We start from the raw sequence: 72089 nt of genomic DNA on the forward strand, positions 1-72089 counted from the left end.
AAAATGCAAAAAGCAACTATTAAATGTTTGAAACTACTTTTTAATTTTTGCCAGACATAAATCCAATCATACGTAACGAATTGAATCTATGGAGTTCGTGAAAGACTTATTTGATTTTAAATATCCGGAAATTCAAGAATTGTGAATATAAAAGTTAACTGAATTCTTCAAAGAACTATAAAACCGAATTGTCCCTATAATTAAAACTAGCAAAAGAATTTTTTTATAAATATTGTTAAAGCTGTGTTAATTTTAATTGCTTACAGGGTTAAAAGGTAATTTATAAAACTATAAAAAAGAAACGTTCTTTACTATTTTTTTATACGTTATGAATGTTTGATTAATTCACTAAATTGATCTTGCACTGTGTTACAATTATTAAGTTAAATAAATCAACATTTTCCTTTATAATAGGGAATGGATGAATTTGCTCAATATATTCAGCAATAAAATTCACTAACAAAATTTCGTCGAACAGAATATTTCTTAACAAAATTTCTCTTAGCATAAAGACCACATTTAATAAGAGAAAAATTACTAAATTACTAAACAATATTGTCTGAAAGGTATTTTGATCGATGTGTATGAGACATGAAAATACAAACATAATGAAATAATCTAACAATTTCAATCTTATTCCAATATCAAACATTTAAAAACAATCAAAATAAAATGGCTGGTGTTATAAATGAACATAACAAGAGCAGCAAGATATTGGCGGTGTTCCATTTGATAATAACATGTCCTGAATATGAATGCAGCTCTGAGCTACTTTTATCCTCTCTGTGGCTTGTATTGCAGATAAATAGCTTTAGTTTGTTGAATATTCGTTTTATGTAACATAATAAACCGGTATACATCTAACATAAAATATTGTAAGATCAAATCTTTGTGTTATGATGTTCTGTTGACTTATTATTATTTAGGCTGATCTAAATTTATTCAATCTAAGCTAACAGGAAACGTAAGATATTCCTTACTAATTTGCCTTTGTTGTTTTAAAGTATTATTTTAATCGCAAAACTTCATCATTCCAAATATTGTAGCAACTGCAATCTAAATTAACCTCTAAAGCTTTATCCCATTATATTAATGATTGAAATAATGAATATCATGAAAGTTCCAAGAAAATTGGCAGTTTAAACTTGAAGTTCAATAGACAATAATGCGTTTTTCTTTGTTGAATTCGACCCAAACAATTGAGCGTGGGCTAAAGAGAACATCTCATATTGACATGAACTTCTTTTCATAAAATGTTGTATACATAACAGATTATTAGACTACGATGAAGTATTGAAATATCAGGTGCATTAAGCAATGAGAGGGGAATAGCTCCCAGAGGAAATCTAAAAGAACGAACACAACCTTAGTAAGGGGTCTGGGTAAAGACCTGTATATGTGTTTTCATTGTGACTGTTTTCTTGTTGTACGCTATTTCCCCTATTAATGTTACTAAGTAGCTAAAAAAAACTTGGATTTTAAAATCAATTTACCATCATGTTGGAATTCAGGAAAAAATCGAATATTTAAAATCACAAAAATCTTTAGCATTCTATCTGATTGTTTACTAATTCTGTTTACCATGTTGCTTACTAATTCTCGAAATAATATTTAACTGTATACAAACAATGTTCACAATTACTAAGGTCAAAACCAAATAAGTTTACATGCCATAAAACGCTTACCAATAAAAAAATACTAACCTCTAACTAGAAAAACGTATGTATTCAAAGAGCTAAAGGTGTGTATTGCAGAATATACAAAAAACTGTAAATCAAAATATTGAATTTTGTAAATAATTGTAAATATGTGAACAAAGTTATTAACAATTTTATACTAGATGAAACGCTTGTTAGATTTATGATATATATAATTAGTGAAAGATAGTATTTTTGTTTAATTTTTACTACATAAATCATACCGGAGAAACTAAAATTTTAAATAAAAATACCATGGATGAAACATACCCCCTTTTGGTTTATGATAATACCTAATGTATTCTATAAAACTAATTCTTTTTTACAAATAGTTTTTTATTCAATAAGCATGCTTTTCGTAATGAAAACACATGTTTGTTTATTTTAAAGAATGTAAACAAAAATGGTTAGTTGTGTGTTGTCTTTTAATAAAATCAGTAACAATACCATCTGAAACAACTTGATGACGGTTGAGTTTAAAAATATATGTAACTACATCCCAATCATATAAAACTAATATATTAATCCAATTAAACGACTAGCTTCAGATGTATTACATTGCAGAGGTTGAACGAAACCCTTGAAACGTGTTTAAAACTTCTTAAGTTAGGCCATACAAAAGTTGTTGGGGCATCCATGAGATATGCAAGAAAGGTATGTCACGGATTCCGTAATTGAAATTCTTTACCTAGTGTGTTTGGGGGGTACTTTCAATGAGCCGCAGTTTTGACTGTACTCGTTAACAAAGTTTAGGCAGTTTTAGGGGAAGAAATATATCACATCTATTTTATCCTACCTTTAAAACAATATGTTAACAGGTGAGGTTTGGCAAAATATCCATCAGCTGTATCATATATACTTTGCCTGATTAAATAAATCATTTTTCATTTCATTTCATATATATTAAACAGAAACATAGTAGGGGAACTTGCTCTCCAAACACCTAAATTTTTTGATCGAACTTTAGTTAAAGAAATATAATTTTTATTGAGGGATTGTATAGAAAATAATTGAATAAAAAGTGACAACTGGCTGCTTATTGCCATTCGTGTAACCGTATAAACAGGCATCATGCTTTTGCAATAAATCGAAGCAAGAATCGGTCAGAAAAACTAAAAGAATGAGCATTACTGCCAATATCTTAGTGGCTATATAATTGCTTGAATTTAGTTGCAAATAATGACTCAGCTTTGTAATTTTTCTTTCTACAATCCAGCCACCAATCGAACTCGAGACGACAATCACTAGATCAAATAGCGTTTGTAAAACAAAATTTAAGAATTCTTAGCAAATAAATTATCTCAAGATCAACTGTTTTACAAAGAAATAGTCTGGAGAAACTGTTTGTATAATGTAATATTGTGGAGATTGTTATGTAAAACAAGCACACATAACATCAACCCGGTCGTGTGCCATTTGACGGAATCTCCACCGCATGTAAATGTTGCTTTAACATCTTCTCTGTGTGGGTTTGTATTGGATTGTTGCAAATGGTGAACTTCCTTCAGTAAAACGTCTTTTGTAAAATTTAAGGTTACGGCTGTTTTATCTTAAGTTGGTAGTTACTTTGTTATTTTCATTTTCAAAGCAATCAAACTAAAATCAATTGTATGGGTTGTTAATTGATTATGAACTGTTCTGGTGCAACACAAGTAATTGTTCGTTAAACATTTGGTATTATTTCTTTGTTTAGAAAAGAGATTGGCGGCCTTGGTTATTCCAGGTTGAGATAATAGGATGTACCTGTGTGTGGAACGTATCTTGCAAAGCAATGGGGGAGCCAGTTAAGTAAAAGCATAGATTACACATACTGGTAAAAGGTTGAACTGTACTGATAAAAAGTATTGGCTGGTACCGAGACCCGAACCCACGACAACGCTGGCTTGGGCCCAAAGTCCGTGGAACTACCGTCTCTGCCACCTATTCACAAAAAATATTTTTTTTACCACGGTTTTTCAAATCGTTGTGTAAAAAAATTTCACTTACCTTGGTTGAAAAATTTAAAAGTTTAGAACTTATGTATCTAATAAAGAGCTAAATATGATGACGTTTGTCCATGGATGAGAAACGTACTATTCTGTACATTATCCTTTTTACAAGATGAAAAGATCGATGCAGTGTTGGTAGGCCTAGGTTGCTGTTCTAATAACTTTGTTTGCCTAACTTATAAAGTTTTCACATCCTTTTGATGTTTAAAGTATACCTCTGTAACGTAATAAAACTAAAACATATACAACAAAGTTATAGTAAACACATCCATATATTAGTACAATTCAAAACGTGTAACATTTACCAAAATATATCTGAACAATTAGTAGTACCAAAAGGTGTTCCCTGTCAGATATTAATAGTTAGGTTTTTAGAGTAAACTGAATAACACTAAACATGAATTAAAAGCAATCTCAAAACTGTAAATAGACCTGTAACTAAGAGAGAAGTTCTCTAATTAGAGAAGTCTGGCTTACAGAGATACGCTTTCTACACAAACGTGAATTTGTTTGATTTAACGATTGTTGTTTGATATTTTTTTACATTTGATTGCTTTATTAACAATGCCGATTACTTGATTGTTGTCGATTCAACATAAAATAAAAATAAATAAATCAAAAAATAATTGGTAAAATGTTTCTAAAGGATATTGATTGATAGGTGACTTCCTAGTTTTTTTTTTTTACATTGCAACATTCTATTACTACTTTATCAAGGGAAGCTAAAATTGAAGTGTGTAATTTAATTTAACCGGACTATTTTCGGATCAATTTAATTTAATCCAACTGACTCTTTGCTTTAGGTCTTAATGATTAGGGTGAGCTCAGTATATACGTAAAAATAACATTATTTTAGTGTGATAGAGGTTGCACGGAAATACTAATAAATACGGTGTGTCGTATGTTATACAGATAGGCCAGTTGGCACAGAGAATACAACATAAATATGATTTATAGTATGGCCATGATCGTCTAGCAGTTTCCTTATAGTATGGATGGAACTTATAATGTGTGATATACTGAATTGAACAATTCGTATTAGTTTTATTTAAGTATATACGTGTATCTGTAACGATTCACGTATGTTAGGTAAAGCCGTTAACAAGTAGGTCTAAAATCATCCGCAAGTTACTTGGTAATTTAGTTAAACAAATAACATAATTTGTTTGTTTTAATTTGTTTGGATATACACAATACTTACCGAATCTAACCAGAGTTTCATGTATAATACTGCATCTAAACGAGCAATTGTGATTTCTTTATAAACTATTACAATTTTGTTAAAAAAATAATAGTCTAGAGCTAACATCACTTAATGAAAACTCAATTATATTATTCCTCTTTGGAAGGATTGGAAACCGATCATTAAAAAACGTTTAGAACTATTTGATAACATAAAAGTTTAAATAACGTACAAGAATCCAGTCACAATGAAAACACATATCCAGGTCTTTATCTAGACTCTTCCAAAGGTTGTGTTCGTTCGTTTAGATTTCCTTTGGGAGCTGTTCCCTTCTCATTCCTTAGTGCACCTAATATTTCAATAGCATGTGTTTTGATAATGTTTGTAACTCAACACTTTTTCATTGAAACAAGCCTATTACAAAAACAATGTTCGCTAAAGTGCGCATTATATAATATTCAGTAGTGTTGTTCATTATATTTGATAAAAAAGTATGCAACAAACAAAAGCAGTTCTCAACCGCAATACAAGCCACAGAGAGGATAGAAGTAGCTCAGAGCTGCATTCATATTCAGGACATGTTCTTATCAGATGGAACACTGCCAGTAACTTGCTGTTCATTTATTTATAACACCACAGTTTTAATATGAGTGTCTTTGAATGTTTCATATTAGATCAACTTTAAAAATAAGTAGAACTAACAGTTTACATTAATAGTTATTTATTATTTTTTATGACAAAACGGAATACAATAGTTGCTATTATAGTTTTATATTTCAGTTCAACACTTCTGACAATTCTGATTTATTTATCTAACAGTTGTATTTATCCAATAAATGCGCAACTGTAAAGTGTAAATAGAAAAATGTAAATTATCAAAATATTGTTATCATAAATTATGAATATTATGTTTGTATGGACATTATTAAACAATGCGAATATTCAATTTACTTCATAGGCCCAATATTAGTTTTGCCAGCTTTTAGACAAATTACCAGTTGATGCTAAAATTGCACATGATACAGACAATGCAATGCGGAAGTGAAAACGGCCTACAGTGAAAGCGTTTTAATTTCACAGCCTCCACAATTGTTGTAGGGGGTCATATATGCTGTCCAGAGCTGCTATTTGAAATAGACATAAGAATCCCTACCATAACAAGATCCAGGGACCTATTCGGCCGTCGCTTCAGAGGCACCACTTATGACTTTCACAGTCCTCTGGCAAGAATCCTCAGGCTGGGCAACAGAGTTGCTCTTGATGTCGACTTCTTCGCCGACAGCTACACCTTCATAAGGAGGACAACCGAAGCAACCCTGGTGGAGATGTTGGACTAGCCTCAACGCCTCTATTGTTATATATATTCTTTGTTAAAAAATCCTATTGTTGTATTTGCTCTTTGTTATATTTATTATTGTTATATCTATAGTCTTTGTTAACTTATTCTGTTAACTTATTCATTGTCAGATTATTTATTGTATCCTATTGAGTATTGTGTTGTTTAGCTTGTTTTTTTCATCTATGTATTTTGTATTCTTTTAATTATTGACTATTGTTCAGTTTGTTTTTTCATTTATGTATTGGCTTAGCCGTTGGCATGTATGTATAAATAAATTGTATGGATGCTAATATTCAGTATAACCCGTATAATCTGTCTACTGCCACCGAGGAACTGGGCAATGTTTCAAAATAATACAATCCAGCAAAATGTATCTATCAAGGATAATGCCGGCTATAATACTCGCACAATGTATTAGAGCCTTCCACACTACGAGAACTGCAACCGTAAGGAAATATTATCCACCGAAGGAAATTAACCAGGGGCTTAAGCGGATTGGAAAATTGCAAATTTGCATCGAAGAAAACCGCAAGACCAAAACTATAATAGAGTATACAGACAAGAGACAGCCAAAGTCAACTCCACCTCCGTCCCGTGGTGTCATGCTAGTGCTCAGGCGCAGCTTAAACACTTTCAAGTTTGCATTGAAGAGAACCGTAAGACTAAAACTCTAATACAGTATACAGCCAAGCCACAGCCAAAGTCGCAGACAACTCCCCCTCCGTCCCGTGGTGTCATACTAAAATAAATAAACGGTATCAACATTCTAACACATACTTTCTCCCATAAGTTTGTCAACAACCTTTATCATGTGTAAGCGGTGAGAGTATACGGAAATGGGATTAATACAATTTTGTTCAGAGGACTACAACATACTAAATTTTTATCAAAAAAGAATAAAAAGAATAATCTTCCTCTAAGGCCAAGAAAGAAAAGTAAAACCTCTCAGTATTCTCTAAATCTTCGGCTTGCTCACTCGCGCACACCTTGTGTACTTAAATTGCCGTTATTTAAGCTGTCATCGGTTTTCCATGTTTTCTGGTAATAATTTAATTTTGACTATCATGACATTCGTATCTTCAGATACTTTGAAAGACATAACTTCTGTTTTTTTTTCTGCTCTTTGTTGCATAAATGGAAAAACTTTTCAGAAAATTTGTAAATTTTTTAAATACAATTTTTTTTTAATAAAAAAAATAAATAAAAAAAATAACTCAAAAAGTTTTATTAGGTACTGATACACAGAATTATAAGTGTTCGATATGGGAACCCCTAGTGACACAACAGATATCAATCCTGTTCTCGCCACACTTTGGTAAGAGTGTCTTGATCGATTGATTCGATGGCATTAGTTATCCGTTGCTGGATTTCCACACTCTCATATCTATGTATTAATTCACTTACATCCCTGCGAGAACCAAATACAATTATTTACATTTTATGTATTTTAGTAAAAAAAAACTTCCAATGAGTTTAATAAATATAATAGTAAAAAGTTAAGTAGCTTTTAAAATTCATACAAACGATAGCAGAAATTTGATTAAATTGAATAACCTGTATAAAACAGAGCTCTCGCAATGCAAAATATTGCTTTGTTTACATTGGGCCTGCAATAGTTCAGGGGTTTACCACCAGATAGCATTGGGGTATATCTCTGGCGGTCAGTTAAGGAACAGCAACTCTGGAGTAGACATGACCCGAATGCAGAAACTGCAAAATTCAGCTATTCGCTTCATATTTTGCCTCAAAAATTTGAACATATCTCTCCCTTTAGAGCTGTAGCGGGGATGACGACAGTAGACACTGTTTGCAGGATCATGACGTGCTGCATGGTGCACAAGGCTAGTAATACAGGAGCCACAGTACCTTCTTGAGAGGCTCTCTTTCCGGGAGGAGGTCTCTCAGCGCAGTACCCGCCATGGTGGTCTCCAGCTACACTTTCCAAGAGTGAGGCTTGAGTTTGGAAGACGAAGCTTCTCGTACTTCGGTCCAAAACTGTACAACGACCTCCCCTCTGGCCTCAAAAAATATTCTTTGTCATTATTTAGAATTAAGATCAAATAATTGTGCACTGATGGTTAATTATTGTTATTCATATTGTCTTGTTTCTGTTTTGTTATTGGTCTATTTATTTGTTGTTATAGTGTAATATAGTTATTGACGAAAGTTGTTCTGAGGAGCAGTAGTTGTACTGAGAAACGCTTGATAAATAAACGCATTTTTATTTATTTATTTAAGTTAAGTACAAAGAATCGTTTGATGTCGTTTGATTCTGTGGTTGCCAATAGTCACTTAACATAATGGTTTTAACCTAGTATTGAAGCGGTGTTACAACACACGATATAAAAAATACTTTGTGTATTAATTTTAACTAATCTTTTAGTAAGAGTGTTGAATCTTTTTTCACAAATTATAATTCTTAACAATATTTGCTTTGAATTGTTAACAAGGTTTTGAGCCTGAAAGTTTTGAATTCGCACTCTTGGTTTTTTTTTATTATACATAATTTGAAATTGCTTTGATATATTTTTTATTACTTGTATTGTAACTTGATTACCATTGACTCACCTGATAAATATGCCGGTATTTTAAGGAAGTTGTTCAAAAAGACCAAATTTCAAATAGCAAAAAAAGAATAACTAAACTTAAAGAGCCAAAGAAACAAAACTATGTAAATATGCTATGGAATCTGCCAAAAAAATCGGAATCTTACCATGTTAATTGAAACAAAATAATTGCAAACCAAACTTGACTAATTGATTAACTTGTCTCTTAGACACAGCCATTATAAGTTGTGGATAAAGTTCTTGTTTGATCAGAAACACTTAAGTTTAACGAGGCTTTTAGGATCTAGAGAACATGTCTTATCAACCTCTATATTTTGCAGCCTGTATGCAATATATAATAACTCAAACATTCGTTTGACTGAGGTTTAAATAAACCATTTCATTTTTATCAGAGTGAAAAGTATCTACATTAATGTTAAATATTCATTTTATACTGCATATACGAAATTATACCGTTAAAATGCAATTGCTTGTACCAGGTATTACGTATGTTACTTTAAGTTTGGTATGCTTATTAACATTTCTCGGCTATCATAATAAACAATAAAATGATTATCTTAAACAAATATTCGAACATGTTTCCCACAATGTTTTCATGCAAAACTCAAATCTTGCATATGTGTTTTTCATTTCACTGATTGTTTAAAGGTTATTAAAATTACACTGCGTATAAGTTGTAGCCACGCAAAATGTTTACAGCTTCAACGCACGGTTACAACGGAACCCTTTTAGTGTATTTGTTAACCCAACTTGTTATTCAATGGACACATTTTATATGATGGGAAATGGCGTAACGGAATTCCTGTGAGTTATTTTCTAAATATTGTTTTCTTTTTCGACTAAAGTCGACATACCGTTTGTACAATTTTATTAAGCTATGTTTTAACGTGTTAACTATGGTTTATCCCCCTCATCTATTATAAGTAGCTTTGGTTTGTGGTAAAAAAAACCATTTGTATGGATTTGTTTTATTAAGCGTAGGACATTATTAGGATTCACACTAATTATTAATTCGGAGGGGATACATTTTCTGAAAAAAAAAAAAAAAAAAAAAAAAACAGTAGTCAACATCACAAAATATATATTTATTTTCTCTGCTTCCTAAATACTGTACATTAACCAACAGATCCAATCCACTCATCTACCGTGGTTTTGAACTCAAGCAGTTAAATTAACAATTTAATTCTTCATTTAAAATGTAACAGCGTGCCTCTTCCGACGTGTTTTTCCGTGCTTTACAATGTATTACAATATTACTTTCTAATAATTATATACTGAAAGAAAGGTTGTATAGCAATTTCAATAAGATTGATAGTTTTAAGCTGTTTTATTACTTGTTGACTGTTAGTAAAACATGACTATGAACATATTAAAGTATATAATTATATAGTATATAATCGTCTTAACCTTACAACATCAACCAAACTTCTGTGTGATATTTTCCCGCAACGAATTAGAATACATTACGTTCTGGGCTGTAAATCAAATGTTTAGTTTTCTGCAGCAAAGTTGAGGATAAAGAAGTCAGCAACCATTAATTCTGAGACGAGGGAGTTATTGATCCTTAGGGGAGGTTCCAGGATCTTTACATTATGCTCCTTAATACTTCCCATCACTTTGACAAACGTGCTTTGTTAAAACTAGATTAATTTTCTGTCTTAATAATTTTTTTATTAGAGTACTCAGTGACTATATTTCAGAGTTTCAATCATAGAAAACTGAGAGAATTGGGAACTTTCACATTTATTTAGCTGATACAATTTATATATTTGCTTAAAATAAAGTGGGGTTTTTTGTTAAAGTATTTTGTATTCAATTTGGTGACCTACGGCTGTAGATTGTTACGACTTTATTAGTAATTTTGACAAGCAATACATTGTTTTAGAGTGTTTTAACAAAATGGACAATCTCTTTTTTAATCATTATCAATTAATCAACAATATAATTTGGTTATAGAGGAAGATTAAGGAATTGATTTATAATTATTTGTCGTTATTATTTGCAAATTGAATATATTAGTAGAGTAATTTTCTTAACTATGATTATATTAGAACACCTTCAAGAAACATAAAAAGACCTTTTGCCAAAATGTTGTGGTTGTAAATTGATTTTAAATTAATATTGCATTTTTAATTTGCTGTAAATTTAAAGGAACCTAATGAATAAATGTATAAAATAACAGTCAGTCTAGCACAATATACACCTAAATGACATGATAATTTTAAGTTTTAGCTTTGAATAACTTATTGCTCCTTGTCGCTTATATCGAACATATCATTCCATTTCAATACCGTATTTGCAATGAGGCAAATTTAATTTTAATAATGGACGGAACCCAATGTAGGAATCTGATTGTTTATTTGTATTGCATTTTTGACTATTCTATTTCCCATTTGATTCTGAGACATTCAAAGGAATAAAATTCACACTACTTTGTCTTTTGAAGTTTACAAGTTAATCTCATGAAGACTAAGTACAGAAAAATATTTTTTTACCTTGGTATTTAATACTATGTGTATTATAAAATTGAAGATTATTTGTAAAGTTCGCTCTTGTTCGTATGCTGTTTTCTATATTAAAGATTTTAAATTTTCGTATTTTTGTTAACCATGTCAGTAATAAGTGTTTATTTACAAATACTTTAATTACTCTAAATTGCATCATTTGGTACAAAATATTATACGAAAGGATCATTTAAGTAAGTATGATAAAACGATTTCATATTATTAGTTTTATTTAACATTTTAGTCAGTATTTTGCAATATTATTACTATCCTGTATATATATTGTCAGCGATAAAACTAAAATATATTGGAAATCATACATAATGCATAATTTACTTTTTCTACCTTCCTAAAAAATTAAACAACACCAAGCTATACTCGGACCCTGGTACCTAATATAATGTTTAAGTTATCTTGAAAAATGTTAGACTCTAGGTTAGACATAAGTTGGAATGAATGTGAGATTTAAGTAGATGTAACAGTTTCGTTTTTATATATTTTGTTACAGTAATATTTTCGCCCGGTAGGAGATTTTGTTCCAAAATAAATTAAATTAACAAGTTAAGCCCTAACAAATCACATTATTCTTTCCAAGTTCCATCATAAAGCAGCCTTGTTTAAGATAGCCTTTGTTCATGAATAGTTTGGCTACTTGCCAAGCGCAGGGCCTACGTTTGGATGTTTGACTAATTTAATAAGACATCTTACTACAAAAACTGTTTAACTGTTGAGTTATACAGTCATAATGCGTGTTTTCTATGTGAATCACCATGGTAAAAAAAATAATTTAGTTATGTAGGTGATAAGAGTTTGAAAAGTCCATAAAACATTGCAATTGAGACCAAACGAATCAAATTTAAATTGCCTAGTATAAACAATAAAACTATACAAAACCCAATATTATCCAAAGAAGTTTTTAAGTCACACCGTGTGTTTTTTTTTCATGACATCTCTCTAATCAGAGCCAGTCCTAATAAAACTTTCACATATGTAAATTCTGCACCACAAGATCGATTGTAATTTTCTCACTAAGGGCTCTAACATAATATAACCTACTTCCCTCCAGGATACTATTTTCGGGGCTCCATAACAAATACTTACAACCAACAAAACTTTTGCTAACTGAGCTGTCATAACGGATATCCTGGCCATGATGGCTTATTCTGTTTTCAGTGTTTTCAGACATGTAATCAATAATACAGCTATTTAAATTTAATGATAAGGTGAAGCATAACTATTTTAATGTAATTTTACTTAAAAAAATACAAGTTAAACCTCAAAATCAACAACACACACAGGATCAAACTTTATTTGAAAAACAATAATAAAGACATAATAATACATCCTGTTGTGTTAAATAAATGTTCACATTGTCATAGGGGTAAACATTATATACGTAGGAACCTGGAATACGTAATATACATATACCGTGGAATACGTATAATTGCATTAGTAATTTAGTGTCGTTGTAAATTATGCCATCTTGTAATTGATTATACTAACTACTATTGTATAAGTGGTTTTACCGTGAATAAATAAATAAATAAATACGTCTCTCTCAACTAAATCATACAGTTTCCTTCGCTTCCCCTGGAATACCACCTTAAACCATATAATAATATCCTAAGTGAGTTCATACTCATTACTCATGAGAATGCAATCTTTTTTCTTTTAGTTCTTTACTAAAACTATTAGCAAATTAACGAACACTAAACTTAATAATCATACTAAACTTATTTTAAAGTCAAATTAAGCTTTGACTAAAAATATTCAACTTAATACGAAAATATATCCGTTCTACAGTAGAGACAACAAAAATTTACGTCAAATATAAAAACTTTACAGCAAATCCCGTTAAATAATAATTTGAAATATTATATCGCAATCAACGAAATCATAAATATATTTAATATTTCTTTAAAAAAGTGTTGGTGTGATGAATAAAGTAAACACGTGTCTTTGATAAAGCAAAAGAAAAAAAGAATGAGTGAAAACATGAGAAATGGTACGTAATTTGACATTAAGACACCAGTGGTATCACATACTGCTACTCCATAGTTACACCTAAAAACCACTCAATAATAATTAAACCTGTGTTTACATAGCCAAAACCATTTTACAAAATACGTAAATATATACCTGAATGACATATCACTCATATAAAAAATATTATGAATCTTTTGAGAAGAGAAACGTTATTTTAAGTATAACCTAGTTTTGGGACAGCAAGTAAATACAAAGCACAGGAGATACAACCCCTTAACTCCCCGTCAAGACCCTTACACTGTAAACTAATGAGCTCAACAATTACATTGTCACTAACGATGTGGCCGAGAACTGGCAGTTAAATTAATACAAAGTTACTTTACTGCTTTAACAACATGTAAACTAATCCTGCTGATTAAAATTATGGTTAAAATTACAAAAATTACCTTATTAAAGTTTTTTTCCGGCTAGATTGATATGAAATCCTGTTTGCTGGTTATTACTACCATTTTAAAATAATTTTTTCTTGCTATTATTCTTAAACTTAACTCCACAAGAAGTTGAATCCCCTATTTCCTCTTGGTGTAACACCAGTAAGAACTACTCTTCATAGAATATGTTTAGGTTCCGTATCCAAAGTCAACGATTATAAAATAAAGATTTTGATAGGTGCCACTTTTGGTGGTTATTACAGTATCTTGTAGTTTAAAATAAAACAATACATCATATATAATTCTTAGAAACACACAAAAAGCGCTAAAACATAAAATAATTTAAATATGTATGATTTTATTGGATACTCCAATTAGCATCAATGACAGTAGGGAAGTGGCAAATACATTTCATATGTCAAACATAGGGGTACACTGATGGACCAGAGAATTTTGACTAGAGATTTTAAATGTCAAGTATATAAAATTATTTCCTAGATCTTAGTGAAGACTAAGTTAAGCTAGTAGAACCCTGAATACTGACACAATAATTATTGTGCCTGGATTATTGTAAGTAGAGATAGTTGTGTTTTAATAACTTTTACAATACTTTACAAATATTTACCGACGACTATATGATGGATAAGGTATAATTATGTCTTTAAAGTGTTATTATACGCTTCCCATTGATAATCTGTAATAGCAATAACATGTAATACCTCTTCCTTTGCTTGAGAACAATGTAGACATTCAGTCTTCAAGCGGCATAAAAAGTAACTAAAATTGCTAAATAAAAATAGTTACTATCTACACAAATCCTAGGCTAGTACATACTGATTTGTAATAAATAAATGGTGGAAGGGAAAAATCGCTCAGTCAAATAAACCCATATTAAAAACTCTTGTACAGTCTCATATAGTAATTTATTGCTTACTCCTCGTCTTAAAAGCGTTTACCCATCTAGTAATGATTTAATAGTTGTTTTTGTTAGCATTTCGTACTAATACTTGATTTATACAATATATTGTTAAAATAAAAAAAGTAAATATTTAATGAGAAACAACTAAATTAAACGTGCATTGACTGTACAATGGTTTTCTAAGCCAAAGTAGGCAACTCATAGCAAAACATAAAAATATAAGGCTATTGCTATGTCCTATTCCAATTAGTATGCGAAATCAATACAAAATCTTTTTTTACAACTCTTTAAAATACATAGAGTATCCTCCATTTTTTCTATTGAGTAGCCATTTTGTAACGGGTGTTGTGCGATATTTGACTTTTCTGTCGTCAAGTAGGGACGCCATTCAATATTCTTGTCATTCGCCTATTGGGTGTAATGATTATTGGAGTGTCCAATCGAAATCGATCACCACTTACCATATTTATGTACATTTACCATCTTGTGAGTAACAGTATTAGCGTAAATATATGTTTTAATTGTTATAAGACGTTTCTTTTATTTACTTGTCACAATACAAAATGGCATGGATTCTCATAAAATAGATTCCATGATGTGTAGATGGATGATGTGAATGCCTACATCATGTTAACGGCACTGTGTTCAACCTTCGATCAGCTATTTATTTTTGTCACTTTAGTATTTATATCTGTTTTTGTCATGTAAGTCTTGCTTAGAGGATTCCAAACCGTGTATTTATTGTTTTGTTAAGTCTTGTTTTGTTATTGCTTTAAAAAATTTATCATGGTTTCCATCTTCATTGTTGATATGTTTTTCTTGTTCTTGTTATTGTAATTTATTCAGAATAGCCTTTATTTGTTGTTAAATTTGAGTTTGATAGCTACTACTTATTGTACCTCTTGTAAAAATGGTGTTACCGTGGAAATAAATGAATTGAATTGAATTGAATTGAATTGATTCTGAACTCTTAAATCTTCAATGTTAACTCTATTGACAATGTTGTCATTTTGATACTTTACTGTTTGTTATTATTGTTAAACAGGTAGTTGTTATTGTTGTTAATTTTTCACAATGTTGTAACTGTTGTAATTTCACTCACATTGTTCACCACCACCACCATAATTGATTACGCATTCACATCATATTTTCTTTTGTATCTTGTTGCATGTGTATTTTATCTCATGTATTATTTTGTGAAATGGCGATTGCCGTCAAAATAAATAAAAATATAAAAATTAACCCCCATTTTAAGAAATATATTATTAAAACATTTACTAAAAATTATGTCTTTGAGTGAAACAATGTTGATCTTGATTTAAAAATATATTCATCCCCTCAACCAACTTAAATTAAACTAATCAATGTAATACTATGTCAGTAAACTTCAATTAATAAAGTAAAGTAATTAATTAGTCTTTACATTGCGAAGGGTAGATTGGATTGGTCAAGTCAGTGAAAAAGGTTGACCTAGATAGTAAATAGTCTACCTGGTAGCTTAGCTATGAGATGCTTTGCATTTAAATTGAAACATGGCCCGAGAGCAGCAAAATTAACTGAAACAAGATTAGAATATTGTTAAATTGTAATTGAGTTTGTTGAAAAACATATTTTGTGACTGAATATTAGACAATGTAACTCTGGCGAAGTTAATTAAGATATAAACTGACATGTTTTAAAATTATTAATTCATTGTTTGTTCATTTAAGAAAATAGATCATAAAGTATGATGTTTGTGTGAGACTTTTTTAAATTCTACTTACTATAATCTTTGCTAGTACCAAAATAACTGTAGAGACAACACTGTAAGTTATTTAAGTGACTTATTGTTAAAGCACTTCTACTATTTAACATAGAACGGAAGTTAAATGTAACAGATTATTTAGGAATTTATATGCTTTTTAAATTTTTTTCTTTTCATACTGTTCAATATTTACAATTTAAATTTTCCTCCTCTTCTTCTAAATTTGGCGTATCAATGGAGACATTTACAATAATTCAAACTAAAAGTAGAGTACAATTTTTAGCAGACAGACGACTGTTTAGCAGTCTATAGCTCCACTACTCATTTTCTTAATTTATTGTTAGTTACAGTATACAGTACAATTTTAGCTTTATTTGTGGTATACCTGGTCCAACCTAGATGACAATAACAAATATATAATAAATGCACCAGTAGTTTTCGGTACATGTGTTGTCAAATCACCGATTGATACAACAATTTATTTGGTACGAGAAACCCCCATTTTCCGATAATTTCATCGTGGTCTTTACCCTTGCCCACGGATGTTTTCGCTTTGAGTTAACCATCGTAAAAATAATTTAATTCTTGAAAGTAAACTTTATATTGAAGGGAAATATTGAAAGTAACAAATAATATCACTCTAATATTACCACAACAGAGTAAAAGGTTTCTTGCTACTGTTATATAATTACAACAGTAGCAAGAAACCCTTTACTGCAAGTATAAGTACCTGCAGAATAAATGGTTATTCTGTGCCACAACCTATTTCTCAGAAAGTAACAGCGTTACAACGTCGTACATAAAATACTATGTTATCAGTTTCCCCGTAAAAATGTGCGAATGCCATTTGTTGCCAATAACTATCAACAAGTTGATAGTAAAGTATGTTGAAGAGTTCATGTTATCATCTCACATGTAGATAGGATGATCGTCTGTTTTGCATCTAAATGTTTTTCAACTGATTTTTTTGTAAAATGATCTCATTCGATGTAAACCTAAGCTATGCTCAGTGACCTTGTTGATAAGGTTAGTGTTGATCAAATGGCACTAAGTTGTTTAGATTAAGACAAGGTAAGTCTTAAGCAAAGACCTTTTTTTACTGTAGTCATAATAATATACGTTTCTTGAAATATATGTTGATGTACACGATCATCAGAACATTTATTTAACAATCTTGCATTTTTCATGAACTACACTTTTTTAGAATATATAATGTTACTCGTATTTATCGCAACGGCCAAAAATAGGCTTACTCCTCTATCTAAAAACTTTTAAGTTTCTTTTTGTAAGAAACCTAAACGCTGAAACACCCTCTGTACAATATGCAACTAAGGACCTGCATTTAGTTTAAAATTTATTCAGTCATTGACGTATTTAATTTAGTGGTTAGTTTGAGTACTTGAAAACTTTAAGGGTGTACAGAGAAATTGCATGATGATGCACGTTACCATTTAGTTTCATAATGTAGGAAAAATATAATATAATAAAACTATTAATATCAATTATCAATTATCAATTAGTTAAGATGGGGACGCCACTATGTGCGTATTTTAACCCAAATATGAGTGAAGGATGAGTGTAGGATGAGTGGCGCGATCTTGTAGTCTTGTTAGTGACTAAGGCCGACATATTCCTTAGACACAGCTGTTAATTAATAGCCCATACAGCTAATGGCAACTAAGGGACCTACAGTTTATAGTGGAATCCGAACCACATTTTTCCTTGTAATTTACGAATTGGTCTAATTATCAGGATAGTACTGCGGATAGTCGTAGTACTCACTAGTGCGGACGTTAATCCACACCAGGGAGCATCGCATCCACAGTGCATCCCTATAAATATCCACAATTCGTGACCTCCTAGTAGCTGGATTACAGGACGACGCCACCCGTCCCAGTCAATACAAACAAGTATAAGATATTTCAACCCCCTTAACCCATTAATTAAATTCCATTGACTAACCTAACCTCCCAATTTTAATTCTCAAGGTAAACAATGCCATGGGAATGGAAGGGAGGAAGAGAGCTCCCGGTGTGGCACAACCATCCGTTCAAAATGCCCAAGAAGGAACGGGATGCGCTCGTCCCTCTTAAACTGGTTACCCGGAAACAATGGGGGGCTCTGCCCAATAATGACGAGTATCCGATGGAACTTCCGGTGAACTATGTACGATACGTGCATACCCTCACGGACCCCTGCAACACTAAAGAGGAATGCGTTAAGATAATGAGGGATATGCAAACACAACATATGCGGGAAGGGATGCCGGATATAAACTGGAAGTGAGTAAGATATAGTTAATTGTTTGAAATAGGGTAAATGATAGTTTGTGGTAGTACACAGATTGCATTCAGTGAATAAGTATTTAAATCTCTGCAAATTCTTCCACTTATAAATGTCATGTTTGTCTTGAAATTTTTTGTATCAAGACGGTCAAATACTGTATTGTACACACACACACACACACACATTCATAAAACTCAACACACAACATAACGTAAACATTTAATATCAGCACATTGAATAAGGCATGAAATCCATGGATTTTGAGACTATACACTCGTACAGTCAGTGTTACCAAATATTATAATGTACTATTTTGGAAATTATTTATTTGAAAATAAAATGATTTAATGAGTCACTGACATATTGTGCTTTAGTCAAACGTTTTATTTTCTTCGTTCATTTTGACCACTGTGATCTAATGTATGCCGGATTATTGTGATTATATTGTATAATAATAATATTGTAGGATGTACGATTGCACGATATTGTATTATCGTGATATTGCTGAAAATTAATACCCGATGATTGACAAACTCCTATTCAAATTAGATGTTACACAACGATACCAATATGGTTGTAGTAATATGTTTGATCCGACCTCATTACAAATGTGTGTATAACTGATGAGTTTCATAACTCATACCATCATATAATATAACAAGTAAGTAAGTTCTTTCCAACATAACACGAGGTCTACTCGTACATTACGGCAAACGCACACTGGAAGAATACAAGTTCAGCCTCGATCAGCATATACTATGACCATTCAATCTTCTTTTTATCCAACTGCAGTTTGAGTTCTCAAAAGTTGATTTGCTGTGCTTCACCAAGTTACCGTTCTGCTTATCCATCAATGACTACACTGGTGCGACTTATAAAAACCTGTGCAGGTTTAACTAACACTCATGCATCAATTATAACCAAGCATATACATATTTTCAGTTTCTGGATCGGAGGAGATGGCACCGTGTACGAAGGCCGGGGCTGGGAGCTGGACGCTACAAGGGAATTGGATAACTGGCAACACATAGAAGCAGAGTGTATTGACATCGCATATATCGGAAAGTACGATAGGTTCGGTAAGTAAACTGTGAATCTTCACTAATATACATAACACAACCGTTGACAGGCTTATCATTAGCATTTCTAGTAAATGCACATGCTAGGAAATGTTTCCCTCTTCAGTCTATACACTTAAAATTGTTATTAGTTATTCGCACTAATTGTTATTAGCAGTATTGTACTATAAAGTAAAGTATGTTTAGTTAAAAGCACCCTGAACCGTTAAGTTCTAACTATACTTTAAAAACTCCTTCCGTTAACTCTTAAAATGATATGCTGTTAATCAACAAGGTTTATGTTGGCAGGCGAAAAAATACCGGAGGTGATGACGAAACAGGCGGACGCCTTGGTGGCTCACGGGCTCAACAAGAAGTACATACATTGCTGCTACGAGAAAATACTTTTCGACACAGACCTTCATCAAGAGTAGTTGTTGTTGATATATATTTTGGGGTTTAAATATTCTCATATATATCCAGTTATGTTCAATGGAAGTGTCTGTGATTAGGAAAAGCAGCGGAACGTTCCATATGACATTTTACACAGAAAGTAGAAAAATTGGATACCCTTGAATAATACAATGTTAACATATACCTTGCTTAGTTATTAGACATTTTTCAATTTAACTGACTTATTTATAGAAATTTCATTTTATGAGTCAACCAAAACAAAAGAAATATGAATAAGCCGTTTGAATTATTTCCATAATTCTACCTAATTTTCAATTATACAAAAACAAATGTTATTAGCTTAAAATGATTAATTCAATCTCCGTTTTAGTTTAATAAAAGTGTATTTTAATTTTGAAGGTGCTACATATTAATTGATTATTTAAAAATGTATTTATTTATTTATTAAATGTACACAAAACGTCTTGTTACAGTAGTGTTTATGTTATTTTCACCAAATTGTACATCATAAGCATCCTAATAATTTTAAGTCAAGTAAATTTGCAATCTTTAAAAGGTATACAATTTTAACTTTTTACAACTGGTGTTTTACCAGGGTCTGTAGGCCTGGATATTTGGTTGGATTCATCATAAATGCAGCATTATAAACTTTTGGGGTAACCACAAAATATAATTTTGTTTAAAATGCACACAGTTTTCAAACAGTCAATAATAAAGTCGATAAGTGTAATGACATTACAAGTCCAAATTTATTTCATTCACACTGAGCGATCGTTTGAGGAAAAGAAGAAACAACAAACCCAATTTCTTAAGAAATCGTATTTTACTTTTACAGTCAAAATTTTATATTCAATATCATGTCAACCTTTCTGTCTTAGATCTATAATATAATATTTACAAATATACAATAGCTGGTTACGATCAGTTCAGATGGACAGCACTGAAGAAGTAAAACATATATTGTTTTCTTGTTGCGTACATCAGGATCTCCATTCCGGCTTTCATCAATTGAGGGGGAGGAGTTTGATCTACACAAAATTAAATGGATCGGATTTAAGTGGGCATCTTAAATAGAATAAAACATTTGTAAGGAGACAAACTTTCCTTGATTTCCTTGATCTCATCATTGTTTAAATGTATCAACTAGAGTCTACTTGTAAATTAACTTATCCCTGGCATGAATATATGTTCCAAAATACAATAATAATGGTTGACGAATGTAGCTCTACAGCCGTTAGAAATCAACTTCGGAGTTCTGTCGTGGTATTTGGTCCATCACTTATGTTTGATTTCAAATAGACTTTCTAAATTACTAAGATTTAATTGCATGTGAAAGCTACTGTAATCTCAATTACTTGTTAAAAGTAGCATTTTAAAATTTGTTTATGTATTTTTTTTAAATTTGCGGAGTAAGAATATTTTTTTATTTAATTAGCAGCTAAATATTATTTAAAATTACCTTCAAAATCGCCAATATAAGCTACTTGCAGGCTTTGTGACCCTGGTGTGCAGTGCATCGGATCCATGTCCGGCTCGGTAGCCCAGCCTCGGCCCTCGAAAATCCATCCATCACCCCCAATCATGAAACTGGAAATATCCAAAGTAGTGATATCAATGTTTGAGAGTATTTTTACGAAGAGTAAATAAATACGAATCCAGACGTTAACGGCAAGAGACTCACTCACCCTAAAACCTTCACACCTGATCAAGCGACCAGGCCGAAGCCCTTGTCGGATGATTTTATGATGTGCCATGTGTTTTGCGTCCTAAAGTATCACGGGAAGTCCAATAAACCTAGAGGTTATCAAGATAGCCCTCTTCTCGCTTTGGGCGAAGCACTAGTAGACAACTGCCCTCCATTCATTCTCATTTTGAAGACTCTGACAGGACCCACTGCGTGCGAGTTGTTGCCTTGTTTCGTTCAAGTGCGGTTAAGGTTAAGGATCCGGGCAGAGCGAACCTCGAGGTGAATCTACTTTCTCCACCCGATTACCTTATTTTTTTAAACATGTAAAACGTAACACTTAAATATGAATACGATTTATTCGTGAGCAAAAACCACCCAATTTTGTAAGACCCCGAATGAAACTAAGGTACTGATTAAAATCGTATACGTACGTACGCCCCGCTGCTCCTGCCAGTTACAATATTTACAAAAGAAACTAACTGTGTTGTATTTTGAAACTAGATTAGAGGAATAAGAAGAATCTAATGTAAGCTATTTTCTGTACTTATATAAAAATAGAAACTCAATGAATCGATAACCTCTTGGTTGGATCGTAAATACTTGATTAATTCTTTACGCTTTGCCTGCGTTTATGATTCTATTTAGTGTTGAATAGTGATTTGGGGCTGCTTGGTTCTTGTATAACCTCATTCAAAAGAAAAAATGCCTATTGCAAAACATTTACTACATTATTAAAAAACAGATATAGATGTCAGCAATCAAAGGCATATTTAACCTTAATCTTAAGGCTAAGAGTTGAATTGGGTAAGGTGAGGTGTGTAACTTGTTACTAATAACAGCTATTTATATGGCTACAACCCTATTACTTGGGTATTGATACGCCTATAATCTAGTTATCGATTGAGTATAAAACCCCCAAAGCCAACGCGGCCTGGCTTAGAAACATCATTTAGCTACGTACTTGAAGATCGAACAGAATATACAGTGTGAATATAAAGTCAAGACCCCCCCTCTAAAATTTTTGCAAGTAAATAAACAGAGATACCCTTTTGGTGGTCGTGCAATCTTAGCAGGAAGTTTCATTTTATGATTTTGAAATTTTTGATTGTCCCCCCGAAAAGGGGGTATTTGGGGGGCAACTAAAATATGTTAAATGTAAACCCCCATTTAATGACACTTCGTTTTGAAGTGTTTACAAAAACTTAAAGAATGGTGAAAACCAGACTTCGCTATCTCTTCTCTATCCAAAATGGTAGCCAATATTACCATTACGAACCAATTTTAAAATTGATTTTCCACAACATTTGACGGGCTACCATTTTGGATAGAGAAGAGATAGCGATCTCTAGTTTTCTCCATTATTTAAGTTTTTGTAAACACTTCAAAATGAGGTTTCACTTGAAGGGGGTTTACATTTAAAATATTTGAGTTGCCCCTCAATGACCTACACACATTACACTTCTGTGCTTACTTGTGAGTGATGTCATTGTGGCCCAAAGTGTCCATATGCTCAAACTGTAGCTTCTTCAAGGTTCTCTTGCATTCTTGAAATGTGTGACACTCTGAGGTTCCCGTATGAGTGAAGAGTATTTTGCTGACAGGATGTTTGAGCTCCTTCACTTTGGCTCCAGGAGGATGAGCGTTCCATTGCTTCCTTGAGACCATGAACAGCTCAGGGTCCTCTCGGGAAGTCTTCGGGTTTAAGTTCCTAGTTAGCCCTACCATGACGAAAAAGTAGAGCTGAAAAACAACGTGCAATTAAAAAAAGAGAGGAAATTACATGAGAAAAAGTACAATTGATTATAGAAAATATGTAGAACAGAACAAAACGTTTTCGTCAAGAGGTAGGTTTTATTAGATAAATGGGCGGATGTATGTTTTTTTGTGAGCTTATAAATTTTTATTGCATGTTCTGTTTTATAGATTGTTGTACCTTAATGTTGTTTTAAATTTTGAAATGTTCTTGATATAAATGAATCGTATATTGTACGAATCCAATAAACCTACACAAGGTGTATATCTTCTACGTTGTAATATATACTTCTATATATTACAATTCTATAAGTTCTAATCGATAATTTATTCAATTCAATGTTAAGCATTAGTCGATTTTATCAACCTAGTCATAACTAACATAAAATAACAATGACCCTAAAAATGTAAAAATTTTACTTTGATTTCAATTAAATTAATACTAAGTCTTGGACATGATAAATATACTTTTAGCATTCCATTGTACTTGCTATACAGAAAGAAAGATTTTTTTTACCTTTAATTGGGCGGTGTAAAGTCACCTTTTCTACATCTTGTAACTACCAATTTTCCAATTTACTTTCATTGTCTCACGCTGTATTTATTTTATCTTCGTTAGTTGGTGTGTCTTTGGTACACGTATATTTAGGTAAATGCTAACATACTAAGTGACAGTGAAAGTAAGCCAACTGAGTTTGCAATCTAAGTTGTATGATTAATAAATTGATAATGACATTCCGGAACAATCTTTCTATCATACACGAGGGAGCAAACGCGCCCAGGAACCCAAATAGTTTTGGCCTGACTGTTCGTATATCATTGGTTTGTATGGCGAACGAACTGCTATTTTTAGTTGTCTTACAGATTATTCAGTTTTATGCTAACAACAATATGCTTAACATAGATGCAAACATAAAACTGATAACTGGTAACATACAATTGATAACTTTTGAGATATGTAATGTAGTAATGTTGCCTTAATGTGCCTTTGTTTTGAGAAAACATCCAACGAAATCGTTATAACTACACATGTGTTAACTGAATATTTAAGCGTTTTATATGGAGTGCGAATAATCCCAACGATGTTTATTTTCTAAAATATTTATTAGAAATTGGCATACAAAACATTATATTATAAAATAACTTACAATGCATGATATAATTAACTTATGCTAAATGAATACATTTGTGCGTAGGTTTTATAAGCTTTATCTTCATTCCGTAGAGCAAAAAATCAAAAGCTGCTCTTAGCATTTCAGGTGGAGGAGGAACATCTGAAAAAGTAAAAACCCCATTATTTTGGGAATTTTGAACATTAATATCACATACATTATTCTTCCTTTACTGTTTATTCTTGTTCCGCAAGTGTAAGTAATGAATTACTTAGGAAAATGTCCAACGTTCGACTATCAAACGAACTTTAAACTGAGCTGTTGTGGTTGAGTATTGATTAGACAGTGTAGATTAATATTTAAATCTTTTTATTTTTAAACTTTTCCCCCTTTCTCATTTCATTGAGATTTTTTGTTTTAAGATCATGTGTCCCCGGTATTTTTCGTTTCATATAATTCCTTCAGTGTTATACTTTTGCAAAAATTTATGGCCTCGACCAACGATTAAAAATTCAATTTATACTGTACATAGCGTCTAAAATAGTTTTTGTGTTTAATTCTTGTTTAAAGTGTTAATATACCCAACATATACGACGAAAACATTATTTTGAAGATATCTTATTTTTGACCAACCTTAAAAAGCCAACCTTAATGTTAGTTGAAAAGCAAATCAAAAGACTGCTAGAGAATAACTTTTCAAATTATTGATATTGTTGTAAAGAATTGAATCATTGTGCATTTTTTCATAAATGTTTCAAATACAGTAACACTAAGACGGATTCAACTATATCTGACTAAAAATAATGTATTATTCCACGAGGAGTATTGTATCCTTCTTAGTTTTTGCTAAAGGGTAAGGGTATAGATAAAACAATAAAATAGTTCTTATGTATGTATTTACAAATCTTTTTTTACTATTTCTTAAGCAAAAGTGATGTGGCTCTTTATTAAAAGCAAAGCATCTCAAAAAGCCGTATTCCATCTTTAGGTTAATGGAGCAATGTAAGAGCTCTTAAGATCGTTCGCTTTTCTCGTGTTTACCTTTAAGAGCTCTTTACGTTTTTAAACAGGTTTATTCAACTTTTACATGTGTCTTTTTTATCCCTTTGATGTTTCAGTTTTTATTTAACCATATTAGGTTGTATTGTGTTATTGTAGTCTATATTTATTATTGTTTATATCCCGTGATCTAAGGTTAAATATATATTAGTGCACAATGTAATGTGTTATGTAAAATCGAGTTTTTATGTAGCATATAACATAGGGTTGGTGTTTCCTAGACTCGATAAATTCTCCATGAGTTTATGAACATGGTATTGAATTGTAGTGTTGTTAATGTAGTGTTGTTAAATTTCTTTAACATAAAAAATGTAAAGAAAGTCCTTCATTCTTAGCACTAGGATTTCTTGTGGTTGTAATAGATTTGACGATTGTAAGAGTTTGATGGGTTTGTGTATTGGTTATGATTTAGCTGCTTTCTAACCTTAAGACAAGATCATATTATAAATCAAAGAAATATTGTTATTGCCGATGATTCTAACAATCATTCTTCAAATAACATAAACTCTTTATCACGAAAAATAGTGAGAAACAAATAATCGAAACTAGGATTTCGTCTGCGGTCTTTCTAAACAACTGACAATCAATTTGGCCAGATAAAAATGTAAATTAACAGTAATTTAAGGTAATGTATACTTCACCTTCATACTCTCCGATATAGGCGACTTCGATGCCTCTATTTTCTAAGTATTCATACAACAGCGGTCGATGAGGCTCTTTGTACCATCCCCTGCCTTCATAGACAGCACCATCACCTCCTATCATGAAACTGACAGTAACACGTCAAAATAGCATTGACATGCCCTGAATGACAATCAAAAATGATTACACGTCAAGTATAAATTAGTTTGTCCTAAGATGCTAGGCACATAGGCACAAGCCCGGAATAGTTTTTCACATTACTTCAGGCTAGACCAAGGGGCTGCAGCATTATCACGTAGATAAAATCCATTTGTGATTTGGTGGGATTTGAACCCAGGACCCCAGGAACCGAAGTCCCAAGCTCTAACCACTAAACCAGCTCGCTCCCCCCAATCATGACAATTACGTGTCAAAACTAACTTTGACACTCCTTAGTACTATATAATAGCCACACTTCGAGAATAATGAATATTACACATTGCAAGACTAAGTGCAATAGCTCTGTGATATAGCTATTGTAATAGTATTGATATGCTATATTTATCCTTTTGTTTGTGTGTTATTGTCATCTATGAGAAGTAGATAAAATGATGATGACAAGAGAGGGATAACTAGTCCAAGTAAAAAAAAGTACGTCATTACCGTAACAGTGCATTTTTTAACATAAATAGTAAAGTTGCTAGTCTCTAGAATAAGTGACAATCATGTATTGCAATGTTAAGATTTAAATATCAAAAATAATATTGACATTTGAATAAAAAGAGACACCAGTTTTACTATATAAGGGTTTAAATTTAAATGGACCTTCCCAATGGACACACAAACTTAACTTTCACAAGCACACACTCTTGCCAAATAGGATAGAATGTGAAAGATTAACGACCTTCTCAATGTATGCTTTTACATTTTTAAGATACTAATTCAATTCATTGATCTCAAAAGTATAATATCCAATGACATAATTAAAAGCGTACTCTTAGTTTGGATCAACCAAATGTAACAACCATTTCTATAATTAAAAACTGAATCCACTGAACAGTTTCTTTAACGAAATAAATCCTTATAAATGATCAATAATTGGATAAATCAACAATCTTACACTTACTTGAAGGTCATATCATGCAGTTCCACGGTGGCAAGTTGATCGTTCTGGATTCTCCTCAAGACTTGAGCACATTCTTCCCTGTCGTAGCAGGGCTCTGTGCTTGTGTGTGTGAAGGTCACGTGGTCCATGGGGATGATGACGTCACGAGGGGGTGTCTCTCGTGGTCGTAGTGCCGTACAGGGCTGCGCACCCCATTCTTCCCTAGTCACTATGTCTAAGGAAGGGCCTCCCTCCTCCTTCTCCCTGAGACGGAGATGATAGAGCTTATCTCGGTCTACCATTCTTCCTGGGAGGTTGAAGGTATAATTTGAGATATTTTTGGAATAAAACTTGTAATAAATATTTTAAAATCTTCCACTGTGGTCAGTCAGACTGCATACCTTAAATGTCAGAATGTGGCTAATTTCGTAAAAAATATCAAAATCTATTGTTTAGCCATTACATTTCCCCATAAAATGACACCAAGCTCAAAAATATAATCATTACTATCATTATCAATAGTGGTAGGAACTCCCCCTATGTGCATATTGAGTTATGGATCTCCCAATATGAGTTAAGGATGGAAATTTATGCCTTGTGGCTTTGTTACTAAGATCAGCTGTTTCAGGATGATTAGTCAGGATGATTTGTTAAAAGCTCAATAATCAAAGACAGCTGAGTCCAGTTTTAAACCTTCTAAAAGCTGCACACTTTTCTCAGATCAGTTATTTAGACTTTGTTTATCCCCCAAAAGTGATATTCCTAGAGGAAAATGTTAAAGTAGTTATCAAAAGAGTGAATCTTTCTGTAATTATCTTTAAAAAAATTCAGAAAAGATTAGAAAGATTGACACTTCAATTGGGTTTTACTCCCGTTTATTTATACTATACATGTTCATCGATAGAAGCATTGATGAAAATTAAGTACTAAACATTTATGCAAACAATGGTATGAAGTCAATAATAAATCTCAATTCACAATAAACACTTTATGAATACTCACATGTGGTGCCTATGCACTTCATTTAAATATTATGAATACACTATTTCACAAAATCAAACTGCTTTAAGTCTAACACAACGATAGCATTGTGAACAAACAATACTTATCCTAATGAGTTCTTTTAACTTTGATATGATCTTGATTACCACCGAGCCATATTGAAGATAAGCTTAAGCATAATTCAATAAAACAAGTAATTTAAGTTCGTTGACGCACAAAAAAACAAAAAATATCTTATCCAGCTGATTTGTCAAACACTAAATGCTGGAAATCCATGAAAGGGCTCACAAGCTTGTGATTAATTCCGTAAACCAGCAAATTGAACGCTCCAACCATTTTCTCCCACGGAGGTAATTCATCTGGAAAACACATTGATACAATCGTAAATAGCTGCAAATTGCAGTACTTAAACACACAACAACTCTGCAACAGCTTTAGGTGTAAGCATTCAAGTATTTTTCAGCAATCTGTGATTGTTGATATAGATTAGGAAGAACTTTTGTCCCTGTGTTGTAGGCAGCTTAAGAATAAAGTGACTTGGGTCAATTGAACAAGCAACTGAGTGGGCTGGTTTTTATTATGACGTTTTCTCTCACAACCACATTCAACAGAAGACTAGCTTAGCTTATCCTGTGAAAAATAGAACTTAAATGGTGACACGCTCTACGAGAAACCTTCTCAAATATGTTCTACTAAAGAAAAAACCAATGGCTAAAGTGGTTTCTTGGAGGTGGGATGTACATTCACTTACAAAATTGATGATTCTAATAATAGTAGTTTATTACAGACACCTTTTTCACTTACGCATCTATTTTACGGTTTGTTTTGATACCGCCTTTACTTTTTTATTTATTTTTTTTATTTTTTAAATATTTGATACTGTTGGGTAACCCAATAGATATTGCAAGTGCCAACCAAAATTTACGTACCCTAAATAGTATTTTTACATAACCTGGACTTATTAATTTGTGTCATAGAATAAATGCTCATCATACAAATGTAGTTATTGTTTGTAAATCATTGTTGCATGGAAGGTAACACTGAATTGATTGTAACCTTTTACGTTATTGATATAATTCACTTACATTTATAGTCCCCCATGTAGGCTATAGAGATGCATTTGCCTTGCACTTCCATGTACTCGTTTGGCAGTTCGTGGTCCAACTTCCAGCCTCGACCCTCATATATAGTGCCTCCTTCACCTACGAGAAAACTGTCAACATTCTGTGAAACACAAATTTTGATTCGTGATTTTGTAAACCTATTGGAGCCATGGCATATTTACTTCAAACAATTTTTGTTCGATTAAGATTACACAATGAATAAAAATCTACAGGTTTTAAACCCCAAGAATAGAGGTAATGTATAAGTATCAAAAAAGCAAAATTTGTTCTATAAATCCCGTAAAAAAAAATTAAGAACCATCACTGTAAAGTATTCACAGGAAAAATTATACTACTGAGCAAGACCTTTTTAAATGGGGCCAATAAAAACCAACTGCAAGCGTTGGAACAATAATCCCTTTGGCCCAAAAAAATATACCGGTACCTACCTACTTAAGTCTTAATCGAAGAGTTTATTTGAAATAGTGAAAAAGTAAATTTCCCCATTTTCAAGCATTTTACTTGGTTTGATACAAGTAACTCCTAACTTAAGCGTGGCGACTTCTCGGCTGTAGTACTTTTCTTTTTATGACCTACGATAAATATCTAATTAATTAGATTTTTATGACTTCCTCTTCTAAAAAGCTAGTTAACTTATGTTAAAATTGAATGAGTGGAATTCATTTTCAGTACTATCGATAGGCTTTTAGAGAAATATCCAAGTAACATTTTGTCTGTAACTTTTATGATTGTGATGTAAAGCTTTATGAGGTATTTACTTGAAGTTGATGTCAGCAAACCCGTCTTCCTTGTCCTTCTTCTGCTGCTCCTTGAGATCCCGAATGCATGATTCCCGGTCCGCACAAGCTGTAGGCGCGTCCGTGTGAATGATACGGACAAAGGAAGGTAACCAAGGGAGTGCCGTTTCCCATACAGGTGCCTCGGCACCCCATTCATCCCTGGTGATAATGGTAACTTTCTCATCCAACGGGCTCGTTTTAGGGAGGTCTATGGTAACTTTAGTGCCTTAAAATTAAAGAAAATTGAACAAATTTTGTACTAGATTAAAGTTTATTCTTTCTACCATTGCACAGGTTGCTGAACTTTAATCAAACAAAAAGAACAAAATATCAAATACATTACGTATGGTAAAAAAGGGCATTGTGGTAAATCATTTACGAGCTTAGGAAGAATTCTTTGAACAATCCTGGTGATACTTAATTGATTGCATTTTTAAAATTTAAAGCCTAACCGTGAACTCCTTTGTAATTCAACTAGACCAAAAGGTGATTTTAATAATGTATAGGTTAAAAACAAACTGTATAGGTTAATTAATAATACTGTAAAAACTTGTAACATAAATTTTCTGTATTATTTATAAGTCGACCAGGGATTTTAAAACACTTTCTAGAACAATAATAGACAGTTCTATGACTCGTGGCTTGTGGTAACGAATGTTAACTTCTTACTTAGCCTATTGTACATGAGAATAGCTTACCTGGCCTATCTGGCCTCACATTTAATTCCTCCATTTCCAAAAAATAAAAAGCACACAATAAATATTTTCAAGTCATATTAGCTCTGTCATATGTATTAAAACACTTTTTGCGTTATGACTTTATTAGGTGATCCTGTTTACAATTACCTAATATGACCAACATTTTTTTTAACTCATGACTTATTATCGTCTTTACAGCTAAATCACCACTAAAAGTGCAAGTTTTGTACGAGTTATCGCTGTATAATTATCACCACTGATACCATGGGTGGATGTAATTTTAAGAGAGCTAGCTCAAAAACTAAAATCATGGAATATTAGTGTTTGTATAGCTTCAATTTAAAAAAATATCCTATTACGCCAAACATTTTATAAAATACGTGATTTATTTTATTTGCTTCAATTTGATTATTTTAGATTGACAGATTGGGAGTAGCTGTAAGCTTGTAAATAGCTGTATTTATTTAAAATATGTTTACTTATCGCATTTTGGTGTGATTAGTTACAATTATGGGCATAATATCTATAATAATTTTTGGAGCTTCCTATAAAACTCCAATGCTAGAATTATTATTTGTTTTAATTTGTTTAATCAAATGTTTGTCATTATGGCTGTAAATTTAATACGCCATTTTTTACATAATGTTCTTGGGTTTAAAACAAGTATATCCCCCGATAGTAAAGTTCAATTATTCAACATTCACTATTACTTCACACACACAGCACAGCCTAATCTGCATGCATTACAAGTGTTGAACAAGAAAGAATGAACCTTAAGAAAATCTAAAATTAGTTTAAATATTCAACACAGTTCTTAATCAACTCCTGGAAGTACAAATGTGAACATTGTGAATCTAAGTTGATCAAAATTATTTTATTTTGTAGACAAGTTCAATACAAAATACTATACAAAAACAGATTCCACGGATTTTCTTACACATCCTCAGGCACATCAACCACGTCATTTGCATCAGCTGGTTCATCCACAATAAAATCTTCTCCAGACTCCGCTGCATTTGCATTTTCAGGTGATTCACCTTCACCTGCCCCTAATCCATCCAGGCCATCATCATGTTCGTTTTGATCTCCTTCATTGCCCCCAAAATCTTCTTGTTTGGGCAACACGTCAGTGTCCAGCGCCGCTGAGGGTATTTTAAAATCAGCTTTATAGTCTTCAGGCCAGCATATAGAAGGGGTCATTTCGTGGTCTTCGTGAAGTAAACAGTTCTGAAGCATCCATTTTGTCAGTCGCTTTGCGGTCAGTCTGAATCTCCAAGGTGCCACCACATCTGAAATTACCCCAATTGTATATGTAAAGACTTATTTGTAATAAGAATAGGTGAATGTTAGCTTTGTAAAATAGTTTTGAACAATAGAAGATTTAATTTCAGTTGGTGCAAAGCCTCCAAAAGTGACTCCAAATTGTCCTTAAAAAATATTTTAGCATTTAGTGGGATATAAAAATAGATATTTTCGATATTTTACGGTTGTTAGCACAATCTTCTCCAGAGTTTAAGTGAGACGGAAAAGTGGAGCACAACCTTATTTTTATGTTTATAATTACCTAAGGTAATTTATTACGTGACTTATCTGTGTTCACTTATTTTTTTTATTTTTACCACCAAACCAATTATCCAACTTACTATGGAACCTCCCAATATATGCGATGTTTAAGCTCTCTCCCTTGGAGTCGACCCAGGGATCATCAAACACCGTGCATTTCCAGTCAAACCCGCGTCCTTCGTACAGCATCCCATCGCTGCCAATCAGGAAACTGGAACATTTAGCGTACGTTCTGATATTACAGAATGAATGTAAAACACTTCAATAAATCATCGAACTTGTAACAAAGAAAACATATAAGAATACCATTTTTGTTTTATTTACAAAATATAAGAAGTTTATGGGGTTGGTATTTTTAAAACGCACCAATCATGTTAAGGTGCAAACCTCATAACATTTCTACGATAGGAGGATAATGTAGATTATTTATGATTAACTTACTGTTTAACATATAATAAAAATTTGACTGGCAGCAACAACTTCCATCATAAAAATTCTGATAATTTCATTATTATTTTGGATTTTCCAATAAAAAAACTGTTACTTACTCAACTGTAATTCTCATGCATTCACTTTTATCACTTTATTAAATAACAGTGAAGAAAACACAATAACTTAGTCCCTACATTTTCTCTAACTGTCAATGAGAACTACATCCTAATCTAATATTTAACTATTGCATTACTCCACTTAACTCAAATCAACTCAACATTTCAGTACCAGCACTGTAAATTAAAACTCTAAAGCAAATTCTCAATAGAAATACATATAAAATATATTTACTTTACTTGTACATAAGGTCAGGAAACCCCTTTTCCTGGCTGTCCTTCTGCAACTGTTGTAGAAAAGGAATACACTCTTCAGGGTTTTTGCATTCATCGGTATCCGTAAATGTGTGCCTCAAGTGCATAATGGGGAACTTGAGTCGTATGTCGCTATCCATGTGCATCCAAGGGACAGCAGACCACTCGGCACGTGTAATCATCTCTAAAGGCGGGGGAATGTTGCTTTTTGGCGGGTGTTTTAACAGCTCGGGAATCACCGCCCTCCATTGCGGTTTTCGGCCTCTTCCAGCCGATCGGACCATTTCGGTGTTTATTCAAAGACCTGTCGTGTTAAATAATTAATATAATTACAGATGTAAGTGTTTAAACGTAACACATTGTTTTTATACTGGGAGGACAATTTGACGGTATCGTCATTGTTGTCGCAAAAGCTTTGAAATTAAAATTAAATTATTTATAAAGAAATTAAAACATAAACGTAGCTAACTCACAGAGAAGTAATATCTTTTTCTAATAAGACTTTTAGTTTTTTTTAATTTATTCTAATACCCAAATTATAGAAATTTATATTTCACTCGTGTTATTAGGCTTTTGTTCTTATAAAGCAGTAGTTATCTTAAAGACATTAGCCGTTGATAATCAATTTATTGTTGTAACAACGATAGGAACAAGAACTTTTTAAAAAGCTTTTATTCTATGATCCTACAAAAACGTTCTAAGAATAGAACTGCGACATTTAAAAATTTTCACTCATTAAAAAATCAAGATGTCTAAGGACTTTTAAAGCTTATAAGCTCTCCAACTTTAAAAAACAAATTAATAAATTTTATTCTTATAAAATGTCTGATTTATGTAAATATAGGATTTTACTTTAGACTTATAACGTCATGCCTAATTTTTAGGTTATAGTTCGAATGCATCTTACTACTTTATTATAACAGATGGACTTTATTAATTATAATTACTATAAACAGTGCATATTATATTTAAACTAACGTTAACTACTTTACGTGATGTTTACCTGCACTACCTTCTAAGAGACAGAACACTGTAACCATCCATTGAGTAACCAGCGTTAACTGAACGATAAAAGTAGTAAACGTCTAAGTCGTTATCGTGGTCGTTGTCGATAACAGATATTGATAATTATTAACTGCTTGGTTTAACGATTTTGTTCGATAATTACACATACATTGTACACACATTGTACTATAATTACCGTAGCATGTTCCAAAAAAGAAATGTGCAAAGGTTAGCTCTAAAGTGTGATTTCAACACGTAAACATCCCTAATTTGCTGTATTGACATGCTACGGCCTTCTCCAAAGAAAGGGGTATTTTATGTTTTGATTTATTAAGACTTTAAAATACACCTGTTAAACATGGATCCTAATGTTGAAGACCTAAGAAAGAAACCATCGTCTGTGATTACCACGAAGCAACATAATGTGTTTTACTTTTTTATAACAAAGCAATATTCAGGGCATTCATTTATAATTTTTAACTCTACAACTAATATTTTATTTTTATGTTAGTTTTTTTATATTTAGATTTTAAAACACCATTTTGTTGCTAGGCATATTATTTATTTATTTATTTATTTGGGATTTTGCGGCTTTATGATGAATATAAATTCTGTTGATTGTTGGTGGAATAATTACCCCTAGATTTATTACAACTTAATACATACAATCCTTTTTTATTAAGTTCATCATTTCAAAAATCAAACCAGTCTACGATAGTGTTTACAGTTCTAACTAAAGCATCAGTGATTCGCTTAAAAATCTTGTTTAATGTCTATAATCACCACTTTCAATGGAATCTGTATTGCATTTCTTACATACATGTTGTTTCATTTCAAATTTGTAGATATTGTGTTTGATATGAAAAAAACTTATTATCTATAGTTTCCACCAATTTATTGCCATTTCAATCTTTTTTAAGAATATAACCAGTGTTTCCTAATTTTAAATGTCATTATGATGGTTATTTTTCACCATTACTTGCTGTGGCCAGTGACTTAAGTGTTTAGAAAACCACTTTAGACGATATAGAAGGAGCATTTTTTTCGAATAAGTCAGAAATAAAATTAATATAACTTAATACCTTGTCACTACTGGAAAAACGATTTTTTTCTGTTCTCTAAAACCTTATATAAAACGCTACATAATAAACATTTAATAAAATAATGTTTTTTAATGAAGATATGATTCTTCAATTCTTTATTAATTTTGTTTCAGGTGCTGTTGGTAAAATGTTTATTAAATTCTATGATTCGGCTAAGTTAGAAAGAAACACGTTACACAGGATATGTCTAGTAAATACAAAATATTTGTTTAAGAACATTGAAACCACATTCTTCGTACATTAAGGTGTATTCATTTCTTTTCATTGTTCTCAAATACCTTTCTTTATAAATATTGGTTCATATTGTATTATTGGTCGTAACTACATGAACGCTTTTAAATCTTACTAATATTATAAATGTGAAAGTTTGTGTGTTTGTTTGTTGTTTGTTTGTTTGTTTGAAGTTCAATCACGCATTAACGACTGGACGGATTGGGCTGAAATTTGGCATGATGATAGTCCACATTCCCGATTAACATATAGGCATATTCTTTTCTCAAAAATCCTTTCGGGCTCCGCCCTAGTGGCTCTGCAGTTTCCCATTTTAACCTTATGAGTATTCATATTTAAAAGGAATTAAATAATTTAGTCAGCTGATTCAACTAAAAATATTGGTTCTATGATATGCAAAAGCATTAAAAAGTTATAAGATTTACCAACAGGGTGCGGCACTATTATTTTTTTGCATTTATGATAACAGCTAATTTGAACTATAAGCAGCAAAAAAACTGTGATACGCAATGAGAACTGTCAAAGTAGGATTGTTTACAGTTATGTTGATGTTTTTAATTTCATGAATAATTTGTGATATTTTGCAAACTTTAAGTAATTTATTTTTCCCTACTGTTTAGGTGAAGTGGTAGAATATTATAGGTACGGAAGATGTGTAAATACTATGGTATACCGTAAATTTAAAGAAGCAAATTTTATCAAACTGTGTCCTCCTCCATTGCAATAATGCAAAGCTCAGGTTAAGGTATAACTGCAATAAGCGTTTTATACTTATATGCCGACCCCTTACGAAGGACGGGTACTCTGCTAGTATTTAATAATTATAAAAAAGAGGTGGTTGCTGTATGTGTGTATGTGTGTATGGGAAAAGTAAACTCGAAAAATACTGGTCGGATTGGGCTGAAATTTGGCATGATGATAGCTCACATTCCCGATTAACATATAGGCATATTCTTATTTCAAAAATCCTTTCGGGCTCCGCCCCAGTGGCTCTGGAGTTTCCCATGTTAACCTTATGAGAAATGGAATTATTGAATCTTAACAGCTGTTTCAATTAAACAAGTTGGTTCTGTTCTATGATGTTCAATAGCATTAAAGTTACAAGGATTACCAACAGGAAGCAGCACTATTATTTCTTTTACATTTATGACAACAGCTAATTTGCAACCAAAAGGTGAGTGAGCGTAGCGAACGAACTTCAACCTGGAGGCGAGTTAGCGTAGCGAACGAGCTAACCTGAAGGCAAGTGAGCGCAGCGAACGAGCTCCAACCTAAAGGTGAGTGAGCGTAGCGAACGAGCTCCAACCTAAAGGTGAGTGAGCGTAGCGAACAAACTTCAACCAGGACGTGATTGAGCCATGCGAACGAGATAATCTTGAAAATTAAGAAGTTAAACGGGGCAAAGCCCGCGGGTTACAGCTAGTATTTAATAAATATATATTTCACATCGCAGGTATATTAAAGCTCTTTTCAGATCAATTAATTACTCCCACTAAATACTCCAATAAACATTACAAATAAACTAAGTAAAAAAGAGTCATGAAACTTGATAGACATTTAGAATTTAGTTAACATCTGCAATAGCTTTAGATGTATTCAGAAGTCTTCATAAAACTCCTCCACATCGAAAGGAAGTTTGAACATTTTCCGCTTTATTCCCCAACTCACCAATCCTTGTGCAGCATCTATCATTTTTTGGCTTGCAGTCTTCTCACCTACAAACAAAACATAGTCTAATGCGAAAGCCCATAAAATTAACAGGACCATATCAGTACTGTATATTTATGTGGTAGTTTCTATAAATTACTGAGTAATTCCCTGACATTTCTCAAATTGTTCATACTAAGTCAGGAATGAAATTCTTAATCGTTTTATAATTAAAAATTTACTATAATAAGCATAATGATGTGATTATAATTTATATCTATGACTTTTGTACATGTCCAACAGGTTTGTAAAAAACTATTCAACGCTTTAATCTTCATAAGAATTTGCAAGCGACCATAATAAAATACCTACTTTGTATGGTCGCCATTTCATTGAAAAGTATTAAAGTACTCAATATTAATATTATTAGAAACAATACCCTTCCCAGTTTGAATACACAAAACAAACTAGATCCCAGAAATCTCATAATAAATACTAATATTGTAAAAACGGTTTAGTTGGGATTAAAATTTACGTATTTACATGGTTGTATAAGTAAGCAGCAGTTAGTAATGTGGTTGAGTAGAAGCACTGTTAATAATAACGTGTTATGAATGAATGAATGAATATATAGTTTATTCCAAAAAAACATTGGCTACAAACTGTGATTATAAAATTAAATATATTTTCAGATATTTTTGTCACTAAAAATAAATACGAGTTTTAATAAGCCAAAATATTTAACATTAAATAAAAGAACTAGTAGACATAGGCAGTGCTACCTGTGCGTCTGCTAAGTTGCTGTCAAATAGAAAAAAAGAAAAATTACAGTGCTGGTAAGCTGCGCTTTTTTGTATATAAAGCTTGGTAGTAAGTTTAATAGATGAAAAAATGTTCCTCCCGTTACATAGATTTATAACTTTTTATGAGTTTATAATATTTTGCTATTGATTTATTATTATTAGTTCTATTTCTTTTAAAATAATAAGATTTGTTTCTACCATTATATACATTTGTAGTTTTATTCTGCATTTATAATATTTTTCTATTGTCTTAAACACTATTTAAGCTCATATTTGACAAAATATGAAGTAAACAAAAAATATACATACGATGCTCGTTTTTCCAAGGTCAACTGCTAACAAACTCACTTATTTAAACTGCAAATACATATTGACACTATATTTCAAAATCTGCCATTCTTCAGTTCCGCTAAATGAAAAGTATTTTTACAAATCGTAAAAAACATACTTACCCATGTATTTACCGATGAACCCAAAATCTACAGATTGTATTTTATCATTCTTGTAGCTTATAGGTAACTCTGATTCATAATACCATCCTCTTCCTTCGTATATTCGTCCGTCTCCTCCAACCAAGAAACTGAAAAAAGCTGGGTATAGTGGGTATATTACTGGGTATAGTGGCAAAGAAGACGACAAACTTCAAATAGTGGTCAATTCAAATTTGGATCATCGCAAAAGATTTTTAACTTTGAGATATCCCCTGCACTCAGTGGCATGGACCCCAATTTAAGATGTATTTTTATTTCGAGAACAGAAAATAATGGTTTCGCTATAGAGTATTAGGTCTCTATAATATCCGCCGAAGAGCTCCCTTCAATACAAGCTCTAAGATTAATTATTTAAATCATATAATTTATACTAGGAACTAACTCATGGATGGCCTAAGGGCTTGTAGCAGTGAAAACTGATTTTTATAAAAGTTTATAACAATAAACTATTGTTATACAGCACGGGCTTTACAGTAATATTTACATAGGCATTAACTTAGTATTTTTCCTTTTTTAAATATATACTGAAATCAGTTATTTAAAATGCCTTACCACTTTTGCTATGTTTTATTATTAGGCCTATATAAAATTATATTGTTAGCATATCATGGCCAACATGGCTTCAGATAAAACGAAAAACTTAATTTCAACACGAGAAACACTATTTGATAATGTCAAAGTGTATTACAAATGCATTTTTCTATTTCAAATAATCTTAATTTATTAAAAAGACTGAGATTTTAAGTGCATGAACTCAAATAAATTACTTAAATTGTTATGATAAACTAGCTCATTTCAAAATGTAAAGCTATATAATTTAGTCCGTTTTAGCAAGTAAGCTTTGAATGAACGAATGAACCTTTCTTTAGGTACATCACACTGTCAAAGAGTGTCGGGTATTATTTGACTTACTTGTACATGATGTCATTGTAGCCCTTGTACATATGGTTCCTCTGTATATCTCTAACTCTCTTCAGACACTCGCTCTCCGTTGTACACTCATCAGTGTTAGTGTGAGTGTACCGAACCTTAGGTACAGGGGTGTTCAGTCTAGGTAACTTCTTGGCTAGACTGGCACCCCACTCCACCCTAGAGACTAATATGTGGAAATCTCCAGGCTCCGTAGAGTCTAGAGTCATCTGAAGTGACTGTACTGCCTAGAAAAAGGTACAGTAAAAAGTAAAGATTAGATAGTGGTTCTTAGAGGTAGTTCATTGGCTATACTCACTCCCCAATTTACCCTAGGCACTAAATCTCTTGGCTCCGTGGAGTCTATAGCCATTGGGAGTGACTGCACTACCTAGATCAACGTACAAAGTATAGATAAGATTAAGGATCCTAGAGGTAGCTTCTTAGCTATACTTGTACCCCCCTCCACCCTAGACACTAATATGTGGAAATCTCCAGGCTCCGTAGAGTCTAGAGTCATCTGAAGTGACTGTACTGCCTAGAAAAAGGCACAGTAAAAAGTAATGATTAGATAGTGGTTCTTAGAGGTAGTTCATTGGCTATACTCACTCCCCAATTTACCCTAGACACTAAATCTCTTGGCTCCGTGGAGTCTATAGCCATTGGGAGTGACTGCACTACCTAGATCAACGTACAAAGTATAGATAAGATTAAGGATCCTAGAGGTAGCTTCTTAGCTATACTTGTACCCCGCTCCACCCTAGACACTAATATGTGGAAATCTCCAGGCTCTGTGGAGTCTAGAGTCATCTGAAGTGACTGTACTGCCTAGAACAACGTACAGACAAAACAAAGTGTACATGAGATAAGTGTAGTTCCTAGAGCGATTCCTTAAGACTCGCTTTCCACTCTAGCCTATACACTAAAATGTGAAATTTTCCTGTATTTGTGGAGTATACAACTATCTGAAGTGACTCTACTGCCTATAACAACTTAGGAGATAGTGGTTCTTAAATGTAGCTTATTGGTCAACCCCCGCTCCTACCGCAGCTTAGAAAACAACACGTGGGCCCCCCTTGTCTTCGTAGACTCTACAGTCAATTGGTGTGACTGTACTGTCTAGGGCAACGTACAAAAGAGGGATGTTTACATTTAGATTAGTACTTACGGTCAAAATAAGGTCAATACGTTTACAATAAAATAATTTTGAAACCGCATAAAACCCCTCCACCTACACTGATCTAATATAACATAAATTTTGTACAACGATCGTCCTAACATTGGCTACTTTTAGAAATAAAAACCTCATTTTGTTAAAATCCTTGGAGGTTTTATTTTATTATATGTTTCATAAATGTGCCAAATTAGGAAGGTCAATTGTAGCATTGACTATACACCTCTACAGTAGAGGTGTATAGTCGATGATTGTAGGGACATAAGTTAATTGGAGGATGTTAAATACAAATTGTTATATACCTCACTAATACTATGTACATATGCAAAAGCGTAATTATACTTTTAATTATTAGGTTTGACGTGCTTAAATAATATGCCTGATACTATTGTTTACGAAACTCCTAGAGCAGTTCCTAAAATATTCGTTAAAAAAAGTAATTTAATGTTGCAGTCCTATTTATTAATGACATTTCCTTTCTTAAATTTCATAAGTAAAATTTATTTAATGATTTTTTTATTTTGAAGGATTAATGAAACTGTTAAAATAAAACACTTGTTTTGTACTTACCTTTCAAATATGTTTCATAATTCACATATTAATTTTCTGTTTAGGCATTATTACATTCTATGACCATGTATACATAATATTAGTGGCTATATTCGATTAAAAATGACATATACTTCAGGTAATTTTTCTAATTCTAACTGAAGTCCAACTGAACATGAATAATCGGAAAACTTAACATGATACCTTTCGGAGTATATCAAACTTACACTATCTTCGCATTAAGATAAGGCAATTAACTCAATATAAACAACTCAAATATTCTATCATGCACGGTTGATACGATAAGGTTCTTCAATACGTCTAATATTTCAGATCACAGCTTTATCAGACTATTTTAATTAAACTTTATAAAGACCGTGACAAAAACAGTACTTTGTTATTACAAAATTTTAAAATTAAAATACCTAAATAATTTGTAATTGTTGTTACATATATTTATGTAATTTGTGCCGTATTAAAACAATATAAAAACAAAAGTGATTTAATCTTCATTTACATTTTAATAAAAAAATAAAATAAAAACTGCTTCTTGTGCCGTAGAACGTAAATTGGTCCCTAAAAGATGCCTAATATCTCAGTTAGTGGTTTAGCCTAAGAATTTTTTTATTACTACAAAAGTAGTTATCTACGATTGACGATTGAAATATGTTGACGATTGTGACATAATATTTTTATATTTAATTGTTACATTATAAATCTGATTTTTTAAATATTAATAAAGTTAGGACTTAAAAATATTTTTATTTATTTTTTATTATCCTGTATCTAGTCTTTTTTATCTTAATTCATAAAAAGAACACATTAATTTATGTAATTCAATAGAATTATAATAAACAGTAAATCTCTTCATATCAGGGTAAGTAATAATTCGCTAAATAAATTGTGTTTATGTTGTTAATTAATCTTGTTACTTTTCCACTCCTTGACTCTAGGGATTATAAGTGAAACAAAAATTAAGGCAAATATCAAACGTCGTCAATATGGTTAATTAAAAATACTATCTATTTACATTTTATATGCTTTAACAATGAGACGAAATTATTTTTCTTCGTTCCAAAAAGAATTACAACCACGTAAAACAGTTTGAGCTGTGTGAATGTCACTTTCTTAAGAAATGTTCATGTGATGTATTTCAATTTGACCCTTTTAATGTTGACATCTACAGTCAAACGCCACGCAATGGTGTCATAGCTTATCTTCTTCTTCTTCTTCTTCTTCTTCTTTGTCTCCCAAGTGGTCTACTGTTCCAGTTTGGACGTCTTCTGTTAAATACTTATGTTTTATCCCGTACAACACTATCGTTTTTGCCGTCTTAATCATATTTTCTGGTACATCCATCTCTGAAATCAAATTCGTTTAGTTAAAACAGTTAACACTGTCAAACCTACCATGATAAATTTGAGTTTTAACATGAATTTACTGAATTCTTTGTGAAAGATTCAACGCTGAGTTAAGAGTCCTTGGAGGTTAAGGCCAACGTGGATAATTTCAAACAGGCGCTGTCGAGTTATTTCCATCTTAAAATATGTTTTCGGATACCAAAGTCTTAGTAATTTAAACATTTGTTGCACTGTGAGATGAGAAATTTTCTTTTTCGTTTCTTAATTGTTTTATGTGTTAGAACGTATAGGCTCCAAGCACCCTTAAAGGTATTCATTGTCTAAGTCTTTGAATGATGACCACGTCATTGAAAGATTAGAGTAGTGTGTGACCGTGGTAGCCTATAAAGGTACACAACCTAATTTAAAGTCTATCGATCATTTAAAACTGAATATTCGAATTTATCACTCCAACTGAGTACTGAATGTAACTTTTACTAAGATGTTTCCTCAGTCTTACCCAAGTAAGGTCCTATGAAGCCTATATCGAGTGTTCGACCCTTGAGCACCCACTGTCCTTGCATTGCACAACTTTCATGGTCCCACCCTCGACCCTCATATATGTTACCGTCTGCACCTACGAGGAAACTGAAACGAAATGTTCATCTTTACAAGTAAACACTACATTTAAACAAATACTTCACTATGTAAATTATTATCACTCTCCATGTTATGTTGTCCTCCATTATACGGGACTGAGATGTGAAGATTAACGTTTAATATCTCCCAGCTAACTGCCAACTACCTAATAGTTTAATCATCTAGTTTTTACATTACAACTAGGCAACCAAGTGTTCAAATTTTTGAATGCAATAAAATTTACGTGTAGTGTCATACAAAATTGAGTCAATGTTATAAAATTAACTACAAATCCAAGGGTTCAACAAACTGTTGATTTACAATATGTCACACAGCAACACTATCTTTCAAAGACCTGTTTCACAACAAATTATCTTACTTGTGCATTATATCAGGACATCCCACCCACATATGGTCTTCCTGCAGCTCCCTTAAAATCCTGCTGCACTGGTTGACGTTGTAGCAAGGGTCAGTGTGTGTGTAAACCACCCTAACCTTCTTCAGGGGATGTTTCAGGGGAGCAAAACGTTCCACCTGCCCGGGGACTGCGCCCCACTGGTCCCGGGTGATGATCTTGGATGGATCATAAGGGGCAGGTAGAGGTTCCAGTTTTGGAAGTCCTTTATGACCGGAATGTTGGGCCCCCATTGTAAGTTACTGTGGAACATTGTATACTTTTATGCTGAGTTAATATGCATTTTAAAAGTTAAGTATTGAATTTATTGAAAACGTCATTTATTTTTGTACTTTGGTCTTATACCAACCACACTGATAAATCGACTTCCAAAAAAAATTTATTTAGTTTAAATAACAAAATCTCCCTAACCTAACTTAACCACCCTTAGGTTAGGTTATAATTATTATGTGTGGAGTTAGGTATCGTTGGTATAATACCAAAGTACCTTTATTATTTTGCAAATACATTCTAGATTGAAATATTTTAACGAGCTTGCACTATAATAGGAACATCATAACAATTCGTCTTCCAGTACTATTAGATATACAGGGTGATTGATATAAGTGTGCCAGCCGTTTTATTCGAAAACTATAAGAGATATCAAAGAAATTTAAATGGTAAGTGCCTTGGATTTTTTATTTAAAAAATTGTTGTCAAGTCAAACATTATATTTTAGCCGCCATTTTTCTAATATGGCCGCCAACATTGATTTTTCTTACGGAACACCCTGCATTTTATGATGTATTCTGGTTGAAAAAGTAATTTTAAGACGATTTTATTCTTGTCATTTTTCCATAAACCTAACCGTTTCAAAGATAATAATGGTTAAAGTTTTGAAATTTCTGCATGAGATAGAGTATAAGCAAGCATGCCAGCTTGTTTTGTTCGAAAACCATTCAAAATTTCACAACTTAAACCATTATTATCTTTGAAACGGTTAGGGTTATGAAAAAAATGACAAGAATAAAATCGTCTTAAAATTTCTCTTTCTACCAGAATACATCATAAAATACAGGGTATTCTATAAGAAAAATCAAAGTTGGCGGCCATATTGGAAAAATGGCGGCTGAAATAATTTTTTGGACTTGACTATAATTTTTTAAATAAAAAATCCAAGGCACTTACCATTTAACTTTTTTTGATATCTCTTATAGTTTTCGAATAAAACGGCTGGCACACTTATATCAATCACCCTGTATTTACACTTTATACTGTTAATATTAACATGTGATAATCACATACAAAATATATTAGAATAGTGTTTAATTTTGACATCGGTCTTCACCAGACCCAATAGGATAATGTTCAATTTAGTTTTTATTAAAGCTTTCAAATGAAATTCACAAAAAGAATAGGAAGGAGAACAATATGAATTGTGGGAGAGTTAAAGGGACTCAGCTAGAATGCTAAGAAGTTGTACCAACCAGAGAAACATTTGAAGAGAGTTTGTCCAATGTCCAGGCCTTATAACTCCTTTAGGAGCTCAAATAAGTAATTAGAATTAATCAAGAGGATTGTATAGTATGTATTATTGGAAGTACATGTTGCTTGCGTTGTTGCTTTTCATATACTAATACCTTCTTGGCACAAATCAAACCTATTATGGAAATACAGCCTTTTAAAAACAATATTACCGTAATATAAGTATGATTATTATTGTATACAGGGTGGCTGAAAAGTAACTTGCACCCCCACTTAACTTTTCAACCATTTGAGATATTTGAAATTGGTTGGCGGCAACCTTCTTAGATATGAGGGGCTACAATAATTATGGTCAATTTTGAAAATTATCCCCCTAGGGGTAGAGGGGGTAGGGGGTAGCTCAAAATTTTCAAATGACAAGTATAGTCGAGTTTGGTATCATTTTACAGGTCTTGACGAAACATAAACGGTGACATAAAGAAAACCAAAATCGGCTCACAAATAACAAAATGGCGCCCTAAAACATTTCAAATCCAAATAACCATTAGGGTGGCAAAACAATTAACTTGCTCCCTGGTTATCTTTTTAACTATTTGAGATATTTGAAATCGGTTTGCGGCAACTTGTTTGGATATAAATGGCTACAATAATAATGGACTGTTTTGAAAATTTTGCCCTTAGGGGTAGCGGGGGTAGGGGGTAGCTCAAAATTTTCAAATATCAAGTATAGTCGAGTTTGATATCATTTTGTAGGTCCTGACAAAACATAACAATTAACATAAAGAAAATAGAAATCGGACCATTATTAACAAAATGGCAGTTCAAAATTACTTTAAATAACCATTGTCTCAATCATTTTTAGCTGCCATTTTGTTATTAATGGTCCGATTTCTATTTTCTTTGTGTTATTTTTTATGTTTCGTTCAGACCTGTAAAATAATACCAAACTCGACTATACTTGCTATTTGAAACTTTTGAGCTACCCCCTACCCCCGCTACCCCTAAGGGCAAAATTTTCAAAACGGTCCATAATTATTGTAGCTCTTCATATCCAAACAAGGTGCCGCAAACCGATTTCAAATATCTCAAATAGTTAAAAAGATAACCAGGGTGCAATTTAATTTTTTTGCCACCCTCATGGTTATTTGGATTTGAAATGTTTTATGGTGCCATTTTGTTATTTGTGAGCCGATTTTGGTTTTTATTTATGTCACCGTTTATGTTTCGTCAAGACCTGTAAAATGATACCAAACTCGGTTGTACGTGTCATTTGAAAATTTTGAGCTTCCCCCTACCCCCGCTACCCCTAAAGGAATAATTTTCAAAATTGACTATAATTATTGTAGCCCCTCATATCTAAGAAGGTTGCCGCAAACCGATTTCAAATATCTCAAATGGTTGAAAAGTTTAAGGGGGTGCAAGTTACTTTTCAGCCACCCTGTATAAATCTATAGTATGAGTTTTCAAACACTCTTCATACAATATGTTTTACAGGGTTTCATGTTATTGATCCCGCTAAACAAATAGTTTAATGTAACCTAACTTAACCTAACTGATTGAAAAGTTATTGAAACAACCATGCACTATAAAAGGAGATTGACAATAGAAACTTATGGATTTAAAGGTTAATATAGATCTCAATTTTCTATCTATAAACAGTAATTGTATATAGTCAAAAGAAATACTTAATTCTTTTGCATTTAACATGGGTACTTATTATTCATTTACTGCATGTTAATTAACAAAAACATAACTACTTATTGAAACAACGAAATCCTAGTGAATCTTAAATAGCAAATAAAGCAACACTCTCAACTTACGTAAATTTTTGAAACAGATGAGACTAATTGGACTGTTTTGAAACAACTCACATAACGTTTACGGAGAAGAATGACTGTACCAAGGTATGTAATCTTGTAATAAAAGTGTCATTGTGTAATGTTAGAATTTTGCGTTGGTTGAAACGTCAACCATTCACCACCCTCGAGATTCCTTAACTCTATTTTGGTCGAGAATGGAATGCAAATGTAACTCAACATTATCTTTAGTATTATGTAAGCTTAAAATAAATGACGATAGTCTTGTCGTATTGGTATTTTAAGAGGCGTGTTGATCAGTGTTGTGTCTGTGAATTAATCATTGGTGTATTAATTTTATATTGAAATATGTTCCTTGTTATTTGTTTAGAAATATATAAATTTGTGATTGTTAAATTGTTATAAACTGAAAAACAAGTTTTATTGTTTTATGGACTTTAATACTTTTTAAATTATACTGTTTTAGTATTATGACGTAGGTATCCATGTGATTAGTTTAATCCTTTTAGGTTTTCGTAAATAAATGTTATTTTTTATTAGATTTTGATTTTTTTATCTTTTAGAATCGTGTTCACGTCAGCTATTACTTATAGCATTAAAACTGATGTGCTTAAGAGTAAAGTCAATTAATTTTGATTTGATTTGTTGTTATATGAAATATCCTTCGAAAATTTAAAAACATTTTTCTTTTGATCTTTCTTCGGCGTGTTAAATAAGAGTAACATTAATAGATCATTCTAATGACATAAAAAACACTATATATTAGGATATAGGTATATATATTCAACAATTACTCCAAAAATTGTATATTATATTTTGTATACATAATGGATGGATTAATTATAACACGATCCGTTTCATCATTAGTGTTAATAGTAATTGTTCAGCGTCGAGGTGCCTTGCGAGTTGCTTCCGCTTACCGCACGGTTTCCGAGCCTGCAGTCATGGTGATTGCCAGTGTCATCCCCGTCTTTCATCTCGCGAGGGAGCGACAGGCGATCTACCGCAGGAGACCTAAAGTAGATAGAGAGACTGCTGCCAGAGAAGAACGCAACCGCAGTTTCGACCGCTGGCAGCGTGAATGGGAAGCCGAGTCTCGGGGACGTTGGACCGCCAGGCTCATTCCTAGCATCCGACCATGGGTGGAACGGGAGCATGGTGAGGTTGGGTACTACTTGACTCAATTTTTTTCGGGTCACGGGTACTTTCGGGCCTTTTTGCACAGAATGGGGAAGGCTGCCAGCTCAGACTGTATGTACTGTCCAGGCGGGCGCAGGCCGAAAGCCACGAATGTTTATCTCTATAAGCTGGGGGGACGTAAGCCACGGCAATTAGGGAGGGTTTGAGTAGTTATAATCCTGGGGACGAAAGCCACGACGGCGGGCCAGGTAGTTGGGAGAGGTGAGGGAGAAACGGGAATCTCTCACATGAACATAGCAATTATAATAATGCAGTGATGGATGCAAATATTTTGCTAAAGCTGTTTGATGATGTCTCAATGAATTTTCAAATACAGTTGTAAGAGCTTAAAATATTGAAGGAGCAGACAAATCAAACCCTAATAACATATTCTATATAATATTCCATATATATTCTAAAAACTTATTGTAAATAAGTTGCTATTTAGAAAGTGAGTAAATCATTTCTTCTATTAAGATTGTGTTTACAATACATTATATCATCGATATGTCCAGCTACTGTCAACAATGCAACATTAGGCTAAACCTTTGCCTGATTAATTGACAACTGTGTTTGCAAAAACTTATTTTTACTCCCTATGGAATAAAAATGTCACTTTGGACCCGCAACGCATGAGTTATAAATATAAATGTTTTGCTTTATTATGACGAAAACCCCTTATTGTATTGAGTATTATGGAAGATAATATGATTATTTAACGATAAAATTTAAACTTAAAACTTAAGTTATACAAGGTTTTACGTCGGCACGGAAGTCCAATACATGTTTAGTTTTGCATGTTGTAATGTTGAATGCAATAAGTGATGTGGTATATCTTCTATCACTATTTTTTGTTAAACAATAACTGTGAATATTATTGATATTTAATTTTAAAAATCAAAACAATTACATTTATTCATAAGTATTAGGTAACTAAAAAACTTCGTCAATATTTTTGCGTGGTTGGTTGTCACATCCTACACAACAATTGTGTTGCTATATTGCTTAACTATGTATATCTATAGCATAGTATTATACAAATGTGCACCACACTAATAATTTCTAAATATAAAAGCAGATTTGTTAAAATTCTGATCAGAAATAAAGTTAAGTTTTGGAAAATTACATTGTTAGTGAAAAAGGCAAATTCAGTAGCAGCCGTTCTTATGCATCTGCATACACGATGTGGTGAATGTGGTTAACATAGTTTCGGTTGAACTATAAATGTATGCATTACTTTTACGTTAAAGAACCAGTACTATATACCAGTGCGTGTAATATTTTTACGGGGGTAGGTAACATAATAGCGTAGGGTTGTTGACACCCGATTTCCGGCATGGAGGGAAGTATCTTGGAATTAGTCATTAGAATGCTGCGTCACCCTTACATTTCGGCATACTTAGGATTTCGCATCAGTTTTGCCTAAACATTCAAAGCGTGAAGGCCATGGAAGATTGTGCGGAGTTGGTTTTTAGTAATAAGGGCAAAGAGTCATTGATGTTTAATAACTTTAAATTCAATTTGCAATCGGTGTTAGCGTGTGGAAGAAAGAAGTGGTTTTGCGAGAGAAAAAGGCGTGGCGGCTGTAAAGCGAAATTCTTCATGAGTAAAATCTTATAATTATTTATCTTTATCTATTAACCTAATTGATCAAGATAAGTGTGAAACGTAAGTTAGCAAATTAATTTATAGCCATTGAAGACTTCATTTAAATTATTATTTTGGTTTCAACTGTATCAGTATGTTTTAGAACTGACATTTGTCATATGAGCAAAAAACCGTAATCCTTAATAAGAGACAATATCATCTAAAAAGTAAAATGTTGTTTGTTATGTGATAAATAATACATAATTTATCCTAGTAAGATAGTAAAAATCGGCTAGTCAACGGCTCGGACAAATTCATACTGTTTAACATTTATTTTCATCATACTGTCCAGAAAATTGCCATTTTTAGTACTCTAAATCGTCCGCAAAACCGTCGTTTTCGGATAACTTCAAAAATAGGGAACAGAAAAAAAAACTATAATAAGCTTTCCAGTTTGCTAACCTCGAAATGTGTATGGTGTAGACCCTATAATAAATTGTATTAGTACATTATGAAAAGGCTACTAATCACACGATATTTTAAGTTTATTAAATTATAAATCCTGAAATAAATAAATTCTGATATATATTTGATATTATAATAGAAACCTTCAAACAGTTTTAATGTATTTTTGTTATTTTTACTTTTTCACCACAATTATGTGATAAAATCACACTTTTATAATTATTTGCAAATCTAAATGAATTAGGCTTTCCAATGACCCATTAATTAACAAAACTCGGTTGAGTAGAAAGTAGTATAGGTTTCGTTGTACAAAGTTTAAAAAAAATATCTTTAACTGAGTATTTTGTCACCACTATAAATTCGCAGGTTGCTTAAGCTTTTTTGAAGAAAGCTTTTAAATGGTGTGCAAATCGATCAAAGTGTAAGGTAATATTCTGAAAGAGAACAGTATTTAATGCGTGGTTTAAGTGTCCTGTTGGTAAACTACTTTTATTTGAAATAACTGTTTTATTATATGATGAGCTACAGATGCCTGACATAATTTCAGTAGTTAGGCTAAAGCATATCAATTTTATGTGAAATCAATATAAACTGTTTTTTGCTAGACATACATAAACTGTCCTAAAATGGTAAAACTACTGTTTTAACATATTTAATACACGTGTAAAACTTAAAACTTGTGTTAAACAAACTTTTAGCTTTGGTACTCGTTATGCGTTCTCTTGTTTCTTAACAAGCATTTTAAATCTGTTTACTATACTAGCAAAGGTCTGAGTAGAGTAGCTATATTGAATTTTTGATTGGGATAAAAAACTAGAATTAGAATAAGAGTTTCTATAAGCTGCGCTTTTGTTGCTATGTTGGTTTTGCGCATTTAGAGTTTCGCAAGGATAGAGTTATTTGTAATCTGCTAAGTATCAGTTAAGTATTCAGTTAAGTATGTCACACAGTTATTGTTTTTATTCCATTATTAATTCAAATTAAAATTGTAAAAAATGATTACATGGTTCTTTATGTCACCAAAGTATTATTGCGTGTAGTTATTAACATTTCCCAACACGTAACATTTAAAAATTTGCATTTCTTCTTTTTTTGCTATTATTTTCGTTTTAACTTTTGAGTTTGACTTTTTGGTAGGAAAATCACTTTTGGGCCACCACGAAACCAAACTGTACAGATAATGTGATTGTGTAGATTTGTACAAATATAAAACTTCCATGGCCAATTTTGATATAGTTTAGACACACAGAAAATATCTTTTTAACTTCTTTTTAATAATATTGAAGAACAGTTCTTATTCATTTATAGACATGGTGGGTTTGATAATAAACTTATCTGAGTTAATATAAACCCACACATTAATTCATATGCATATAATTAGGTAGCATTAAAATCTCCGTCGATAATTGTTCCGAGGTGATTCTCACGTCCTACAGAAAATAATGCTGTAGCTATATATATAGCCTACTAGGTATCACTTATGGCCTATTTGTATTGAAATCTCCACATTGACTATTTCTAAATTGATATAAAAGCAGATATTTTTTTATCAGTTATCAAGTTAAGCATCGGAAATTTATTACCAACCGTTCTAATATATCAGCTTAGACGATTTGGCAATTGAGGTTAATATTGTTTGGGTTAAAGTCTTATACATTACTGTACTTTTTTTGAAGACCCAGCACCATCCGGGCGTGTAATATTATTACAGAACATAATAGGGCTCACAGCTGATTTCTGGCTTGGGGTGAGGTAGTTAGGAATTAGTCATTAGGATTCTGCGTACCCTAACATTCGGGATGTCGCGGTAAATATGAATTTAAGATATTATTTTAATGCATGGCACCTGCCTTCTCCAATTATTTTAAGATTATTTAGACTGGGTGCTCAAGAAAAAAGATTAGAAGTTGTTGATAAGTGCAATCCCGTTCATTCCTACTTATAGCCTACTAAAAATGTAAAAATCATGCAATTGCTGTATAATGGGAGTTCATGTTTTTTGGCGTATTAGGCCTACGTCAAGTATACGCTTTTAAAGTGAATTACAAAATTGTTAATCTTTTTGTATAGAAATGTATATGCATGAAATCAAGTTTTAATAACACCTTTTACTTGAATTAGAGGAGAGCCTGCAACTGTTTAGGGCTCTGGGGGTTATAAGTACCATAATAAAACATCATGCACGGTGTTTATGTAACTTATATTTGTATATAATTTTTTAATACAGTTATGGTGGAACTAACTGTAGCCTACTATTTAAAAATTATGTTTAAACGTTTTACACGTTTCCTAAGTTATACATCTGGAATAGTGTTCTAGCAACAAACATGATTTTAAGATATTTTCAAAGTGATCAGTCCGATGATCCTGGTGGTTAATTCTTCCTTAGTTCCCTTCAGTAATCGTCCGTCACACATTAATAACCAATTTTGTTGAATAAATGAGTAGATTTAATACAAATTTGGCCTCTGAGAACATAAAATCGAAAAAGTTAAACTGTTTAGGGTTTAGGTTTTACCGTGCTACCTACGATAATAGCTTATCCCGAGTTATTATTTGCTTGAAATTAATTATTGCATTTGTATGAGTAAAAAACTACAGTACACTAACGATAACCAGACAGTAGAATAAAAAAAAAAAACAGCAGTAGAGTTCAAAGGTCTATTTCTAACCTTTAAAGCACGGTGGATTCAGATCGGACCGACGAATTTGCTTGCGACGCACAAATAACAGGGAGCTTAAATTTCCCGTTCTCCCTGTGAGCTGCCACCCTGACCTGACAACAGTCGTGGCTTACGGCCCCAGGATTAAAACCTTTTCGACCCTTCACTAATTGTCGTGGCTTTCGTCCCCCAGCTTATAGCCATAAACATTCGTGGCTTTCGAGACGCAGCCGTCCAGGCATTGCAGACACGGCTGAGCATACCTTCTTCTTCTGCGACAGGTGGCATGTCCGCCGAGCCTCCTTGATCTCCGAGATCGGTGTCGACATTACTCCCGACAACATCGTTGGAGCTATGATACAGGGGGAAGGAAACTGGAACTGTGTAAAGCAGTTCGTTGAAGCCATACTTCGGGATAAGAAGGTCGACCTCGATCGGCCTTAGTTTTCTGAGGAAACCAGAAGGAAAGCCCTAGGGGCGTAGTATAAAAGGCCTAGACCGAAGTAATGTGCGAAACAGTTCCAGGCTAGTGTCCTAGGAGACGAGGGGTTTTTTAGCCGGTAGTCCGGGGACAATGAGCCCGCGGGAGTCCGGCACTACTGAGTGGCCATTGAGCACCTCAGTGTGCGTAAATGCATTTTCACCTCCTCCCCATAAAAAAAAAAAGTGTTAATAGTAAGTAGGTCATCATCTAAGTAATTTATCTATAGGTTATCGGTTATTATATGTTGTATTAAACAAGCATATCCCACCGTACATAAAGATTTAAACGGAAAAATTATGCATCGATATATTAAAAACAACATTCATAGTAAAGTATGAATCGTATGGTTTTATCAAAGAACACTATAATCTGAATTTGTATGGTAATATTTCGTTAAAGTAATTATAAAATAAATATAACGAAATAATAATGTCGCAATTGAAAGCCAACCTCATAGACAGAAAGACCACTACTTTTTAGGAACACAGTTTAGTCGTTTTAATCTAGGCTAAATGTTGTTATTATCTCTTTTTTACCTGGTAAGTGCTTAGTATTGTTTGGATGTTTAACGACGCTCTTAGTATGATAAATTCAACATCCTTTTTTCAAAGAATGTGTGTTACATACAGGGTGATTGGTACTCAGTGTGACTCAAAAATGTTTTGGTGTAAGTACAAAGTAAATGAAGTGTGGTGATGCATATCAAATGTTCCAAGTCTAAAAATCAGCTTCCCAAAAAAAATTTTTTTTTTTTAAATAACCATGCTTTTAAACTTAAAACAGCGAGTAATTTTCGTGTTATACATTAAATTTTGAACAAAAATAATAGAAAATTACGGAGGATCAGTTGTAAAAACTCCATTGTAAATAGATTCAAAGATAAAAATCTAGATGTTTGATAAATATTTTAAAAACAATGATCTATTGCATTTTTCACACCCTGTATACAAGAAAGTGTCGCAATATGTTAAAAACTGCGCCATTTTGTAAGCTTTCCAACCATATGCTACACCATTGAGCTTTATGTCTGCTTATGTACGCTTTAGTGGTTCGAAGACTACAAAACATGGTGTCTTTAACATTTAAAACATAGAAAGTCGGCATGTATTAAGCAAAAGCTGTATTTTTGTTTCAGCTTGAACAGTAAACACAGTAAAAAAGTTCCCTGTTTTCTGGTATTCAAACCACTAAAACAAACAAAATAATTACGAAACCTCAATAGTGTAGCATATGGTTGGAAAGCTTATAAAATGGTGCAGTTTTTAACATATTCCGACACTTTCTTATATACAGGGTGTGAAAAATGCAATAGACAATTGTTTTTAAAATTTTTATCAAACATCTTAATTTTTATCTTTGAATCTATTTACAATGGAGTTTTTACAACTGACCCTCCGTCATTTTCTATTATTTTTGTTCAAAATGTAATGTAGAACACGAAAATGACATTATCTACTCAAATCCATATACAGGTAATTGAGAAATCGCTGTATTAAGAAAAGCATGGTTATTTTTGAAAAAAAACGTAAAAAAATTGTTGGGAAGCTAATTTTTGGACTTGGAACATTTGATATGCATCATCACACTTCATTTACTTTGTACTTACACCAAACAAATTTTGTCAAACTGAGTACCAATCACCCTGTATAACGAAATTTATCATAATCATAGTTCTTAGACACAATAAAGTCTGAAAAGTATGATTCACTCTGCAGACTCACATTTATTAGGGTTAAAGGTTTTGCTAGAATTATAACATCACCATTTTTAATTTTTAAAAATGAGTATTTAAAAACAACAGAACCTTCACGAGCTCAGTTAGTACGATATTTTCAATCTGGAGCTAGTTAAAGATGCAATAAATACATAAAATATATCTGGGTTGGGATTGGAGCTAAGATATCTGGAGGTTCAAGTTACCAATTATATGTTCACTTTGAAGTTGAGATACCGAGACAGATTTCATGATTGAGGGGATGAAGGGGATGAAGGGGATGAAGGGGATGAAGGGGGTGAGGGGGGTGAGGGGGGTGAAGGGGATGAAGGGGATGAAGGGGGGGAAGGGGGTGAAGGGGGGGAAGAGGGGAAAGGGGGTGAAGGGGGAGAGAGAATTTGAAGGGTGAATCAGTTTATAATTGATAAAACTTTTAATATAACAATACATTGATCTCAGAAAGACTATTGTTTTCGTCCTTAAAAAAACTTTAACTATACTAGCCTTTCATTTGCTTTACGACAAACACAATACAAATAAATTACCAATCCATTCGTATTTTTGACTAAATTACATTACCTACTGTGCTGAATGTAAACCTAGCTGTTAGTAAACCCCAATTAATAATTGCACTAAAACCAATTAATAATTTTAGAGAAGTCTAAAAATTGAAAAAGTCCAGCTAGATTTTTATGATACAGTTAAAAATCATCAGTTAACCTCTTCTCTGTTTAATAGACGGAACTTTAATCTTCAGTATCCAATAGTCAATGCTTTAACCCAATGCTGAATCTTATTTTTCTTATATAATTTTTAGTTAATTATAATTAGCATTTGTTACCACTAATTGTTAAATGATAATAATAACCAACCAAATGGTTTTTTGGCTGCCAGATAAAAAAATAACTTAATTCAAATTTCTGAAAACTAAATTTCCAAAAAAACTATGGCTTCGAAATTCCATTCCTCTCATAATTATCGCCCCTTAAAAAAGAAAATTCATAAGCATCTGTTGAGGGGTTGGTACAGAACTTTTTGGTAAAAATCCTTTAAGTTTTAATACAAATGAGATTGTAACTCAAATGTTTTGTTAAATTATCATACTAAATGAATTTCGTGCCTGCTAAAAATATCTGAAGCCAATTGTTGTAGTGTATGGAAAGTTGTTAAGATAAACAAATTTAATTTAACTTTTTCTGTGTTTACATTAATTAGACTGTTGCATATGACTAAGAATTGCATCGTGCCTTACCTTAAGCAATATGATTGTACAATTATATTATTGATACATGGTATTTTTAAATAATTATATACTTAGTTTTAACATTTTGTATTTTACAAGATTATTAAACCTTGTAAAGCTTGTGTTACTTGTTACAATGAGATCCTTATAGTTTTTATAGACTAATAAATACAATTTTTAAGTTTTCCCACGATATTTCACTTTAATAATTACATCTACTTCACTAAACAAATTAACTCGACGAGTGTTTTTATCACCAAAAACCACCATTGATTCAGAGTTTTAAATTTATTTTTACAAATAAAAATGCTTAAACTCAAAATTGTTTAAACCCTGGCTAAAAACCGGAGGTACAAGAACAGTTGGTAGTAAAGACTTAATGCTTATATCACGTGCAGGGTTTATAGTGTACTGGGGACAAATAGGTCATATTTTCGTTTCGTTGCTTATAAAAATGACTGGGCTTAAGGTGAAACATTTGTTCCAAGGCATTGGTTTTACTCCTACAACTGAATCTATATTGCAACGTTTTCTAAATAATCAAACAATACGTTTAATCAAATTCAGTATTACATTTAGGATTTATGTTTCATTTTTTGGTTCATAGCATTCACTGGATTATTATAACCAATAAAATATGAGTAAGAATTAACTATAGACTTTTTACACAAAATATTGAGGTTTTACACATTGTTATTGAAGTTTATTCAAGTCATGATATATTCCAAAAGACAAATTATTTTAACACAAACAAGTGTAGTCTCTTATTTACGTTTGGAATTAACGGACTGTTAAAATATGTATTACGTAAAAGTAGTAATGATCCCTATAGACAAATCACTAGTTCCAAACCAAATGGTACTTTTCAAACTGAACAGAGTTATTTAGAATAATCATTTTTATAATTCGAGTTAAGAGTCGTCATGAAGTTATACACATACATTAATGCATTGACACGAAAATATTAATCTATAATATTGACCAATGATAAAATGATGGTTTTAATGAATAATTTCATGTTTTGATTGCCTAAGATATTCACATTGAGGGAGCCAGCTGGTCTAGTGGTAGAAGGTGGGACTTCGGTCCCTAAAGTCATGGGTTCAAATCCCGTCAAATTACAAATGGTTTTTATTTAAGTGATGATGCCGCAACCTAGTTCTAGCCTGAAGTAATGTGAAAAACAAAACTGGTATCGTATCTAACGTCCTAGAAAAAAGTCTTCATAGTAATTAAATATACATTTCTATATCTATGCACGTTTACGTAATACAGCTTCATGTAAACCAAACACATTTTTAAGGGTGAAAACTCAGGATATCTGTGGTGTTGAATGTTATAAAGAGTACAAGGAGGGCCAAGGGTAATTAGTGGGAGGGATGGGAGATTGTTAAACAATAGTCTGACACTGTTGCAGAAGTTGTCATCATTCTTGCACAACATCTTGTTATACCATCCCATGAATAGGAATATGATACGATTATTATTGTAAATTATAATTCAAACTATTGTGTTGAACAAGGTGATGAATAAACAAACAGGCAAATTTTCATTTGATTACACTTGTTTAACAATATACTACTGTATGAAAAATGTACACTTAAAATATTATGTAACACAGTATATAGAAGTTTAATTAATTAATATTAATTATTTATTGCCAACGGATTTCACCAATTTACAATAATAATTACAATATAGTGAGATACTCATCATGGCTCAATCTAAAACTACTAAAACTAAGTAACAATGCAAAACTGATGAACAATACAATAGGGATGCATGCAAGCTCTAAGACAGTAAAAAAAACTACTTATACCTAGTAACAAGACATAAATAATACAAGACATACGGTAATTGAATAAATAGTAAAAGTTTGAGTCTAAGAAATATGCACATATGTATTTACAAAATATATTTTTTATTCGACTTATATCCTTGTACTTTGGCAAAGTTTAATGTCCCACAGCTCTTCCTTACTTTGAAAAAATACAAAAACATTCTAAAGAGTACAAGAGAGATTATGTAAATTAAATAGCAAGCTTAAAAATTAATAAAGAGCTATACTAATGTTTATATGATATGATATAGCCTAAACATTAACCAAATATAAACTTATCGTATTCGACAGGACAAAATAAATAAACAAAACTACAAACACACACTCAAGTATATACACATAACTGATATATAGTATAGTATATTTGTATTTGTATATTGTACTTGGCTAATGCAAACTGTATCATTGATAATTTGGCCCAATAAAATTATTTGATTTGATTTGATTTTATGTATAAACGTACGTATATGTACACGTTAATTTTCATATTTATCAAGGTCCATAAAGGATTGACATTTATGTCAATGTACTGAAAGGTTTTCCCCTAGGACTTCAAGCCTTACAACGAATATTTGTACACAATTAATTTCATTATATAATTTTATTCAAATTTTGATTACATATACAGAGGTTATTAGATAAGATCCCTTTTTGACTTTAATGAACAATTAGAGTTTATGTGTAGCAACTTTAATGTCTTGTTTGTTGAGGCAAACTGCTGGGTCGGGAGGAGTCATCTTGCTCGAGACGGGAGGCACCTCAACATGGGAGGAAATGCTCAGTTAAGGTTATTCAGCGACATTATCAGTTGGGCTTTAAATGACAGAGTATCCACTATCTCACCAGAACAAGGCAAACAAGATGACATAAACTTGTCAAAAAAGATATTTCACCCGGAGAGTTTGGGAAACTTGAGCGACGGGTCGGTAAGAAGCGTTTCTTGAAGTTTGCTCATATTAATATGCGCTCATTGGGAACTGGTTTTGACGAGATGTGCTCTGTAGTAAAAGACTTTGATATCGATCTTATAGGTATTTCAGAAACATGGCTATGCCCTCAGAATCCCTCAAATACTTACAACATTCCTGGTTATACTTTCCTGAGATCTGACAGAAAAAGTAATAACTATGCTAAAAGAAAAACTGGCGGGGGAGTTGCTATTTATATAAAAGAGAATATAAAATATGTGGTCAATAGTTTGAATAACGTTGATCAGCAACTAGAGCATATCTCTGCCACAGTTCATACCAAAACAAAAAAACTTGGAATTTGCTTTATGTATAGACCTCCTGATGCAAACTACGCCACTGTAGAAACATTATTAAATGCTGCATTTATTGACCTTGCAGTTGGGGTCGATAACGTCATCGTGTTAGGAGATACAAACATCGACCTACTCTCCGATCACAGTGATGCAAAATACATGAAACGTCTCTTGCAAAGCATAAATACAGTCCAACTGATAAACGAGCCTACCAGGGTCACTGCCGAGTCATCCACTCTCATATACCACGTCATCGTCGAAAACACCACAAAATTAATTAGGTGTGGAGTAATTGATACCTCAAACATAAGAGACCATAGGGGAGTTAAAATAACTGACCACAAAATGATTCATGGATGTATTGAGTTTGAATTTGATGAAAAGAATACAAATAAAATGGTATCATACAGAGACTTTTCGAAATTCGATATTGCAAGTGCAGTGAGAGATATGGTGGCAGTGGACTGTGGATGTGCTAAGCAAATTTTAAATGTAAATGCAATTGAAAAATTCATTACCTCAAATATAAAGGCCATTTTTGATAAACACGCTCCTATAGTGCGCAGGCGTGTTACAAAGAAAAAAGCGCCATGGAGAACTACTGACATTAACAAATAATCAAAAATTAAAAATTAGTTAAGACGTAAATATTGGCAAACTAAAGATGGCAGAGAATGGGAACAGTACAAAACTATTAGGAATGAGTTGAATATTTTAGAACACAAAGCAAAAAGGTCATACTACCTTAAAACTCTGAGTAATTCAAAGAACCCTAGTGAATTCTGGTCAGTCATGCGAAGTTGCAGTGTAGGTGATGATAGTAGACCAAACGATTATTCATTTGCGAGTATTAATAAAAATAACAAGCATTTCTTTGACATGGGATCTAACTTAAACCCAGATCGTAACTTAATTGAATATTATATGAACAATAAAATACACGCGTCATCAAAGCATTTCAATTTGCTTACGTAACAGAACTAGAGGTCCAAAAAGCAATATATGAAATAAGCTCAAAAGCAAAGGGAAATGATGGTACAAATATTTTCATGATTAAATCAATGAGTCCGTACTGTATTTCAGCAATTACTCATTTGATAAACCAGTCACTAGCTACAGGATACTTCCCAGATGCCTGGAAAGAAAGTATTGTGAGCCCACTGCCTAAAACTAAGCATCCGACGAATGTTAAAGATCTAAGACCTATATCAGTACTGCCAACATTATCACAGGTTCTAGAGAAAATTGTAGTTAAACAGATTTCAGAATTTATCGAAAAAGAAAGCATTTTACCAAAACAACAATCAGGTTTCAGGAAACACTATAGCACTTGCACTTCGCTTTTAAATTTGTATAGTGATCTCTTTGAAACTAAAGATAATAGTAAATGTAGCTCTTTAGTCATGTTGGATTACTCTCAGGCGTTTGATTCATTATCTCATACATTGTTTTTAGCCAAACTACACTATTTCGGATTTAATGACACAGCATTAAAATGGGTCGAATCTTACCTCAAAAACAGACAGGTAACAAAAATAATCGGTAAAGAATCATCTCCCCTGTCAAAAGAAAGAAGAATTCCCCAAGGAACATGCTTACGTCCAATATTCTACAATATATATATACACTGCTGACATCACAAAAATTGTAAAAACGTCAATTTACATTTATATGCTGATGATTGCCAGATACATCTGTCCTATGGTAAAACATGTTACACTAAAGCCTTTGATGTCATTGATAATGAGCTGAATGCTATATATGTCTGGTCAAAGAGCCATGGATTGAAACTGAACAACGATAAATGTTCAGTTCTCCATATTGCACCGCAAGACGTTTTAAACTAAATTAGGCAAGAACGGTCAGTAAAATTAAAATAAATGGGACAGCCATCAATATATGCGAGAAACTAAAAACGCTAGGAGTAATTCTTAACGAAGACCTGACGCTAACTGACCATGTAAACCTCATGTGTCAGCGAGCCCTCGGCCGGCTGCGGGGTTTATATAGATTGAAGGGATTTTACATGAGAACGCCAAAATAAAACTAGTAAGGGCCTTGGTATTGTCAGTTTATGATTATTGTCTTCCAGCATACGGAAATAGCATTACAAAAGGCGACCTAAATAAAATCCAACGACTACAAAATGCATCACTTATAATTGCTTATAAGAGATCACATAACTCCTGAATCCCATTCATTTAGATTCCGTAACCATTGTTTTGACGTGAACGGACTGCCATTATCTGTGAGAAGACATCGTGGATAACCATAACGACTAAAGACCTCTGTTCGTAGGATCTGTAGAATTCTTCCCGACGTAGCTTCAGGAACGGCAAATGCTTCGACCCACCTGGTAAAATCCCCCCCAAAACCCTCAATATATTTTAAATCTTCCTCTTTCTAGACCTTAAGTTATACACAGGTGATGCATTGTTATGGTCTTCTGCTTCTTGTTCGTCATCTTCGGCTTGAGTTGCTTCACGGAGAGTTTGCGGAAGTAATTTCAACTCCGACATGTGTACCTTAATTGGTGGATCAGACCTCAAGAGGTACACTCCCTTCCCTAGCTTGTGTTCCACTTCAAAAGGTCCAAGCCATTTCCGTGCCATCCCTGCATGCACATTTTTAAGCTTACTACTCAAGGGATGGTTTCGCCTAAGAACCAACGTACCCGGTTTCAGGTCCTGCTCTTCAGGTACATCGTTTCTCTCAGCTTCCCTCCTCGAACTCTCTTCAGCTTGTCGATTCATATGTTTGATTTGTTTCACGTTTTCTTCATGCCATGCAGTCAAATTCATAGTTTCAGGAGAGTTTTCATGCATGAAGTTCCAATCCCCAGTTCTTTTTATTTCCCGACCAAGAAAAAGTTCTGCTGGGGAGAAGCCTGTGACGCGATTCACTCGCTGTCTGATGGCAAGGAGAGACTCATGCAAGTGTTGATCCCATTTGGTATGTTCTTTGTCAAACAAATGAATCCTAAACAGCTTCTTAAGCTCCTGATTTCTCCGTTCAGTAGGATTTGCCTGAGGGTGGTAGATTGGCGTTGTCCAGTGTTCAATAGCCCATTCATTTAGATTCCGTAACCATTGTTTTGACGTGAACGGACTGCCATTATCTGTGAGAAGACATCGTGGATAACCATAACGACTAAAGACCTCTGTTCGTAGGATCTGTAGAATTCTTCCCGACGTAGCTTCAGGAACGGCAAATGCTTCGACCCACCTGGTAAAAAGGTCTGTCACCACCAAAATTCCAGTCTTCCCTCGAGATGTTCTGGGATATGGTCCCATAAGATCTAGAGCAACAACCTCCCACGGCTGGTGTGGCCGACGTCCTCTCATGCTTGTACTAGCTTTTTGGTTGTTAGCCTTGGTACAGGCACAGATAGTGCAGGATTGGACGTAGTTCTTGATGTCCCGATGCATATTTACCCAGAAGAAACGACGCCGAATCGAAGTGTAGGTCTCGTCTTGTCCTGGATGGCCAGCTTCAGGGCTGTCGTGGTACTTCTCTAGAATCCTTATAGCCTGAGACTTCGGAACTACAATCACAGGAGAAGATTCTGATAGATGAGATTTGTACATAAGTAAATTGTCTTCCAAGCGAAGGTTCTTATAGCATGTCTTGAACTGGAATGGGACAGCTTCAGAATGGGTGTAACGTTTGGTTATCCAGGATTTCATTCTACTACAAGCTGCATCTTCATTCTGCCATTTCTTTACCAGTTCCAAGTCAATGTCACAATTTTCCCGTTGTGCCACCATAAGAACAGGCTCAATCTGTCTTAACTTCATTGGGACTGGAACTTCCCTCTCCATGAATTCTTTGGATATCTCACCACTGTCTACCGGGTTTCTTGACAAGCTATCAGCGGCTTGATTTAACTCTCCTGGGACGTGATTTATTTCAAAGTCAAAATCAGCCAACATTAAAGACCATCGCATCAGTTTTGACTTGGTCCCAGATACTTTGTTTAACCACTGTAGCGATGAATTATCAGTGAATAATTTAAATTTTCTTCCCTCGAGATACCCCCTGAATTTTCCTACTGCCCACACTACCGCTAGAGCCTCCTTTTCAGCTGTACAATAGTTTTTCTCAGAAAGGGAAAGTTTCCTGCTTGCATATTCAATGATATCCTTGCCTCCTTCTATCCGCTCTTGAAAGAGAACAGCCCCAAGACCTACATTACTGGCATCTGTCTGTAAGCATATTTCCCGACTGGGGTCCAAATAAGCTAATCCCGGAGAGTCACAGATGGATCTCTTTATCTCCCTGAAGGCTTTCTCTTCCGTCTCGGTCCATTTAAAAGGTCTATTTTGATGAAGAAGGTCAGTTAGAGTCGAAACCTTGGATTCAAAATGAGGTACAAAACAACTGTACCAACCGCAAAGGCCCAAAAACTGTCGAACTTTACGCATCGTACCAGGTCTTTCGTACTCTTCAATAGCCTTGTTTTTCTCAGTTTGCCTCTCTAATCCTTTGTCTGTTAACACATGACCCAAATATTCTACTGAGTTGGACGTAAAGTGACATTTCTTCACCTGACAGGTAAGTCCATGAATTTTCAATCTTTCTAATACTCTTGCCAAATGTTCCAAATGATCAGAAAATGTTTTGCTGTAAACTAGTATATCGTCCAAATAAACTTGACAAAATTCACCAACATAACCTGACAAAACTTTGTCCATCAGACGCATGAATGTTGCTGGGGCATTTTTCAATCCAAAGGGCATAACACGGAATTGATATAGTCCCCTTGGTGTTGAAAAAGCTGTCATAGGCCGAGATGATTCTTCTACTTCTACTTGCCAATAGCCAGAATTCAAATCTAAAGTGCTAAATACTTTGGCCCCACTAACTTGCTTAATCAGATGTCGTAGATCAGGCATTGGGTAAGCATCAGCAATAGTTTTATTGTTGACTTGACGTAAATCCACACAAAGTCTGTAGTCTCCGTTCTTCTTTTTGGGTAATACTATTGGTGAAGCCCATCCTGAAGATGACGGTTCAATTAGTCCTTGATTTTCCATTTCCTTTACTTTTTCTATGACAAACTTCCGTTTGTCAGGGTTAAGAGGGTAAGGTTTCTGTTTGACAGGTGTGTTATCTTTACAAGAGATCATATGTTTTACCGTAGTGAACCCAATTCTGTCTGTAATTACCTCTGGAAAGATACTGAGTAAATTAATCAAGTCTGTTCTTTGATTAAGATCCAAAATTCCCGTTTTCAGTTCATCCAAAACGTTGTTTTCTAATTCTGTTCCCAAATCAAAGTGTTTGTCCTCTAACCATCCCAATCTAACTCTATTTTTAATGCCAAAAAATATTTCATTTGCTGTGTAATCTATCAACACACCGTATTTAACAAGGAAATCATGCCCTAGTATGATTTCCGGGATTAAATCCTTAATCACTTTTACCGGAATGTGAATAGATTCTTGAGAACATTTGGCTTCAAGAAAAGTAAATCCTTCGATTTTGTAATTTATATCTTGTACTGCACCTTTGACAGCAGTTGCACCGTCTGGACAAACAGGTTTTAACAATTTAGCCACCGTCATGCCAATAAACGAATGTGATGCCTGAGTATCAAGGGCTGTAGTATAATATTTGTCACCAATCTGTATACAAATTGCCGGACGGGGATTACCCACACTCTCACTAGAAATTTGACCAATATAAGTTTTTTCTGACTGGTAGTTTTGGGACTTAGAAACTCTTCTAGAACCATTCTCGCCCCTATTAGAACGGTTCTGGTCTAGTTTTCCGGACAACGGGCCTTCAAATGCCCAGTTTGCCCACATTGATAACATTTAAAGGAGTTATCAGGGTTCGAAGTCCTGGTTTTTGAGGGATAAAAGCTTACCTCTTCGTCTAGCTTTGCTACTATACTCCTGAGTTCGTCAAATGATTTTGGTTGAGCTACCTTAACTAGAGACCTAATCTTATCATGTAAAAGTTCCATAATATAAGTAACACTCTCGTCAATACTCCCACCATCATTCATTCTCTTAAACAACTGTAACTTTTGAATAACAAATGCCCCAGCTCTCATGCCACTAGGTTGAACATCCGTCAAGAATTTCTTAGTGATTAATGCTTTGACAGCCTCTGAATTAAATCTCTGCATAAACTCATGTTTGAATGTGTCCCATTCTAGACTTAGACCCTTAATGTTTTGCCACCAAGTACCTGCCGAACCTCTCAACTGTTTGCTCACAATCTGCAGATATATTTCTGACGGTATACACGTCCGTTTTAACAAAGACTCGCTAGTAGCTAAAAACGCTGTGGGACATTCCTCTAACCTGCCGTGAAATTCCGGTAAGCTGTCTTTTATAATTTTGGGATCCACAGCAGGCATGAATGATGGTTGGTACTCTGGATTATTCCAAGTAATTGTCTTTTCCTGTGAGGATATCTGTGTTCCGATAGCTTGAATTTTATTGTGAAATTTAGTTTCCATGTAATCAATTTTAGTTTCCAATTCATTTAATTTATCAGAGTTACCATCGAAATTTGTTTCTAATTTTGTAATTTTATCAATGGTCACGACAACATCTGACTCCAATGATTCAATTCTTTTGTCTAATTTTGAATAGTTGTGAGAAATTTGTTCCATAAATGATGACATTTTACTATTAATATCTGCCGACTGTGTGTCAAGTTTCTCAGTAATATCTGCCGACTGTGTGTCAAGTTTCTCAGATTGGATATCTAGTTTCTCTGAAATTTTGGACAGTAGAGTACTCACCGGGTCAGGTTGTGATATTTGTTCTACCAACTGGGTATTTCGTCCTACCCGTGGTCGAAGCTCGTAGGCTTTGCTTCCTGTCTCCTTCTCCTCACTTTCTTCCAGGCCTTTCTCTAGCATTTCAGTTGTCAAATCTTCAACTCCTAATTTTGTCATTTCTTAATTAAAAGTCCTGTCACGGTCGCCAATTGATATCGTCAATATACGTGATTCAATTGATTTGATATCACGGACGATTAAACATTAAAAAAAAATGACAAAATAAGTGTTAACAAAAACCATCTTCTTTATTACATTAAAACAACAACTAAAACTCTTATTTGTTTTTAACCCAAAAACAATTTAAAAACATCTGACTATATGATATTTTATCTATATAAGAAAACAGTCTTTTGGCAAAGAAATAAGAATATTATATTGAGGGGTTTTCTTTGTAAATGATTTATCATCGTACGTCACTCCTTACAGAAACGCTGCACATTATGCAAATTAAAGATAATTGTAAATACCTAACCTGCAGCCTGATACGTGAAGCTATAGAGCACGGCCAGCCTGAGTACCTGTGTAAGAAACTTCTCTCTCGCCGAGATGTCTCTGTCCGCAGCACGAGACAGGACAAGTTGTTGCACTTTCCTAGAGTCAGACATGAAGTGGGGAGGCGCGCCTTCTCATACTTCGGCCCTACCATGTATTTTATTGTATAATGCTCTTCCTGATTAAGTAATACCTTTGACACATTAAAAAAAAAAATAAAGGAATATTTATTTGGTAAAAGTAGTTGTATCTAAAGTAAATGCATGTTTTTATTGTTAATTGGTCTAGTCCTAGTATTGCAGATTCTGGTTATTTTAAGTAATGTTTGTTATAGATTTTTTAATAATCTTAAGATTGTTAAATAGATTGTTGGTATGGATTGTTTTACATTGTTTTCATAGATTCTTTATATATTGTTTTATAGTCAGTTTTTATGAATAGTTTATTAGTATTAAGGACAAGAGTTGTTTTGAAAAGCAGAATATTGTGTCTGAAAAACGCTTGCTAAATAAAGACATTTTTATTTATTTGTTATTTATTTATTATACTGTATTAATCTTGCACATCTTATCCTTGAGAACTTACACTTTATCACATGTACACATCAGCGACGGTGAGTCTAAAGAATGGCAGGGTGATTCTTCTAACCACGATCTGTTGTCGACGTGCGGTTGGACTGATAATATTGCAAACTGAAAGTTGGATTCCAAAACAGAGGCTCAACATCAATCCTGTCCCAATGGCAATTATTAAATATCTAATCATTTTTATGTAACTTGAATTTTATTTATATAGATGTGGAATTTGCTAAATCTTGTTGGGTATCAAAGTTACATTGACATTTTTTAACTACCACGGTAACCCGTGCGATGTTGTCCATAGTAACAGTTAAGGTTTACAAATAAAATTTGTTTTAAATAAGACATTATTATACAGCTTAGACAGGCCGCTGCCTGGTAGAATTGGCAACGTCGCAAGTGGTGTTGTTTAGTGACAGACGTCGCATAAGATAACATGGCAGACAGGTGACATCAGCTCATTAATTCGCACTTTATTGATTTAAATTTAAATTTATAATCATAATTTATTAAAATATTGAAAATAAAACATACAAAATTGAAAACCGAAACAATATGAATTAAAAATCCATATCTGTACATTTTAAGCGAAGTCAATATTGTCATAGTCCAGTAACCAATCTATCCGTAAATACACAAATACCATTAGCTGCTTCTAAACAAAACAGCTGTTACAACACCACTCGCGACGTAGCCACTTCGAAGGCCCCGGCCTGGAGTTAATGGCGACCTGGCTTAGAAGAATTACAATGGACATGCTGAGCATAGCTGTTGTCGATAGTTTTAGGTTTTAAGAAATATTAACGCAATATCAAGTAAATTAGAAAAAAGTCAGCTATAGACTTACCATCAATATAATTTTCACAACCTAAATGATTTTGTTTTTCTGAGTGAATTCTCATAGTGGTAAGAAATGCATCTCTTTGAAACGTGAAAGCCTTTAGAAAAACTTTGTATATCAACTTGATGTGTTGCACAAAGTTTTATAGCATAATATCTTGAGAATATTAGTTGGCGCCGCAATATTTTTGGCGCTACAATGACGTCACCTTTTTACTCCCCTCTGTCCCAACACTTCCACAATGTGGTTCCACCTAGAATGATCAAGTTAGGATTTAGAAGCTTCTGCTGGAAACACATACGGTAATCGTGTTGCCTCAAGAGAAGACATTAGCCACTATAGATATGACGTAACCACACCTTTAGCCATCGTCCCTCCCGTACGCCCATTCGACTGAGCTAGAGCAGCTTGGAGTGTAAACAACTGGCAACTAGACTAGACTGGACTGGAGGTAGCAATGAATCAAAGGCCACCTTTGATCACCTTTGAGAATGATGGACGATTGGAGGGACTTGGAATTGAGGAGGGGTAAAATAATTATGGTAAAATTTGTAAACTTGTACTATTCATCAGGTCCGCAGGTATATATTTTTCTAGGGGTGGGGGGGGGGGGCAAGGACAAGTCCTAATTGCCTCCCTTTCACCATGCAACTGTGGATTTTTTTCTAAGTACCAATGCCAATGGCATTTACATTCAGTCTTACCACTATCAACATTTTTTTCAAGAAAAGGGCCCAAACGTGATTTTTTTATATTGTTCTAATTTTATATTGTTATCAAAGTGTAATAACTTTCAAGATAGGTGGGCTAGGTGAGCATATATCATGAAACCCTTAAACCTGTGAGTAAGTTACAATTTTAAAGTGAACAAATACAACAAATTCTTTGATATGTGTTTAATATTAAACTAGGTGAACCCGTGCGAATTCGCATGAATAATACAAAATTAAAATATTATAGCGTCGTTAGAAGTTGCGTGTCGTTGTATTAACGTTGGTCTTGGGCTCGATCGTTGATTATATGCATTTTAAGTTCTTTTTGCTGTTCAGTAGGATTATTTTGCAGGACGGAGCTCATTATGCTAAAAACTTGCATGTATGGATTAATATTACCAAATGTTGAGTCAAAATGTGCATGAGTTCAGTGCTGCAAGAGCCATTAGCTTTGTTTAGCATTCTTTCTTCAACAGCGGTTTTATCGTCGTAGATATAAATTTGGGCATATGTGGGATGCTCCCCTTCTGACGGTTGAAAGGTGCCAATTGAGTGATAAATTGTGTCGTGCACCTTATACAGAAGGGCCCTCCACCGTTATGTTCTTCAATTTTAGCTCGAGTGCTGACCATTGCGAGCGCAGAGTTGTACGATCTAATGTTCTCTTTGTAGTTTCTGCTCAAATGATTTGCTCCATTAAGTAGGCTCTGGATATAATAGCTTTCTTGGTATGGTGGTAGATTCACTTTTACTTTATGGCAGCAGGATGAAAATCCTTCCCCTTGTGCTCTTTGTTCTTCTTTAAAATGTAGCGCACCACACTTCTGACATTTTAATGCCATATCGTGAAGTGAGTGCAGATCTCGTGAGTGCTGCTGATTTCTTGTACAACATCAAATTTACCATCAACGTTAACGTTTCTATAAAAAATGTCATTTAGTAGATTGGGTAAAATCTAACGGCTTGTCAACAAGAAATATTGGTTCTTTTCCGTTTATTCACCACCACTACTTTTTTATTGTCCAATTCCGATATTTCTAACAGTTAGCCTAGTCTATGAATATATCAATTATAAAATTAAACTGTTCTTAACTAACCTTAACCAACCAAACCTGCTGATTATGAAAAAAATTCTGGTAGTGAATAAACGGAATTGAAATTTAAAAAAATAATGGTAGTGGATTAACGGAAAATAAACGAAATATTTCACAGTAAACAAGTTTAAAAAAAAGTCAATAGTTACAAATAAATATTAAAAATATCAGAGACTCATACAGTAGAGCACACTGCAGAGGTTATTAGACAAAAAGGATGAAGATGAGAGTATGTATAAACGTAAGTATAGACGTTAATGTTAATATTTATTAGGGTCGATGAAGTGAATATGTCAATGTACTAAAATGGTTTCCCCTAGGACGCCAATCCTTACAACGAATATTTATAAACAATTACTTTCCTTATATAATTTTATTCAAGTTTTTATTACATATCGATCCCCACAAGCTACGACTGCCTTGTACAGGTTGTTTTCCTAGGACGCTAGGCTCGACCCTAGGATTGTTTTTCACACTACTTCAGGCTAGACCTAGGGGTTACGGCATTGCCACTTAGATTCAGTACATTGGTGATTTGGCGGAATGTGAACCCGGTACCCCAGGAACCGGAGTCCTGCGCTCTAGCCACTAGACCAGCTCGCTCCCCACTGCCTTGTACAGTAAGAAGCCCAAAAAATCACTCCGAGGGAAAAGGCCGAGAAGACCTTGTTGATGGACCAAACACCATCTAATTTACAAGTCTGTGGATTTCAAAGGCTACTAATGAGTATCCGTGACCGTCACGTGTCAAAGGAGACTAAAACAACAATTTTACCTACAGAGATAAACATAACATATTGTTTTTCTCGCAGCTTCACAATTTTATTTTATATAGTTAGGTTATTAGTAGATTGTATTTGATTATTTACAAGTGTAAAATTTTATAAATGTAAATATTTTAAAACGTTTGGTAAAAATCATGCAACAGTACTAAAAACATAAACAATCAAATCAGCTGATACTTAAGGACAGTGTAGAAAAGCTTTATATCATACAAATCGTTACTACTTAAAAAAGTTATTTAGTTTCAGAACCTTTTATCAAATATTTCCTTGAATAACCAAAGGTCAAAATAAACTGTTTTATTCAATACTTTCCACTTAAACCATAAATAACTTCGTTACAAAAACACCAATACCTAATAGTTTTAATTCGTAATGATTATATTGGTAATAACAAGTCCAGTTATACAGCAACCTCCGCTGAACAGAATGTTCCCTTCCAAAGTTTGAGTTGAGTGTAACACAAACAACAACTGTTGTCAAGTAATCTACATAGTCTGCCTCGTTGAATATTGAGTGCCTCTGAATAATCATTTGCACTTAATTGAGGTCATATTTGTATTTTTTGCTGGTTCTTGTAAACGTATTGAGATTGTTTTGTATAAGTAGTATGTTTAACACTATAGGGATTGATCTTAAAGAAAAACTCAAATTATTTTAAGGGAAAGCAGTGTAAATCTCGTAAATAATTGTGTACGAGCAGTGATTGAACCTAATACGCACATTCCAAAAGCTAACCTCTTTCTCAAGCAAATCTATGCTTATAGGTTTCCAAAACAATAACAACCCTCAATCCTACTATTTTAGTAATGTTAAGTAGGCCTAGTTTTTTCTCAATCGGTAAATTGTTATGAAATAATGTTTATATCCAGTTGTAAACAAAATTTGTATCTTAATATTAAATTGATGTGGAAATATTTCCACTTAAACGCTTAGCTATTGCCCGTTACATTAAGATGCAAAAATTTTGACAACGAGTTAACGAAAACCGTCAAGAAATATCTAGAAATAATAAGGAAACATAAACAAAATCCTTAAGAAATGAGGCGTAAATAAATAAATTACGAAGGGTTAGCTGATAAATGGCTTAAGTGGGGAAGCCAGGGTCTTTCCTCTTTATTTAATCGCCTGTTTTTCTTTTAACTGCAAGAGCCATTGTTTTTTTTTTTTCAATTAATGGGATTTTATAAATTGACTATTAAATTATTACAAATACGATCCACTTTTTAAGACATAAAAATACAGTTCTCGTTTATGTTTGAATGTGTTGTGATCTGTCGCTTTAAGTCAATGATTCGTCCAGTGGCATATTTTAAATATATTTCAATTTTATACATCTT

The 72089-nt window shown here is 33.1% G+C and overlaps 7 protein-coding genes across 8 annotated transcripts; 1 reads left to right on the forward strand and 6 right to left on the reverse strand.

The window, feature by feature from the left end:
- The first annotated feature begins 17270 nt into the window (after window positions 1-17270).
- On the forward strand, window positions 17271-19731 carry LOC128984962 (peptidoglycan recognition protein 1-like). Its single transcript, XM_054404333.1, has 3 exons — window positions 17271-17429; window positions 18347-18640; window positions 19587-19731. Exons 2-3 carry the CDS (start codon window positions 18354-18356, stop codon window positions 19729-19731), a joined length of 432 nt encoding a protein of 143 aa, XP_054260308.1. The 5' UTR covers window positions 17271-17429; window positions 18347-18353.
- Window positions 19732-20987: 1256 nt separating this feature from the next.
- On the reverse strand, window positions 20988-24318 carry LOC128988125 (peptidoglycan-recognition protein 1-like). The gene is made up of 4 exons (XM_054409343.1): window positions 24073-24318; window positions 23275-23543; window positions 21576-21703; window positions 20988-21144 (listed from the first exon to the last, which is right to left on the reverse strand). The coding sequence occupies exons 2-4, from the start codon at window positions 23526-23528 to the stop codon at window positions 21038-21040; spliced, it is 489 nt and encodes a 162-aa protein (XP_054265318.1). The 5' UTR covers window positions 23529-23543; window positions 24073-24318; the 3' UTR covers window positions 20988-21037.
- A 404-nt stretch (window positions 24319-24722) lies between these two features.
- On the reverse strand, window positions 24723-31253 carry LOC128984963 (peptidoglycan-recognition protein 1-like). The gene is made up of 7 exons (XM_054404334.1): window positions 31056-31253; window positions 30337-30583; window positions 29540-29667; window positions 28455-28813; window positions 27474-27759; window positions 26368-26495; window positions 24723-24829 (listed from the first exon to the last, which is right to left on the reverse strand). The coding sequence occupies exons 5-7, from the start codon at window positions 27752-27754 to the stop codon at window positions 24723-24725; spliced, it is 516 nt and encodes a 171-aa protein (XP_054260309.1). The 5' UTR covers window positions 27755-27759; window positions 28455-28813; window positions 29540-29667; window positions 30337-30583; window positions 31056-31253.
- On the reverse strand, window positions 28689-31089 carry LOC128984966 (peptidoglycan-recognition protein LF-like). The gene is made up of 4 exons (XM_054404336.1): window positions 31056-31089; window positions 30337-30583; window positions 29540-29667; window positions 28689-28813 (listed from the first exon to the last, which is right to left on the reverse strand). Exons 1-4 carry the CDS (start codon window positions 31087-31089, stop codon window positions 28689-28691), a joined length of 534 nt encoding a protein of 177 aa, XP_054260311.1.
- A 1393-nt stretch (window positions 31254-32646) lies between the features above and the next one.
- LOC128985339 (peptidoglycan-recognition protein SB2-like) lies at window positions 32647-34496 on the reverse strand. Of its 2 annotated transcripts, none has more exons than XM_054404754.1 (3): window positions 34425-34496; window positions 33413-33725; window positions 32647-32829 (listed from the first exon to the last, which is right to left on the reverse strand). In XM_054404754.1, the coding sequence occupies exons 2-3, from the start codon at window positions 33703-33705 to the stop codon at window positions 32652-32654; spliced, it is 471 nt and encodes a 156-aa protein (XP_054260729.1). In that variant the 5' UTR covers window positions 33706-33725; window positions 34425-34496; the 3' UTR covers window positions 32647-32651. The 2 variants fall into 2 exon arrangements, with proteins under 2 accessions (XP_054260729.1, XP_054260728.1); XM_054404753.1 differs by having other exon boundaries at window positions 33407-33725.
- Window positions 34497-37316: 2820 nt separating this feature from the next.
- On the reverse strand, window positions 37317-39850 carry LOC128987970 (peptidoglycan-recognition protein 1-like). Its single transcript, XM_054409121.1, has 3 exons — window positions 39614-39850; window positions 38663-38790; window positions 37317-37475 (listed from the first exon to the last, which is right to left on the reverse strand). The coding sequence occupies exons 1-3, from the start codon at window positions 39838-39840 to the stop codon at window positions 37357-37359; spliced, it is 474 nt and encodes a 157-aa protein (XP_054265096.1). The 5' UTR covers window positions 39841-39850; the 3' UTR covers window positions 37317-37356.
- A 2608-nt stretch (window positions 39851-42458) lies between these two features.
- Window positions 42459-47191, reverse strand: LOC128988071 (peptidoglycan-recognition protein SB2-like). Its single transcript, XM_054409266.1, has 4 exons — window positions 47012-47191; window positions 43692-43969; window positions 43194-43321; window positions 42459-42694 (listed from the first exon to the last, which is right to left on the reverse strand). Exons 2-4 carry the CDS (start codon window positions 43958-43960, stop codon window positions 42540-42542), a joined length of 552 nt encoding a protein of 183 aa, XP_054265241.1. The 5' UTR covers window positions 43961-43969; window positions 47012-47191; the 3' UTR covers window positions 42459-42539.
- Between the last annotated feature and the right edge of the window lie 24898 nt (window positions 47192-72089).

Source organism: Macrosteles quadrilineatus, unplaced genomic scaffold, assembly GCF_028750875.1.
Source record: "Macrosteles quadrilineatus isolate MER2022 unplaced genomic scaffold, UCM_ALF_1.0 Scaffold_2__2_contigs__length_208266976, whole genome shotgun sequence".
Taxonomy (NCBI): domain Eukaryota; kingdom Metazoa; phylum Arthropoda; class Insecta; order Hemiptera; family Cicadellidae; genus Macrosteles; species Macrosteles quadrilineatus.

Bases quoted from the DNA above. Each gene is read 5' to 3' on its own strand.
- LOC128984962 (XM_054404333.1), top strand. From the start codon at position 18,354: ATGCCATGGGAATGGAAGGGAGGAAGAGAGCTCCCGGTGTGGCACAAC. The intron at 18,641-19,586 runs GTGAGTAAGATA...ACATATTTTCAG, and splicing joins ATGCCGGATATAAACTGGAA to TTTCTGGATCGGAGGAGATG.
- LOC128988125 (XM_054409343.1), bottom strand. From the start codon at position 23,528: ATGGTAGGGCTAACTAGGAACTTAAACCCGAAGACTTCCCGAGAGGAC. The intron at 21,704-23,274 runs GTAAGCACAGAA...GGATATTTCCAG, and splicing joins CACAATGACATCACTCACAA to TTTCATGATTGGGGGTGATG. The intron at 21,145-21,575 runs GTAATTTTAAAT...AATTTTGTGTAG, and splicing joins TTATATTGGCGATTTTGAAG to ATCAAACTCCTCCCCCTCAA.
- LOC128984963 (XM_054404334.1), bottom strand. From the start codon at position 27,754: ATGGTAGACCGAGATAAGCTCTATCATCTCCGTCTCAGGGAGAAGGAG. The intron at 26,496-27,473 runs GTAAGTGTAAGA...TGTTACTGTCAG, and splicing joins CTGCATGATATGACCTTCAA to TTTCATGATAGGAGGTGATG. The intron at 24,830-26,367 runs GTGAAGTATACA...TTACTTTTTCAG, and splicing joins CTATATCGGAGAGTATGAAG to ATGTTCCTCCTCCACCTGAA.
- LOC128984966 (XM_054404336.1), bottom strand. From the start codon at position 31,089: ATGGAGGAATTAAATGTGAGGCCAGATAGGCCAG. The intron at 30,584-31,055 runs GTAAGCTATTCT...TTTAATTTTAAG, and splicing joins TGTGAGGCCAGATAGGCCAG to GCACTAAAGTTACCATAGAC. The intron at 29,668-30,336 runs GTAAATACCTCA...GAATGTTGACAG, and splicing joins TTTGCTGACATCAACTTCAA to TTTTCTCGTAGGTGAAGGAG.
- LOC128985339 (XM_054404753.1), bottom strand. From the start codon at position 33,705: ATGGTCCGATCGGCTGGAAGAGGCCGAAAACCGCAATGGAGGGCGGTG. The intron at 32,830-33,406 runs GTAAAGTAAATA...TAAATGTTCCAG, and splicing joins TTTCCTGACCTTATGTACAA to TTTCCTGATTGGCAGCGATG.
- LOC128987970 (XM_054409121.1), bottom strand. From the start codon at position 39,840: ATGACTCTAGACTCTACGGAGCCTGGAGATTTCCACATATTAGTCTCT. The intron at 38,791-39,613 runs GTAAGTCAAATA...AGCTTTTTTCAG, and splicing joins TACAATGACATCATGTACAA to TTTCTTGGTTGGAGGAGACG. The intron at 37,476-38,662 runs GTAAGTATGTTT...TTTTGTTTGTAG, and splicing joins GTTCATCGGTAAATACATGG to GTGAGAAGACTGCAAGCCAA.
- LOC128988071 (XM_054409266.1), bottom strand. From the start codon at position 43,960: ATGGGGGCCCAACATTCCGGTCATAAAGGACTTCCAAAACTGGAACCT. The intron at 43,322-43,691 runs GTAAGATAATTT...ATTTCGTTTCAG, and splicing joins TGTCCTGATATAATGCACAA to TTTCCTCGTAGGTGCAGACG. The intron at 42,695-43,193 runs GTAAGACTGAGG...ATTTGATTTCAG, and splicing joins CTTCATAGGACCTTACTTGG to AGATGGATGTACCAGAAAAT.